Genomic DNA, 65,922 nt, shown 5'->3' with positions numbered 1-65,922 from the left:
GGCAAGTACAGTCAGGGCCAGAAATATTGGAACAAGGATAACTGTTTTGGCAGTTGGCCTCTGTACACCACCACATCGAAGTTGAAAGGAAACACACCCAGGTGGGAGCAAAGTCAAGACTTTCAGCTGTAATTCAAGGGGTTTGACAAAAGTGGGGCACTAACCATTCAGGAAGTACAGCCAGTGGCATACACCCCCCCCCCCCGTCGTCAGTGGCTCATAAGTAATGGAACAAACCAACATCATTTCAAACTTAAGGATCGCCTTTAATACCAGGATGAAAATCCTTTGCAGTCAATGACTGCCTGAAGTCTGGAACCCATGGACATGACCAAATGCTGAGTTTCCTCCCTCAAGATGCTTTGCCAGGCCTTTACTGCAGCTGCCTTCAGCTGCTGCTTGTTTGTGGGTCTTTCTGCCTTCAGTCTTGTCTTCAGTAAGTGAAAAGCATGCTCTATTGGGTGGAGATCAGGTGATTGACTTGGCCATTGAAGAACAGCCCACTTCTTTGCCTTGAGAAACTCTTGGGTCACTTTTGCTGTATGTTTCGGGTCATTATCCATCTGCAATATGAAGCAGCGTCCTATCAGTTTGGCAGCATTCGGCTGAATCTGAGCAGAAAGTATAGCCCTATACACTGCAGAATTCATCCTGCTGCTTTGATCAGCAGTCAGGTCATCAATAAACACCAGTGACCTGGTTCCATTGGCAGCCATACATGCCCATGCCATAACACTGCCTCCACCGTGTTTGACAGATGATGTGGTATGCTTTGGATCATGAGCTGTTCCTTTCCTTCTCCATACTTTTCTCTCCCCATCATTCTGGTACAAGTTAATCTTGGTTTCATCAGTCCAAAGAATCTTATTCCAGAACTGGGCAGGCTTTTTTAGGTGTTTGCTGGCAAGGGCTAATCGGGCCTGTCTGTTCTTGAGCGTTACCAGTGGTTTGCACCTTGTTGTGAAGCCTCTGTATTTACATTCATAAAGCCGTCTCTTGACTGTAGATGTTGACAATGACATGCCTACCTCCACAAGAGCGTTCTTCACCTGGCTAGATTTTGTGAAAGGGTTCCTCTTCACCATGAGCAGCATTCTGCAGTCATCCACTTTAGTTGTCTTCCGTGGTCTTCCAGGCCTTTTGCTGTTGCTGAGCTTGTCAGTTAATTCCGTCTTTTTCAGGATTATCCAAACTGTACTGGCCACTCCCACTGTTTTTGCGATCTCTCTTATTTTGTTTCCTCAGCCTAATGACGGCCTCCTTCACTCGCATGGACACCTCTTTGGACCTCATGTTGGGAGTTCCAGTGAACAGCTACCACATGCAAATGTAACACTCAGAACCACCTCCAGGCCTTTTATCCGCTTGATGGTCATGGGGTGCCCAGGAAACAGGCCACACCTGGCCATGCAGCTGCTTGTCAGCCATTCCTTCCATTACTTATGAGCCACCAACGATGGCGTGTGTGCATGCCACTGGCTGTCCTTCCTGAATGGTTAGTGCCCCACTTTTGTCAAACCCCTTGAATTACAGCTGAAAGTCCTGACTTTGCTCCCACCTGGGTGTGTTTCCTTTCAACTTCAATGTGGTGGTGTACGGAGGCCAACTTCCAAAACAGTTATCCTTGTTCCAATATTTCTGGCTCTGACTGTATCTGTTCGAAACAACTGCATTTATGATCCACCTTTTTTCATGGGGGGTGGGGACCCTTTCTGTTTTGCATACTGAAGAATTCTGTGTAATCTGAAAGGTTGCACAATTATACATGATGACACTAACAGCACGATACTATTCACAGCTCTAATAGCACCAACAATAGTCTTCACAAACATGTAGGAAGAAAGCCAGACCATGAAGCACATGGTCTTCGATGTCTATATAATAATGCCCAGAGTATGGGAAACAAACAGAACGAACTTGAACTCTTGATACAGGAGGGAAATTATGACTTGATAGGTGTAACTGAGACTTGGTGGGATGACTCTCATGACTGGAATACAGCAATTGAAGGATATAACTTGTTCAAAAAGAACAGGAGGAACAAAAAGGGAGGTGGGATTGCACTATATGCCAAAAAATACTTATCTCTGCACAGAAATACAGGAGGATGAGCTTGGCGACCCCATCGAGAGCATCTGGGTTAAAATAAATGGAGCAAAGAATAAAGGGAACCTGGTGGTCGGAGTCTACTACCAGCCACCCAACCAAGGACAAGACGAGGATGAAACTTTTGAAAAGCAAATAGCCAATGTTTCAAGGAAGCATGTCGTAGTAGTAGTAGGGGATGTCAATTTCCCCAATATTGGTTGGGAGACAAATTCTGCAAAACATGGCCCCTCCAAGAGAATCCTGACTTGTGTGGCAGATAACTTACTCCTACAGAAAGTAGAGGAAGGAACTAGATGATCGGCTATCCTGGACTTGATCATAACCAACAGAGATGACTTAGTGGATCACGTAGCAGTTACAGGAACTCTGGGGGAAAGTGACCATGTTATACTTGAGTTCATGGTTCGAAAGGAAGCAAAAGCCCAGTGTAGCTAAACCTGTACCCTGGATTTTAGGAAAGCCGATTTTAATAAACCCAGAACAATGATAAGTAAGGTCCCATGGCAAGTGAGTACATCATGAGAAATGCCGGGTTGGATGAATCACACGTCAGAATTAAGATTGCCGGGAGAATGATCAACAACCTCAGATACGCAGACGATACCACCCTAATGGCTGAAAGTGAAGAGGATCTAAAGAGCCTCTTGTTGAGGGTGAAAGTGGAGAGCGCAAAAGCTGGTTTGAAACTCAACATTAAAAAAACTAAAATCATGGCACGTGGCCCCATCACTTCCTGGCATATAGAAGGGGAAGAAATGGAAGCAGTGACAGATTTTATTTTCTTGGGCTCCAAGATCACCGCAGACGGTGACTGTAGCCTTGAAATTAAAAGACGCTTGCTCCTTGGGAGGAAAGCTATGGGAAACCTAGACAGCATAGTAAGAAGCAGAGACATCACCTTGCCGACAAAGGTTCGTATAATCAAAGCTATGGTTTTCCCAGTAGTAACGTATGGCTGTGAGAGCTGGACTATAAGGAAGGCTGAGCACCGAAGAATCGATGCTTTCGAACTGTGGTGCTGGAGAAGACCCAGGGAGAAGACTCCCTGGAAAAGACCCTGATGCTGGGAAAGATTGAAGGCAAAAGAAGAAGGGGACAGCAGAGGATAAGATGGCTAGATAGCATCACCGATGCAATGAATATGGACTTGAGCACACTCTGGGAGAGAGCTCAGGACAGGAAGGCCTGGCGTGCTATGGTCCATGGGGTCACGAAGAGTCTGACCCGACTGAACGACTGAACAACAAATGGCAAGCGACTCTAATGAGAAAAGGAGTCCAAAATGGGTGGGAGTTTTTAAAAAAGGAAATTCTCAAGGCACAATTACAAACAATTCCAACAAGAAGAAAAGGTGGAAGACAACAGAAGAAGCCAAGGTGGCGTCACAAAACGCTTAGAGATGACCTGGGGGAAAAAAAAAGTACACATATACGAAGTGGAAAGAAGGCCAAGCTACAAAGGAAGAGTACAGGCAGGTAGCACAGAATTGCAGGGATGGCGTCTGGAAGTCTAAAGCTGAGAATGAGCTGAGGTTAGTGAGGGATGCTAAAAGCAACAAAAAAGCTTTCTTAAGCTACATGCAGAGTAAAAGACAGAGGAAAGAAATGGTGGTTCAGCTATTAAATAAGGATGGCAAAATGATAACATGACAAAGAAAAGGCAGAAATGCTCAATTCCTACTTTGGCTCAGTCTTCTCATGAAAGAGGGTCTATGACCTCTGGAGCAGATTATTCTGGAGCAGATTATAAAGCAATCAGTCCGCAAGCACCTTGAAAACAAGGCAGTGATTACTTGAAACCAAGATGGATTTGTCAAGAACAAATCCAGCCAGACAAATATGATCTCATTTTTTCATCAGGTAACCTCCCTTGTGGACTGTGGGAATGCTGTGGACATCATATACCTCGACTTCAGCAAAGCTTTCGACAAACTGCCCCATTATATCCCGATGAGCAAACTAGCTCAAAGTGGGCTAGATGAAGCAACTATCAGGTGGACCCACAGTTGGCTACAGAATCGGACTCAAAGAGTGCTTATCAGTGGGATCTTCTCAAACTGAGGAGAGGTAATGAGCGGGGTACCGCAGGGCTCAGTCCTGGGCCCAGTGCTCTTCAACATGTGTATTAATGACTTGGAGGAGGAGGTGCAGGGAATGCTGATCACATTTGCAGATGACACAAAATTCGGCAGGATAGCTAATACTTTGGAAGACAGAAACAAAATTCAAAGTGATCCGGATAGACTGGAACGCTGGGCAGAAAACAACAGAATGACATTTAATAGGGCAAAATGCCAAGTTCTGCACCTAGGGAAAAGAAACCAAATGCACAGTTACAAGATGGGGGATATGTGGCTCAACAACACTACAAGCAAGAAGGATCTTGGAATTGTTGTGGATCACAAGCTGAATATGAGCCAACAGTGTGATGTGGCTGCAAAAAAGGCCAATGCTCTTTTGGGCTGCATTCATAGGAGCATAGCTTCCAAATCCCGGGAAGTACTAGTTCCCCTCTACTCAGCACTGGTTAGGCCTCATCTGGAATCCTGTGTCCAGTTCTGGGCGCCACACTTTAAGAAGGATGCAGACAAGCTGGAGAGGGTTGAGAGGAGGGCAACAAAGATGATCAGGGGACTGGAAACAAAGCCCTGTGATGAGAGACTGAAAGAACTGGGCCTGTTTAGTCTTCAGAAGAGGAGGGGAGATAGGATAGCGCTCTTCAAGTGCTTGAAAGGTTATCAGAGAGGAAGGCCAGAACATCCCAGAATGCAGGACACGGAATCATGGGCTCAAGTGACAGGAAGCCAGATTCCGGCTGAACATCAGGAAAAACTGCCTGTTAGAGCAGTACAACAATGGAACCCATGACCTAGGGAGGTGGCGGGCTCTCCCACGCTGGAGGCATTCAAGTTGAGGCTGGACAGCCACCTGTTGGGGATGCTCTGACTTGGATTGCTGCATTGATCAGGGGGTTGGACTCGATGGTCTTGTAGGCCCCTTCCAGCCCTACTATTTTATTATTCTATGATATCTACTCAGAAGCATGCCTTACTGTGTTCAATGGGACCTATTTCCAGGTATGTATATGATTGCAGCGTAAGACATCTCTGTACCTTTTCAGGGCACCCTAAATACACAATTATGCTGTTATATTAAGTAACAGTTTTCTTAATTTTTTGGCTGCATTTGTCCCAATGAATTCTCCATCATATAAAAAGGCTCCCTTTGTCTTTTCTACCATGTGAAAAGCAGGCAATATTTTTCACAGCCTAAAATGTTCCCTTTTCCAGGTAAATGAAAGCTCCGAGAGTATCTTCACTTTTGAAAAATTATTGTTGAAACTTAGATCATGCGTTCCCTGGGGTAGAGACCTGCCCCTCTTCTCACGTTATTCTGTAAAATGCTGGCTATGTCAATGGTGCAAATTCATTCACTCATTCATTTTAAAAGTTGCCATTCTTTCTCTCAAACTGGCTTTTCTTGTAGCAGTTGCATCTGCCAGAAAAGCCTCAGAGTCTGGAGCTTTGTGGCTGAGGAGTGAGTTCTGTATATTTCAGGATGGTAGCTGGATTATTGGACTGGACTCGATACTGATACTGTTGTTGGCAAGTGGTAAAATGTGGGCTAGAAGCTGGTACTGTTACGTGGCTTTGTAGCTGGTTGATGGATCATACCTATGACGTGGTCACTGATGCCTCCCCGTCATCCTGGAGAGAACTGATAAGTGGGGTGCGGCAGGGTTCTGTCCTGAGCCTAGCGTTGGTATCTTTTAATGTGTTTAGAGTGGGAAAGGAGGCTGAGGGGAGACAGGATGGCGCCCTCCGAGTACTTGGGAGGCTGTCACAGAGGGGAAGGCCGGGATCTCCTCTCCATCATCCCAGAGCGCAGGACACGGAATCATGGGCTCAGGTGGCAGGACGCCAGAATCCGGCGGAACATCAGGAGAAACGTCCTCACTGTGAGCGCAACACGACCGTGGAAGCAACTGCCTGGGGAGGCGGCGGGCTGTCCCACCCTGGAGGCGTTCGGGACGGGGCTGGCAGCCAGCTGCCGGGGACGCTCCGACGGGGCTCCCGCGCCGAGCGAGGCGCTGCGCCCGACGGCCGCAGAGGCCCCTCCCAACCCGGCTGTCCCGCGAGCCCGCTTCCCCCACGAGCGTTCCGAGGCCGCAGCCGGCCGGCCGAAGCGCTGCTCGCCCGCATCTCCGCCGCCAGGGAGGGCCGGCCGCGCGCCTCCGCCCGCCGTGACGCAGCCGCCTCGCCGGCGCGCCCCCGCCGTCTGCGCTGCCTGCGGCCGCTGCCCCCGAGCCGCTGCCGCTCGCGGCCCGCTTCGCGCGCGCGCGGCAGCGCCTGCCGGGGCGGGGCGGGGCGGGGCGGGCGGCCGCGAGACCCGCCGCGAGACCCGCCGCGCTCCCGCTGCAGCGAGACGCGGCGGCCCCGGAGCGGCGGGTAGGCCCGGCGCTGCCGTCGTGCGCGGCCGGGACGCTTTGGGCGGCGCTGCGGCTGTGGGCCGCCCCAAGACGGCGGCCTGCCGCCGGGGAGGCGGCCTGGGCGGGCGGGCGCGGGCGGCCGGCGAGGGGCCGCTCCGCCGGCGGCGCCCGCGCGCGCCTTCCCGGGAGAAGGCCTCGCCGCGCCCGCGTGTCCCCGGGAGCGGGGCTTCTCCCGCCCCGCAGCTCCGGCCTGCGAAGGCCCGGCCCGGCCCGGCCCGGCCGGCGCCCGCCCCCTTCCCCGGGAACGCTCCGAAGCTCGGCCGCGAAGGCGCCGCAGCCTGCCCGGGGACGGCGCCTTCCTCCCGCGCCCGACAGAGCTCCTCGGCAGTGGCGTGGGAGGCGGCGGGCGCGCCCCCCCTCAGGGCGCCGGCGCGGGGCGGGGCGGGGCCGCCTGAGCGTGATGCCGGACCTGCGCGAGCCCCGCGTGGCCGGGCTAGATGACCCGGAGTTCCCCTCCAGCTCTAGAATTCTGTGATCGCATGTCTGCAAGGAATGCCAGCTGCAGAAGGCACTGGTCGGACCAGTTGCCCCCAGCCCCAAACACTGGTGCTCTGTGAGGAATCCTGCCCCCCTCCCCGCTTTATTCTTTGGAGTCGGGGAGTTCTGCTGCAAGCTCCTCAACCCCCTGCTTGGCATTCAGGCGGTGCGCTGTCCTCCGCGTGTGTGTTTTTAACCTTTGCATTTGCTATTGGCAAGCACTCTGTACAATTTCTCTTTCTCTCTCTGTGTGTATTTAATTTTATTGTGCATTGTATTGGATGTGGGCCTTCTTCTTCTTCTATAAACATGGCTGATAAATTGTATAGATAATTACCTGTCTGAAGTAGGATCCTCCCAAGTGCAAAATGCTCACTTCCCCCCCTCCTGCTTTCTTATCTCTCCACCCCATGCCTAAGAACCCCTTAGGGCTCTCTGGGCTGCCCTTTTCTGCCCTAGGAGATGCCCAGGAGGATGCAAAGCAAGATTGATCACAGGATCATCCAGTTAAGGGCTGCCAGCAGCAGAGCTGTAGAATGGGCCTTCCAGAGTGACCAGCGGGCTGGCTAGAGACTGTCAGTCAGAGACGCTGTGCTGGGCTAAAGTTAGAGCTGTGCACTTTGGGATAAGCAGAGTACCTGTGGGTTGCTTTTCCAGACAGCTGCTTCAAAGGTGACATATGTCTTACCTGGGAAGAAAATTGTATGGTATGAAATGCGATGTGTTTGATGGGTTCAACTCTAGGTAGCCTTCCCCTTCCTCTCACTGTGCTGTTTGGAATCCCAATTGTAAGCTCCTTGGGGCAAGGACCTGCCTCGTTTTACTGACTTTGTTCTGTAAGGCACCATGGGTGATGATGGTGCAGCATATATATATATATATATATATATAAAATCCTAATGTGTGATGATCACAAATATATCTATTTCTGTGCATGCAGCTAGTGTCGACACCAGCTGTGAAACTGTCCAAACACAACTTCCCAGTACCTGTGCATGGTGCGTGTTTGTTTTTTGTGTTGCTGCCCTGGGAACATCGGAGCTGAAAATTGTGAACCTGTTGTTTGTTCCAGGGAGTGAGAGTTGCTTGTGCCAAAGATGCAGCCCTTGCTCGGCATTCTGGGAGGAACCAGGTTGCTCCGTCGGAGGCCTCCGGGTTGGACTTTGCAGTCGGCATTCCGAGCTTGGGTTTCCACTTGTGGTCTGGATTCTGGGACACGCACAAAGGAAGCAAAATGCAAGGGAGGCCTGGATGATTTTCAGGCTAAGTTAGCAGCAGGGCCGTCGTTGCAGCATTTTCTACAAGGAGCTGCTCCTGTGCAGGAAAGACACCATTTGCCGGAGGACGCAGCGGAGGATGCAGCACCCTATCTTGGCCCCAGCACCCTGGAAGGCCGAGGAAGAAAAGGTCTGTGTTGCTGCCTCCTGTTGTCCTGCCATGTAACACCACACCCTTTCTGGAGCTGGGAACAGAAACTGTGCATCCTCAGTTCTGGCTTTGCAACCTGTGCAGATAGCAGCAAAATGGTGTGTGTGGGGGTTGTCATCCTGGTTGGGGAGCCCTGCTAAATGCAAGCTCCGACTGGTTCCCAGAGTCAGCAGAGAGGGGGACCCTGACGGACCTGGCTCCAGTATGTGTTTTCCATGCCAAAGTTCAGCTGTGGAACGTGTGCATTAATAAGAGTACCTCTGAGCATCTGCAGACTTCCTTTGTCTCATGATTTTACACCCAGAGCCAGTTGTTCACATTGGGGAAAAGGCAAATGCTTCTGGGTCAGGGGCTCCTTCTTCCTTGGAAAATGGGCATCTATCAGGAGTGCTTTAGGGGCAGGACATCGTCTTGTCCTGGCTTGTGGGGGGACTTCATTCCAATTATGTGGTAAGAGGGGCACCCTCTGCATGGGAGACGGATCTGTTCAGGCCCTTCCCCAAGGAATCCACCCATCTCTTCTTCTTCCCCCCACTGTTCCAGTGTACCTGGAGACCTACGGCTGCCAAATGAATGTCAGCGACGCAGAGGTTGCCTGGTCCATCCTCCGGAAGAGTGGCTACTTGAGGACCAGCAGACTGGAGGAGGTATGGAGGGGCCCCAGCGGTTGCTTGTGGCAGCAGCATTCTTGCGCTTGCCAGCAGGACTGTGCACGCGGAGTGGTGTGCACAGGATTCCTTGCTGTGCCGGAGAGGCTGCTGGGGGCAAAGCTCTTGTGTCGCAAGCAGCCGTGGCGCCCAGCCGTGCTCCGCAACTGCGTCAAGGCCCCCGAGATGCGACTCCTGGATCATAAATCCTGCAGGCGGCTTTGCTGATCCGTTAGGAAAAACAATAAAAAAGCTGCAGCAGAGCAATATCTTTGCAAGGTGTTAAGAAGGTTAGGGGGAGCCCTGTTTACCCCCTGCTTTCACCTCTCTTTCCTCCCTCTGTTTCCCCTGCGTTGAATTTTAGAGTCTTAAGTGCCTCAGGCCAGGGATATTTCCTTTTCTACTCCGTCAAGCACCATGCACGTGCCAGTGCTATCATAATGTCTAATAAGGGCTTCAGTGTCACAGAGTACTGAGCAAGCTTTCAGTTTCTCCTGGAGTCTTCAGGCTGCATGGTCTGCACAACAACCCCCCTTTCTCTTTGGCTGAACATCAGCCTGAAGAAGAATTCTGGAGAACTCGAAAGCTTGCTCTCTTTGAGACATTGAAGCCCTTCTGGATCAGACTGAAGACCTGTCTAATCCAGCATTCTGTCCCCATGGTGGCCAGCCAGCTGCCCCCAGAGCAAGCAGGACATGAGTGTAATAGTGCCCTCCCACCTCTGTTCCCCAGCAACTGGTACTGAGAGGCATACCGCCTCTGATCCTGTACATAATACGTAGTCATCATTGCTAATAGCTGAGTTTAGTGGCCATCGCTACAGGTTTTCCCTAAGCCACATAGCCCCAATGATGTAACTTTTGCATGTAGGGATGTTAGTCCAACTCCGTAATCATTTTAGTTGCTCTTTTCGCAGCTTGGCAATATCCTTTTTTTGGTGCGGTGAAGAGAACTGGACATAGTATTCCAAGCGTGGTCACATCATAGATATGTATAAAGGCATTATGATATTGGCAGTTTTATTTTCCATCCCTTTCCTAAGGGCCCTAAGATGGAATTTGCCTTATTTGCAACTTTTGTAGTTAGTTCTAATACAGGCATGACCCTCCTGTGGCTGTTGGATCACACAGTTCAGCAGCTTGACAAGGCAGAATGGCTGAACGTTAGGATGGGCTTTGTCTCCCCTTAGAAATGAATTGGATATGAACTGCCAGTTGTCGGAATGTGCACCGTGCCTCTGCCTCTTCCTTGCATTAACGTTGGCCTTCTCCTTTCTGTGGCAGATATTGCCATCACAAATGTCTCTCTTCAGCCTTAAGGGCTAGAAAACTTATTTTTCTTTTGAAATGGAATTCTCAGGCTTAGAGGAATTCTAACATGCCTATTTGTGCCAGAGTCCTGCTCCACACCGATGTCATATTGGAGCATTCACCTTCTGAGTGGAAGAATAGAGCTTCTTTCAAAACCTGCCTGGACTTTGACATCAGATGTTCCTTTCAATTCGCTTGTCTTCCCCCCCATCCCATTTCTCTCTCCTCCATTAGGCTGATGTGATTCTGCTTGTCACGTGTTCAGTCAGGTAAGAAAAAGTGTGCTAGTTTCTTTGGTTTTAAAAATGGGTCCAATGAGTGCTCCCCTAGTGGATGATGGTCAGTGGGATGATTGTGATGCACCCTGGGCTCCTTCAGAGAGCTCTTTGTGCTCTCGTTTTATGCCGCCACCCTGGGGGTCAGCATGTGAGCCAACCTAAGTAGATTTTGGGTTGCCCCAGCTTTGCCACGGGGATTAACTCCACCCTACCCTATCCCAGGAGATCAGTGGCAGCCACCAACTGCTGAAATAAGGGCGCAGAAGGGCTCTGTAGTACCTTGGTTGGAGAGACCTTAACACCGGCCCGTTCAGTAGCCTGGCTGAGACGCCCAAGGCAAAAATGTGGGGGTGAGGTTCCTTTAATAAAAGAGTATGTTTATTAATCAAAACATGGAAAATGTAGGATTGCGTTAAGTTAAATAAAGAAATGAAATATTATTCCTACATTCTAACCTTTAAACTAATAATGCCTTACCTGGAAGAATCAGCATGCTTGCTCTTTTGTGCCGCTGAAGATCCATTCTAGGAAGCAATAATCCCACTCCCCAGTCCTTGTCTTCCGACAGCGGAACAGCATAGACTTAACGGAGCATGGCTAGCTAGTTCCAGCCGAAGACTGGGCAGCTGAAGGCTGGAGACCTTGAGATGCTTCTCCTTAGCCAGAAGCCTTGGTTCTCTGCTAATAGGACCTGGCCTGTTAAATGGACACAATGGCACAAGCCCTACTTAGGCTGTTAGGCAGAGTGAAACAGAGCTCAGCATGTACTCTTGCCCCTCTTGGAAGGAATGTTGGGGTCACGGTGTAACAAAAGGTCAAACTTATGCATTCGTATGCATTGTCTACGATTTCATAGAATCATAGAACCATAGAATAGTAGGGTTGGAAGGGGCCTGCAAGACCATCGAGTCCAACCCCCTGCTCAGTGCAGGAATCCAAGTCAGCGCAACCCTGACAGGTGGCTGTCCAGCCTCGTCTTGAAGGCCTCTGGTGTGGGAGAGCCCTCCGCCTCCCCAGGGAATTGGTTCCATTGTTGTATTGCTTTATCAATCGGGAGGTTTTTCCTGATGTTCAGCCGGAATCTGGCTGCCTGTCACTCGAGCCCATGATTCTGTGTCCTGCACTCTGGGATGATGGAGAAGAGATCCTGGCCTTCCTCTCTGTGACAAACTTTCAAGTACTTGAAGAGCACTACCCTATCTCCCCTCAGTCTTCTCTTCTCAAGGCTAAACAGGCCCAGTTCTTTCAGTCTCTCCTCATAGGGCTTTGTTTCCTGTCCCCTGATCATCTTTGTTGCCCTCCTCTGAACCCTCTCCAGCTTGTCTGCATCCTTCTTAAAGTGTGTGTTGCCCTTGGCCATGGGCGTTGAACTCTTAGGTTAGAAGTGCCAAGACAGTGATAAATCAGACTCAAAGTTTTACTTACAAGGAGTACTTTATTGAGTAACTTACAGCACACAGGCATACCCAGTGGTTGGATCAGACAGCTTCTCTGAACCACGAGCCACTGGGTACAATGGGTCTTATACACTACAGGTTAGCAACAGGCAGCGTTTCAGCAGCACGCGCCCCTCATGTCCATTCTCAGCATCAACCAACAGCACTTGGTTCTCAAGTGTAGCCACCTGCAGCTTTAAGGTAAACAAACGCTGTTTCTCAGGCTCATGAGTGATAAGACATTCTCCTCATTAGTGAGGAATGTTCTTCGAGCTGCTTCTCACCCATTTCACTCATCTGGCTACATCAGGAGGCCAGTTAAGTGAAAACAGCAGCCCTCTGACCAAAGCCAGAGAGCATTATGGATCTAAGCCATAAGAGCCACTACTAATAGCTTGGTTCAGGCCTGGGGCCTTACAAAGTGTGGTGCCCCCAGTACTGGCCACAGTACTCCAGATGAAGCCTAACCAGTGCTGAGTAGCGGGGACGAGTACTTCCCGGGATTTGGAAGCTATGCTTCTATGAATGCAGCCCAAAAGAGCATTTGCCTTTTTTGCAGCCACATCACATTGTTGGCTCATATTCAGCTTGTGATGGACAACAATTCCAAGATCCTTCTCGCTTGTAGTGTTGTTGAGCCACGTATCCCCCATCTTGTAACTGTGCATTTGGTTTCTTTTTCCTAGGTGCAGAACTAGGCATCTATCCCTGTTAAATTTCATTCTGTTGTTTTCTGCCCAACGCTCCAGCCTGTCAAGATCACTCATAGAATAGTAGGGTTGGAAGGGGCCTACAAGGCCATCGAGTCCAGCCCCCAGGCCATTGAGTCCAACTGAGTCCAACACTTTGAATTTTGTTTATGTCTTCTAAAGTATTAGCTATCCCACCCAATTTTGTGTCATCTGCAAATTTGATCAGCATTCCCTGCACCTCCTCCTCCAAGTCATTAATAAAAATGTTGAAGAGCACTGGGCCCAGGACTGAGCCCTGCGGTACCCCACTCGTTACCTCTCCCCAGTTGGAGAAGTTCCCATTGATAAACACTCTTTGAGTCCAATTCTGTAGCCAACTGTGGATCCACTGTATTGTTGTTTCATCTAGCCCACTTTGAGCTAGTTTGCTCATCAGGATATCATGGGACACTTTGCCGAAAGCTTTGCTGAAGTCAAGGTATATGATGTCCACAGCATTCCCACAGTCCACAAGGGTGGTTACCTGATCCAAAAATGAGAGCAGATTAGTCTGGCTGGATTTGTTCTTGACGTATCCGTGTTGGCTTCGAGTAATCACTGCATTGCTTTCAAGGTGCTTACAGATGGATCGCTTTCTAATCTGCTCCAGAATTTTCCCAGGGATTGATGTCAGACTGGTCTGTAGTTCCCAGGTTTCTCCTTTTTACCCTTTTTGAAGATAGGGACAACGTTAGCCTTCCTCCAATCATCTGGCACGTCACCCGTCCTCCATGATTTCTCAAAGAGAATAGACAGTGGTTCTGAGAGTTCTTCTGCCAGTTCCTCTATTACTCTAGGAGGCAGTTCATCTGGCCCTGGAGATTTGAACTCATGGATCTTAAGCTGCAATCCTGCCCCTTCAGCCTGTACTTCGCCTTTGCCAGGAGGGTCATAGACCCTCTTTTGGGAGAAGACTGAGCCAAAGTAGGAATTGAGCACCTCTGCCTTTTCTTTGTCATCTGTTATTTTGCTATCCTTTTATTTAATAGTTGAACCATCATTTCTTTCCTCTGTCTTTTACTATGCATGTTTCTCAAGAAAGCCTTTTTGTTGCTTTTAGCATCTCTTGCTAACCTCAGCTCATCCTCAGCTTTAGCCTTCCTGACGCCATCCCTGCAATTCTGTGTTACTTGCCTGTACTCTTCCTTTGTTGCTTGGCCTTTCTTCCACTTCCTATATGTGTCCTTTTTTTGTTTTCAGGTCATCTCTTAGCTTTTTGTGAAGCCACCTTGGCTTCTTCTGTTGTCTTCCACCTTTTTTTCTTGTTGGAATGGTTTGTAATTGTGCCTTGAGAATTTCCTTTTTAAAAAACTCCCACCCATCTTGGACTCCTTTTCTTGTTAGAGTCGCTTGCCATGGGACCTTAGTTATCATTCTTCTGAGTTTATTAAAATCGGCTTTCCTAAAATCCAGGGTACACGTTTGGCTACACTGGGCTTTTGCTTCTTTTAGAACCATGAACTCAAGTATAACATGGTCACTTTCCCCCAGAGTCTGTGTAACTGCTACTTTATCCACTAAGTCATCTCTGTTGGTTACGATCCAGTCAAGGATAGCCGATCCTCTAGTTCCTTCCTCCACTTTCTGTAGGAGTAAGTTATCCAACTTAAGTAAGTTAGGAGTAAGGAGTAAGTTATCCTGTTGTTCCAACAGCACAAGAGGCGACTCTACACATGGACGTCACCAGATGGTCAATATCGAAATCAGATTGATTATGTCCTTTGCAGCCAAAGATGGAGAAGCTCCATACAGTCAGTAAAAACAAGACCTGGAGCTGACTGTGGCTCAGATCATGAGCTGCTTCTTGCAAAATTTCGGCTTAAATTGAAGAACGTCGGGAAAACCACTAAACCTTTCAGGTATGACCTAAATCATATCCCTGATGAATATACAGTGGAGGTGAGGAATAGATTTCAGGGATTAGACCTGATAGACAGAGTGCCTGAGGAACTATGGACGGAGGTCCGTAACACTGTTCAGGAGGCAGCAACGAAATCCATCCCAAAGAAAAAGAAATGCAAGAAAGCCAAGTGGCTGTCTGATGAGGCTTTACAAGTAGCTGAGGAAAGAAGGGAAGCGAAAAGCAAGGGAGAAAGGGGAAGATATACCCAACTGAATGCAGAGTTCCAGAGAATAGCAAGGAGAGACAAGAAGGCCTTCTTAAGTGAACAATGCAAAGAAATCGAGGAAAACAACAGAATGGGAAAGACTAGAGATCTCTTCAAGAAAATTGGAGATCTCAAGGGAACGTTTTGTGCAAAGACGGGCATGATAAAGGACAAAGAAGGCAGGGACCTAACAGAAGCAGATGAGATTAAGAAGAGGTGGCAAGAATACACAGAAGAACTATACAGGAAAGATCTGAATGTCCCTGATAGCCATGATAGTGCGGTCACTGAACTTGAGCCGGACATCCTCGAGAGTGAAGTCAAGTGGGCCTTAGGAAGCATTAGTAACAACAAAGCTAGCGGAGATGACAGTATTCCAGCCGAGCTATTTAAAATCCTAAAAGATGATGCTGTTAAAGTGCTGCATTCAATATGCCAACAAATCTGGAACACTCAACAATGGCCACAAGACTGGAAAAGGTCAGTTTACATTCCAATTCCAAAGAAGGGCAACGCCAAAGAGTGTTCAAACTACCGCACCATTGCGCTCATTTCACATGCCAGCAAGGTGATGCTCAAAATCCTACAAGCTAGGCTTCAGCAGTATGCGAACCGAGAACTACCGGAAGTACAAGCTGGGTTTCGAAGAGGCAGAGGAACTAGAGATCAAATCGCCAACATTCGCTGCATCATGGAGAAAGCAAGAGAATTCCAGAAAAACGTCTCTTTCTGCTTCATTGACTATGCTAAAGCCTTTGATTGTGTGGATCACAACAAACTGTGGCAAATTCTGAAAGTGATGGGAGTACCAGACCACCTTACCTGTCTCCTGAGAAACCTGTACGAGGGTCAAGAAGCAACAGTAAGAACCAGACATGGAACAACCGATTGGTTCAAAATTGGGAAAGGAGTACGACAAGGCTGCATATTGTCACCCTGCTTATTTAACTTATATGCAGAGTACATCATGAGAAATGCTGGGTTGGATGAATCAGAGGTCGGAATTAAGATTGCCGGGAGAATTATCAACAACCTCCGATATGCAGACGATACCACCCTAATGGCAGAAAGCGAAGAGGATCTCAAGAGCCTCTTGTTGAGGGTGAAAGAGGAGAGTGCAAAAGCTGGTTTGAAACTCAACATTAAAAAAACTAAGATCATGGCATCTGGCCCCATCACTTCCTGGCATATAGAAGGGGAAGAAATGGAAGCAGTGACAGATTTTACTTTCTTGGGCTCCAAGATCACTGCAGACGGTGACTGTAGCCATGAAATTAAAAGACGCTTGCTCCTTGGGAGGAAAGCTATGGCCAACCTAGACAGCATAGTCAGAAGCAGAGACATCACCTTGCCGACAAAGGTCCATCTAATCAAAGCTATGGTTTTCCCAGTAGTAATGTATGGCTGTGAGAGCTGGACTATAAGGAAGGCTGAGCGCCGAAGAATTGATGCTTTCGAACTGTGGTGCTGGAGAAGACTCTTACGAGTCCCCTGGACTGCAAGGAGGTCAAATCAGTCCATCCTAAAGGAAATCAACCCTGAGTGCTCATTGGAAGGACAGATAATGAAGCTGAAGCTCAAATATTTTGGCCACCTAATGCGAAGAGAAAACTCCCTGGAAAAGACCCTGATGCTGGGAAAGACTGAAGGCAAAAGGAGAAGGGGACGGCAGAGGATGAGATGGCTAGATAGCATCACGGATGCAATGAATATGAACTTGAGCACACTCCGGGAGAGAGCGCAGGAAGGCCTGGCGTGCTATGGTCCATGGGGTCACGAAGAGTCGGACACGACTGAACAACAACAACAACAACAAGTTATCTACCACACAAGTCAGGATTCTCTTGGAGGGGCCATGTTTTGCAGAATTTGTCTCCCAACAAATATCGGGGAAATTGAAGTCCCCCACTACTACTACATCATGCTTCCTTAAAACGTTGGCTATTTGCTTTTCAAAAGTTACATCCTCGTCTTCTCCTTGACTGGGTGGCCGGTAGTAGACTTGGACCACCAGGTTCCTTTTATTCTTTGCTCCATTTATTTTATCCCAGGTGCTCTCATTGGGGCTACCAAGCTCTTCCTCCTGTATTTCTGTGCAGAGATAAGTATTTTTAACAGATAGTGCAACCCCACCTCCCTTTCTGTTCCTCCTGTTCTTTTTGAACAAGTTACATCCTTCAATTGCTGTATTCCCGTCATGAGAGTCATCCCACCAAGTCTCAATTACACCTGTCAAGTCATAATTTCCCTCCTGTTCAAGTTTGTTCTGTTTGTTTCTCATACCCTGGGCATTAGTATATAGACATCAAAGACCATGTGCTTTATAGTCTGGCTTTCTTCCTACATGTTTGTGAAGACTATTATTGGGTGCTATTAGAGCTGTTCTCTCTGTTGCAGTGCACGAGCCTTCGTCCATTGTTACCCCCAACTTTGTCTCCCTTCCCTGTAGGATTCAGTTTAAAGCCCTTCTGATAAAGTTCTTCATGCTGTTGCCAAACACATTCTTCCCAGCCCTTGTGAGGTGCAACCCATCCCTTGCCAATGGTCCATCTTCCAGGAAGTATAGCCTGTGGTTCCAGAATCCAAATCTCTCACGTCGGCACCACCTTCATAGCCAGTCGTTCACCCGGAGTATTTCTTGTTCCCTTTCTATCCCTCTTCTGACTACTGGAAGGATGGATGAGAAACCTTTCTGCCCTGAAAGTTCTTGAGTTTCCTTCCCAAAGCTTCAAAGTCTGACATGATTTCTTTGTAGCTCTGCTTGGTCGTATCATTTGTTCCCACATGGATGAGAAGAAAGGGATACCTGTCAGTGGGCTTTATGAGTGCAGGCAACCTTTCAGTCACGTCTCTAATCCGTCTTCCTGGGAGACAGCATACCTGGTGAGTCCATGGGTCTTCGCAACATACTTGGGTTTCGATCCCACGCAGCAAGGAGTCTGCCACTGCTACTACTCTTCTTGTTGTTGTAGGAATGGGGTTCATCGCCTCTGCAGGCTGCCCTCCAGTCTCATCCGCAAGTACCTGGAATCGGTTCCACAGCTCCACTGCTTTCACTGGTGCAGAGTGGCGTCTAGTTATTCTCCTAATTGTCACCCTTTTCCAAGGAGCATCCTCTACTCCATTTTCCTTCACCTCAGCATTTCCCTCTTCTGCCTCAGCTTGCTGTTGCTTGTCTATCTTCTGTTCTTCACTTTGCTGCCGTAGTTCCATCGTTCTGTCCAAGAACTCTTCGTATTCTCTTATTCCCTGGAGGCGCGACATTTGCCGTTCCAGTTGTCTTACTTTCTCTTCCAAAAGTGTGATGAACTTGCACTTGTTGCAGGTGTAGGCCATGTTGATCTCAGGCAGGAAAACAAACATTGCACAGACCTTGCAGGTCACCACCACTGGAGAGTCTTGTCTTTCCATGGTCTCTGTTCCCTTTATGTTTCTCGCTTTCTGATTGTACTGGAATAGCCTGTGCCAGGTTGGATGAATCACAGGTCAGAATTAAGATTGCCGGGAGAATTATCAACAACCTCAGATACGCAGACGATACCACCCTAATGGCAGAAAGCGAAGAGGATCTAAAGAGCCTCTTGTTGAGGGTGAAAGTGGAGAGTGCAAAAGCTGGTTTGAAAATCAACATTAAAAAAACAAAGATCATGGCATCAGGCCCCATCACTTCCTGGCATATAGAAGGGGAAGAAATGGAAGCAGTGACAGATTTTATTTTCTTGGGCATCCGAGATCACTGCAGACGGTGACTGTAGCCATGAAATTAAAAGACGCTTGCTCCTTGGGAGGAAAGCTATGGCAAACTTAGACAGCATAGTAAGAAGCAGAGACATCACCTTCCTGACAAAGGTCCGTAAAATCAAAGCTATGGTTTTCCCAGTAGTAATGTATGGCTGTGAGAGCTGGACTGTAAGGAAGGCTGAGCGCCGAAGAATCCATGCTTTCGAACTGTGGTGCTGGAGAAGACTCTTACGAGTCCCCTGGACTGCAAGGAGGTCAAATCAGTCCATCCTAAAGGAAATCAACCCTGAGTGCTCATTGGAAGGACAGATACTGAAGCTGAAGCTCAAATATTTTGGCCATCTAATGCAAAGAGAAAACTCACTGGAAAAGACCCTGAGGCTGGGAAAGATTGAAGGCAAAAGGAGAAGGGGACGGCAGAGGATGAGATGGCTAGATAGCATCACCGATGCAATGAATATGGACTTGAGCACGCTCCGGGAGAGAGTGGAGGACAGGAAGGCCTGGAGTGCTATGGTCCATGGGGTCACGAAGAGTCGGACATGACTTAACGACTGAACAACAACAAAAACAGAGTCCCATTGCAGTTTGCCTTTGTCTCCTCTTCCTTCAACTCCCCTGGCCAACTCCTGTTTGCTGTCCCTCTGGCTCGCTCTGATCACTCTCTCTCTGGGAGCTTGCTTGCTTCTATAGTCCCTAGACCAGCTGGAGCAGCTTCCTCTGCTCTGCTCTGCTAGGAGGCAGGAAACAGACTTTATCCACTAAGTCATCTCTGTTGGTTAGGATCAAGTCAAGGATAGCCGATCCTCTAGTTTCTTCCTCCACTTTTTCTGGGGGAAGTTATCTGTGACACAAGTCAGGAATCTCTTGGAGGGGCCATGGTTTGCAGAATTTGTCTTTCAAAAAACATTGGGGAAGTTGAAGTCCCCCATTACTACTACATCATGCTTCCTTGAAACCTTGGCAATTTGCTTTTCAAAAGTTTCATCCTCGTCTTCTCCTTGATTGGGTGGCTGGTAGTAGACTCCGACCACCATGTTCCTTTTATTCTTTGCTCCATTTATTTTAACCCAGATGCTCTCGGTGGGGCCGCCAAGCTCATCCTCCTGTATTTCTGTGCAGAGATAAGTATTTTTAACATATAGTGCAACCCCGCCTCCCTTTCTGTTCCTCCTGTTCTTTTTGAACAAGTTATAAGCTTCAATTGCTGTATTCCAGTCATGGAAGTCATCCCACCAACTTTGGGGATTTAACCCTGAAGTTCCCAACTCTCCTTGACAATTTAAGATGCTTTAAAAATGGGCTTTGTTGTTGTTGTTCAGTCGTTCAGTTGTGTCCGACTCTTCGTGACCCCATGGACCATAGCACGCCAGGCCTTCCTGTCCTGCGCTCTCTCCCGGAGCGTGCTCAAGTTCATATTCATTGCATCAGTGATGCTATCTAGCCATCTCATCCTCTGCCGTCCCCTTCTCCTTTTGCCTTCAGTCTTTCCCAGCATCAGGGTCTTTTCCAGGGAGTTTTCTCTTCGCATTAGGTGGCCAAAATATTTGAGCTTCAGCTTCATTATCTGTCCTTCCAATGAGCACTCAGGGTTGATTTCCTTTAGGATGGACTGATTTGACCTCCTTGCAGTCCAGGGGACTCGTAAGAGTCTTCTCCAGCACCACAGTTCGAAAGCATCGATTCTTCGGCGCTCAGCCTTCCTTATAGTCCAGCTCTCACAGCCATACATTACTACTGGGAAAACCATAGCTTTGATTAGACGGACCTTTGTCAGGAAGGTGATGTCTCTGCTTCTGACTATGCTGTCTAGGTTGGCCATAGCTTTCCTCCCAAGGAGCAAGCGTCTTTTAATTTCATGGCTACAGTCACCGTCTGCGGTGATCTTGGAGCCCAAGAAAGTAAAATCTGTCACTGCTTCCATTTCTTCCCCTTCTATATGCCAGGAAGTGATGGGGCCAGATGCCATGATCTTCGTGTTTTTAATGTTGAGTTTCAAACCAGCTTTTGCACTCTCCTCTTTCACCCTCAACAAGAGGCTGTTTAGATCCTCTTCGCTTTCTGCCATTAGGGTGGTATCGTCTGCATATCGGAGGTTGTTGATAATTCTCCCAGCAATCTTAATTCCGACCTCTGATTCATCCAACCCGGCATTTCTCATGATGTACTCCGCATATAAGTTAAATAAGCAGGGTGACAATATGCAGCCTTGTCGTACTCCTTTCCCAATTTTGAACCACTCGGTTGTTCCATGTCTGGTTCTTACTGTTGCTTCTTGACCCTCGTACAGGTTTCTCAGGAGACAGGTAAGGTGGTCTGGTACTCCCATCACTTTCAGAATTTGCCACAGTTTGTTGTGATCCACACAATCAAAGGCTTTAGCGTAGTCAATGAAGCAGAAAGAGACGTTTTTCTGGAATTCTCTTGCTTTCTCCATGATGCAGCGAATGTTGGCGATTTGATCTCTAGTTCCTCTGCCTCTTCGAAACCCAGCTTGTACTTCCGGTAGTTCTCGGTTCGCATACTGCTGAAGCCTAGCTTGTAGGATTTTGAGCATCACCTTGCTGGCATGTGAAATGAGCGCAATGGTGCGGTAGTTTGCACACTCTTTGGCGTTGCCCTTCTTTGGAATTGGAATGTAAACTGACCTTTTCCAGTCTTGTGGCCACTGTTGAGTGTTCCAGATTTGTTGGCATATTGAATGCAGCCCTTTAACAGCATCATCTTTTAGGATTTTAAATAGCTCGGCTGGAATACTGTCATCTCTGCTAGCTTTGTTGTTACTAATGCTTCCTAAGGCCCACTTGACTTCACTCTCGAGGATGTCCGGCTCAACCATGGGGCTGTCCCAACATGTCATCGGCCCAACGCATATAAAAGGACACACGCTGGATCTGGTTTTCTCGACTGGGTAGGAGGATGGTGATCTGAAAGTAGAGGAATTAACATCTGTCCCTTTGTCATGGTCAGATCACTTCCTGCTGAGGTTTAGACTTCTGGCGGCCTTTCCCCTCTGCAAGGGTGGGGGACCTATTAAAATGGTCCACCCCCGGAGATTAATGGATTCCGATGGATTCCAGAGGGCTCTGGGGGGTTTTCCTGCTGGTATGGCTGGTGCTCCTGTCGAAGCCCAGGTCGCTCTGTGGAATGCAGAGATGACTCGGGCGGTTGACACGATCGCGCCCAAGCGCCCTCTCCCTCTGAGCAGAGCCCGGCCAGCTCCTTGGTATACACCTGAGCTGAGGGCAATGAAGCAAGAGGGGAGACGGCTAGAACGCAGGTGGAGGAAAACTCGTGCTGAGTCTGACCGAACACAGGTAAGAGCCCACTATCGAGCCTACTCTGTGGCGGTGAGGGTGGCAAAGAGGCAGTTCTTTTCCACCAGCATTGCATCTTCTCAGTGTCGCCCGGCGGAGCTTTTCCGAGTGGTTCGCGGCCTGTTACATTCTGGGCCAGGGAGAGAGACGGTGGAACCCTCGGTAGCACGCTGTGACGAGTTTGCGCAGCACTTTGAGGATAAAGTCGCTCAGATTCGTCATGAATTGGACACCACGATTAATGCAGTTCCATTGGTAGAGGCGTTCAAAGCACCGTCTGGTCCAGTTTTATTGGATGAGTTTCAGTTACTGAGGCCTGAGGATGCGGACAAGGTGCTTGGCCAAGTCCGATCGACCACTTGTGTGCTTGACCCTTGCCCTTCATGGCTTATTAAATCAAACAAGGAGGGGTTGTCCGGCTGGGTCCAGGAGGTTGTAAATTCCTCCTTGAGAGAGGGAGTGGTGCCTGCCGCTTTAAAAGAGGCAGTAATTAGACCACTCCTGAAAAAGCCTAACCTGGACCCAGAGGATGTTAACAATTATAGGCCAGTGGCCAACATCCCCTTCCTGGGCAGGGTGCTTGAGCGGGTGGTTGTAGGACAGCTCCAGGCACTCTTGAATGAAACGGATTATCTAGATCCATTTCAATCGGGCTTCAGGCCTGGTTTTGGAACGGAAACTGCCTTGGTCGCCCTGTGGGATGACCTCTGCCGGGAGAGGGACAGGGGGAGTGCGACCCTTTTGATTCTCCTGGACCTCTCAGCGGCTTTCAATACCATCGACCATGGTATCCTTCTGGATAGGTTGTCTGGGTTGGGAGTTGGAGGCACTGCACTGCAGTGGTTCCGCTCCTACTTGGATGGCCGATTCCAGAAGGTGGTGCTGGGGGATTATTGCTCTGTGCCATGGCAATTGTGCCATGGGGTTCCACAGGGCTCTATTCTATCCCCCATGCTGTTTAACATCTACATGAAACCGCTGGGGGAGGTTATCTGGAGGTGTGGGCTGAGGTGCCATCAATATGCAGATGACACCAGCTCTACTTCTCTTTCTCATCAAAACCAGGTGAGGCAGTGGCTGTTCTGAACCAGTGCCTGGGCACGGTAATGGACTGGATGAGGGCCAATAAACTGAAACTCAATCCAGACAAGACGGAGGTACTGTTAGTGGGTGGTTTGTCTGCCCGGCTAGGTGATAATCAACCTGTTCTGGAGGGTGTTGCACTCCCCCTAAAGGATCAGGTTCGTAGTTTGGGGGTGCTCTTGGATCCAGAACTGTCACTTGAGGCACAGGTGAACTCAGTGGCACGGAGCACTTTTTATCAGCTTAGGCTGGTATACCAACTACGCCCTTATCTGGACAGAGATAGCCTAGCTACAGTTATCCATGCTCTGATAACTTCTCGTCTGGATTACTGCAATGCGTTTTATGTGGGGCTGCCTTTGAAAACGGTCCGGAAACTTCAGCTGGTCCAAAATAGGGCAGCAAGATTGTTAACAGGGACTGGCCTGCGAGCAGATATTACGCCAGTACTTTTCCAGCTGCACTGGCTGCCGGTCCATTTCCGGGCCCGATTCAAAGTGCTGGTGTTAACATTCAAAGCCCTTAACGGCTTGGGGCCAGGTTACCTGAAGGATCGCCTCCTCCCGTATGTGCCTGCCCGGACCTTAAGATCATCATCAGCGGCCCTTCTCCGTGAGCCCCTGCCAAAGCAAGTGAGGCGGGTGGCTACTAGGAGGAGGGCTTTTTCTGTTGTGGCACCCCGGCTCTGGAATGAGCTCCCTAGTGAGGTTCGCCTGGCGCCTACATTGTACTCCTTTCGGCGCCAGGTGAAGACCTTTTTATTTTCCCAGGCATTTTAGCTTTCTAAATTTTTATCTTTGCTGTTTTAAATCTGTATTTTAAACTCCTGTACTGCTGCTAGGTTTTATTGTGGTTGTATTGTTATATTGTGGTTTTAATGTTCTATATATTTTAAATTGCTTTATTGTGTGTTGTTTGGTTTTAGTTTTTGTGAACCGCCCAGAGAGCTTCGGCTATTGGGCGGTATAGAAATGAAATAAATAAATAAATAAGTTCAGTGACCGCACTATCATGGCTATCAGGGACATTCAGATCTTTCCTGTATAGTTCTTCTGTGTATTCTTGCCACCTCTTCTTAATCTCATCTGCTTCTGTTAGGTCCCTGCCTTCTTTGTCCTTTATCATGCCCGTCTTTGCACAAAACGTTCCCTTGAGATCTCCAATTTTCTTGAAGAGATCTCTAGTCTTTCCCATTCTGTTGTTTTCCTTGATTTCTTTGCATTGTTCATTTAAGAAGGCCTTCTTGTCTCTCCTTGCTATTCTCTGGAACTCTGCATTCAGTTGGGTATATCTTCCCCTTTCTCCCTTGCTTTTCTCTTCCCTTCTTTCGTGAGCTACTTGTAAAGCCTCATCAGACAGCCACTTTGCTTTCTTGCATTTCTTTTTCTTTGGGATGGATTTCGTTGCTGCCTCCTGAACGATGTTACGGACCTCCGTCCATAGTTCCTCAGCCACTCTGTCTATCAGGTCTAATCCCTGAAATCTATTCCTCACCTTCACTGTATATTCATCAGGGATATGATTTAGGTCATACCTGAATGGTTTAGTGGTTTTCCCGACGTTCTTCAATTTAAGCCGAAATTTTGCAAGAAGCAGCTCATGATCTGAGCCACAGTCAGCTCCAGGTCTTGTTTTTACTGACTGTATGGAGCTTCTCCATCTTTGGCTGCAAAGGACATAATCAATCTGATTTCGATATTGACCATCTGGTGACGTCCATGTGTAGAGTCGCCTCTTGTGCTGTTGAAAAAGAGTGTTTGCTATGATCAGCATGTTCTCTTGGCAAAACTCTATTAGCTTTTGTCCTGCTTCATTTGGTACACCAAGGCCATGCCTGCCTGTTATCCCGGTGATTTCTTGACTTCCTACTTTAGCATTCCAATCCCCTAGGATGAAGAGGACATCTTTTTTTGGTGTTAGTTCTAGAAGGTGTTGTAGGTCTTCATAGAACCGATCAACCTCAGCTTCTTCGGCCTCAGTGGTTGGGGCATAGACTTGAATTACTGTGATGTTGAATGGTTTGCCTTGGATTCGTACTGAGATCATTCTATCATTTTTAAGATTGTACCCCAGTACTGCTTTTCCCACCCTTTTGTTGACTATGAGTGCTACTCCATTTCTTCTAAGGGATTCTTGCCCACAATAGTAGATATGATGGTCACCTGAATTAAATTCGCCCATGCCTGTCCATTTTAGTTCGCTGATTCCCAAGATGTCGATGTTCAATCTTGCCATCCCATGTTTGACCACCTCCAGCTTACCTTGATTCATTGATCTGACATTCCAGGTTCCTAAACAATATTGTTCTTTACAGCATCGGATTTTCTTTTCACCACCAGACACATCCACAGCTGAGTGTCCTTTCGGGTTTGGCCCAGCCGCTTCACTCTTTCTGGCGCTACTTGGAACTTCCCTCTGCTCTTCCCCAGTAGTATATTGGACATCTTCCGACCTGAGGGGCTCATCTTCCGGCGTCATCTCTTTTAGCCTTGTGAAACGTTCCATGGGGTTTTCTTGGCAAGAATATTGGAGTGGGTTGCCATTTCCTTCTCCAGTGGACCACATTTTGTCAGAACTCTCTGCCATGACCTGTCCGTCTTGGGTGGCCCTGCACGGCATAGCTTATGGCTTCACTGAGTTACGCAAGCCCCTTCGCCACAACAAGGCAGTGATCCATGAAGGGGAAAAATGGGCTTACTGGAGCTTTTTTCTCCAGCCTAAAGGGCAGGGCCTTGTCTCGCCTGTCTGATACTGATGAAATAGTTGTGCTAGCTTAGCCTTGTGACTGAGGGTGGGAGCTGGGGGTCCAGTCTGACTTCTGCCATCGACTGAGGAGGTAGCTTTAGCCAAGCCACGAGAATCAGCCTTCCACTATCGCTGTAGAGATAACAGTGCTGGCCTCACATAGAGGGCCGTTGTGAAATAATGTGCATCAAGCATTTTGAGCAATGAGGAAACGGACTACATAAATACAAAGAATTAGTGTGAGGTATTTCAGTCAGGAGGGGAAAACTGCAGGGTTTGGCTGCCAGGGCAGTTCCCAAACATGCTGTGTTCTGGGGCTGCCCTGAGGCTCCGGAATGGTTTTCTAGCCCTGTTTGAAGGCCCATCGGGGAGTGAAGGCAGTAATTAAAGCTCTGGACTTACTGCTCTCCAGGGAGAAGGCTGAGCAGACCGTCTGGAACCGGTTGCGTCACCTCACGTCTCTGAAGTCCAAACGGCCTTGGTCGCAGGTGCCTCTACGGATTGGGATTTTAGGTAAAGAAAAAGCTCTGAGCAAACACAGTTGCAAGGTGAAGGAGCACAAATTGGCATCCTGGAGCAGGTCTCAAAGAGCTCTTGGAATACATGTTAGATATCATGCTCCAGCCCTAACTTGCACTCACATCAGGGAATGGGTGGGTGGATTTCCCCAGCCTCTGTGCAGAACGAGCTCTAAACGATGGCTGTGACTCTGAGCATGGGACCAGGGAATGGCTCCTATACCAGATTGTTCTGGGTCTTGGAGCCAGCCGTTGCCAAAAGTGATCCTGGTTTTCCGTTCCCCATACCTGACTTGTGCCTAGTTTGTTGGCGTCTGGGGGCTGGTTCACGCGCACACGCTGGTCCTTTGATAACTGCAGCATCCAGAGATGCTTTGCATGTGTAAATGGGCCATCATAGACCAAATGCCATAAACAGAGTGTCCGTTTTACTTCGGGTGCTATGCCTTTTACTGGAGTCAGTTCACGCATTCAGGCCTGCCCTGAACCAGTAGCACAGCGAGGCCCTTGGCGTTGCCCTTTCAAACAGCTGAAACCTTGGAGAGCAGCTGCCAGTTAGCGTTGGCAGTACTGAGCTGGATTGCCCAGTGGTCTGACTCGGTGTGAAGCGGCTTCCTGTGTTGCTGAGTGTCTGCTTGACCTTCCCTTCCCATGACCTCTGCGCCTCGGCCGGTCCCATGCAGATCTCCCCACCAGTGCGTTTGACATGCTCCCCAACTTGCTGTTCTTCTCCCCCGCAGGCTGCATGGCCGAGAGGCTGAAGGAGAGGATCTTGGACCAGGAGAAGTTAGTTGATGTTGTGGCCGGGCCAGACGCTTACCGGGACCTTCCCCGGCTCCTAGCAGTGGCCGGGTCTGGCCAGCAAGCCGCCAACGTCCTCCTCTCCCTGGATGAAACGTATGCCGACATCCTGCCTGTCCACACCAACGCCAGAGCGACATCGGCATTTGTGTAAGAGCTGGGCAGACCCGTTGCGTCTTCATTTGGGCTCAGCACCTGAGCGATGGCGAGTTCCCCGGGGATTGCAAATACCTGAGACCTTCTTCATAGTAGTCTGAGCTCTCTTGGAGATCCTCAGCATCTCAGCAACTTCACACGTGGCCCTGATTGCCTCTGGCTTGCACAGGCTGGTTCGTCAAGAACCAGGCCCCAAGGGATGAAGATGTGTGGTTCCAAAATGATGCCCCTGTGCTTTTTTTTTTTAAAAAAAAACCTCTGTGGATCTCAGATTTTGTTTCTTAAAAAGTGAGATGCTAGGCCTCTTGTTTTCAGGAACGAACGATTTGAAGAAAATGTAGCTGGCATCTCTCAAAGGCCTGGAAACGAAAGGCAGGGCTTTTTGGATGAGCTGCATCGTACGTGTGCATTGGCCTTCAACCCATGCTCCTTTTCCTCCTTGCCTTTTACCACCCACAGGAGGTGGGTTTCCCAAAGTACTCTGAATTCTGGAGCAAAAAATCCTGGGGGTCCCAGGGCATGGTCTGAAGGCACATGAGGCAGCCACCTTGCTGAAGCTAAGCAGGCTTGGGTCTGGTCAGTGCTTGGAGGGGAGGCCCCCAGAGAACCACATGCAGCCACCTTGAGTTCCGTGATGGAAGAAAGGTGGGATGCAAATAAATAGACACTCCCAGCCTAAACGTAAATGTTGCAGTTGGAATAGAAATGGCATCTGCAAAATTACATACTTGGCATCCTTTATTCCAGCCTTCTCCAGTGTGGCACCCTCCGGATGTTTTGGGCTACAACTGTACCAGCCGCAGCCAACACGGCCAGTGGTCAGGGATGATGGGGATTGTAGCCCCAAAACTTCAAAGCGTGCCACATTGCGGGAAGGCTGCTTGATACTGATGGCAGAAAGTTGACAGTATGGGTCGGGTTCGGAATGTTCATCTGTGCCATTGGGAACTGGGGCTTGGGGGTGGGGCGGCCGGCTGAGTTGCTCTGTGTCCCGGTCAAGATGGAAAGGGCCTAAAGCTGGCCAGAGTGTTTGCCTCTTTCCCCCTGAATTGCGTCCTCCCACAGGTCCATCATGCGTGGCTGTGACAACATGTGCGCGTACTGCATTGTGCCCTTCACCCGTGGCCGTGAACGCAGCCGGCCCGTGGCCTCCATCCTCCAGGAAGTGCAGATGCTCTCGGATCAGGTGATGTTCCTTACTTTGTTATTAAGAACATCTATATTTTATTTATTCATTTATTTACATAATTTATATACTGCTCTGCGTCCACAAAATATCCGAGCAGCAAACAATAAAAGCGAAATAATAATACAAATAATATTAAAATAGCAATAAAAATAAAGATAATAAAAATACAGAATTAAAGCCTTCCAAATCAGATTGTGCCGAAAATGAAACCATGTTGGTGCCTGCCTGATACCAACCGGCAGGGAGTTCCACAGAGAGGGAGCCGATTCACCAAAGGCTCCACTCGGAGTAGATTCCAAATGGCCCGCAGGTCCATCCCGAACCACCAGGAGTGGCTCATCTTATATGTAGCCCCATAACAAAGTTCTCTGTGCTGCTTATAATAGCAATAAAACCAGAAACTGCAACTCGAAACAATAACTGATAAAGCAGAGAATAGAAGAGTTTAAAAGGGTGGTGGTGGGCTTTTCTCCAGTAGCCACCTGTGAGACCTCACTGGGTGGGGGCACCTCACCAGGTGTGACGGGCGCTGGGCTGCCTTTTCCCGCGATGAAGACTGAGGAAACATGTAAGCGGAAGTCGCGGGGGGAGGTCACAGTCATAGAATCATAGAATAGTAGGGTTGGAAGGGGGGGCCTACAAGACCATCGAGTCCACCCCCCTGCTCAATGCAGGAATCCCAGTCAGAGCATCCCTGACAGATGGCTGTCCAGCCTCGTCTTGAATGCCTCCAGCATGGGAGAGCCCGCCACCTCCCTCGGGAATGGGTTCCATTGTTGTATTGCTCTAAAAGTCAGGATGTTTCTCCTGATGTTCAGCCGGAATCTGGCTTCCTGTCACTTGAGCCCATGATTCCGTGTCCTGCACTCTGGGATGATCGAGAAGAGATGCTGGCCTTCCTCTCTCTGACAACCTTTCAAGTACTTGAAGAGCGCTATAGTCCCCTTCCCCGCTCTTCAAAATGCATGTGAGAAACATGGCTGCAAGCAGTTCAGAACTGGTTCGGCTGTCTTCTCTCCCCCCACCCTCCAGAATGTCTGTCTGTGGAGTGTGGAGCAGGATCAATGTCATTATTGTGCCGAATGAATGAAATGCCAAGGGTGGAATTGCTGCCGTGGCCGGGCAGCTCTGCTGGCGGCCCAGGGCTGCTGCTGCTGCTGCTGCTGTTGCTGCTGTCAGTGCTGCTGAAGCCTGCTGGATCTCTCTGTGAAAGAGCGCCCCCCGGTGGTGCTTGCAGGCAGGATGGGGCTCTGGAGTTTCTAAGAGCATCAAAAGTAGGGATGTATGAGAAATTGGTTTCAGTTTGTTTTTGATGAGGGGTTACCCAGTTTACACCTTCTGGACCAAACACGGACTAGGATGCAAAATGTGGTTGAAGTCCGGACATTTCTGAGCTTGCGGTGTGATTCATGGAGCAAAAAAAATGCATTCGGCAGCATGCATATATTCGAAAAATGTGCACGAGAAAATGAGTACTTTTAAAAATGTGCACAACTGCGCTTTAATCAGTGGAGAAGAATGCGTACATTTCAAAGATCTACACAATTGATGCATCCATTTGGAAGATACCCATGAAAATACACACAAGAAACAAAGCTCGCCATCTGATATGGACTCAAATGAGATTTGAGATGGAATGTAGAGAACTCCGGCAGCTCGGAGAGCGGGAGGAGAAGTTGAACGTGGTTTGGAACAGGCTTCTCTTCTCATGGTATCCAGACCTGTTTTCTAGTCCCCTTTGTACAGGTTTCTGAAACTATATAGAATGCTGCAAAACATTTAGATCACTGCAGTGCACTTGAGGTGAGGCCAGCCTTGCGCTTTGTCCGGGTGTCTCGGCTCGTGCAGGATGTGAGGCCAGGATGCCGAGTGGGTGTGCACGTGCTACACTGGGGCTGAAGCATCTGCTCCAGCCGCCTCTTACCCGCCCAGCCAGGTTCATGGTCTTGCTCTTGGTCCATGGAGCCCTTCTGAACAGCTTGGGAGCAGGTTACCTGGCAGATCGCCTGCCCTGTTGCGACCTGTGCGTTCTCTGAGGTCCTCGGAGGAGGCCTCGCTGGTTCTGCCACGACCGGCAGGTTAGGAGCGCAGTTCCCCTTTCAAACGGCCTTCCGCTCTGGGTTCTCTCGGTCCCCTGTCCCCATTCCATAACACTTCCCTTTTGACCAGACTTTTCCAACCTGGTGTCCACCAGATGTGTTGGACTGCAGTGCCCAGCATCTCCCAGCCAGCCGCTGGGGCGGCCGCTTTAGATGATGCTTGTCTTTCCTGATACTGACAGCCTGGCCGGCCGATCCCTTGCAGGGCGTCAAGGAGGTGACCCTCTTGGGCCAGAATGTCAATAGCTACCGGGACACCTCAGAGGCCCAGTTCCTCTCGGCGCCGGCGGCTCCCACTCGTCTGAGCCGCGGCTTCAGCACCATCTACAAAACCAAGCAGGGTGGCTTGCGCTTTGCGGAGCTCCTGGACCGCGTGTCTGCAATTGACCCGGAGATGAGGATCCGTTTCACTTCCCCACACCCCAAGGACTTCCCGGATGAGGTGGGTTTGACCCTGGCGTGGGCACTCTGGCCGGGAGCAACTGGTCGCCAACAGGCCGGCGCTCCACTGATGGCTGCTCTGTCCTTGGCAGGTCTTCCAGCTCATGCGGGAGAGGCACAACGTCTGCAAGCAGCTGCACCTCCCTGTCCAGAGTGGCAGCAGCCGTGTCCTGGAGGCCATGAGGAGAGGGTGGGTAAGAGGCAATGGCTGTACGGGGGTGGGGGGGATGTTTTGCCTTGCTCTTTAAAACGGCTGGCTCCTGGCCCCTGAGGCAGTGTTACCTGGCCCGTGGCATCCTTACTACGTTATTGCCAAGCGGTCAAAAGGTTTGCTCCCAGTTCCACTAATAAGGGCAGACAATGTCCGTGGGTTGTAAAAAAGCAGTTCTTCCACAGGTTCAGCGTTGCTTTGCTGTTTGGTGTAGGCAAGAAGGATGTGATATTTAAATGCATGTATCTGTGTGTCATACGATGCCTGAGGTGGCATCTCTGCTCCCTGACTTTGCCCCTTCCTCCCAGGTACACACGGGAAGCTTACTTGGAGCTTGTGCACCACATCTGGGATTCTTTACCAGGTAGGTGCTGCCCGTTGCTGCTGCTCTGCTCCCTGTTGGACGTCTTTACAGATGTAAACATAACTTAGGGGGTGGGGGGTGTATGTAGAGGAAGCCGTGGGCCAGGGCTGGGGCTGCATTGCATGAGGTGTTTGTTTTTTAAAAGTTGGAATGTGTTTCTGCTGCTGCAGCCTTCCTCAACCTGCTGCTGTCCAGATGTGCTGAACCACAACTGCCAGCATGCCCCAGCACATGTGGAGGGCACCAGGTTAGGGAAGGCTGTGCTGCTGAACTCTCTTAGTATCGATCACTTGTGCCTACTGGACAAGAGAGCCTGGGGGAGGTTGGCGGGGGCACTGGAGGATTCAAGGCAAAGGTGAGGTAGCTGTGTTTTCTGTTGCACTTTTTCTTGTGGCAAGGTCCATCACAATTCTTTGCTCACAACACCATGGTGAGGTAGGACAGGCGGAGAGAGAGAGAGAGAGAGAGAGAGAGAGCAAGCAAGCAACATGCCTGATGCCCTCTGGTGTGGTTCATGGCTGACCTGGACAGGGACATGGGGGTGGTGTGTGAGTGGGGGTCCCTTATCCCAGCCTGCAGCTGGGAATCCTTCTTAGCCCTGTTCTGTCTTCTGAGGTTTTACCCAATGTGCCCTTTATGTCCTCAAGCTTTTCTTTGCAGCAATATGGACTAGAAAGTTGAGTTTTGATTCTCAACTTGTCTTTCAGAAGAGCTGAGTTGGCTGGGATCCACTCCCTGCTCTAATGGCGTGTTCACGCTTTCCCTTGGAAATGAGGGGTTGAGGAGGATTGTAGCATCTTCCCCTCAGTTGTTTCTAAAACAATTTTGGACACCGTTATTCCAGTGCTGAGCTGCTAGGATGTTCTTCGTGAGGTTTAGTTCTGTGTGTGTGTGCGTGTGCGCGCGTGCGACAGACCGAGACACAGCCGCCCTGTTTGCTCCCATCCATCATTTACCAACTGTGCCACCCGCTTGCTGCTGCTGAGTGCCGCGTTTTGGCCCTTTGCGTGGCAGGTGTCACCCTCAGCAGCGATTTCATTGCCGGCTTCTGCGGGGAGACGGAGGCTGACCACCAGGAGACGCTGTCGCTCCTTCGCCAGGTGCGCTACAACATGGCTTTCATCTTTGCGTACAGCGAGCGCCAGGTAAGAGCTGGATCCAGTGCAGAGTCAGTGGAACACGCCCCAGGTTCACACAACCCGGAGGCTGCAAGTCAGGTCCAAGTCTCAGATCCTTAACCCAGCCTTCCCCAACCTGGTGCCCTCCAGCTGTGTTGGACTGCAACATCCCCTGTAGCTGGCTGGAGGATGCTGGGATTTGTAGTTCCAACACATCTGGAGGGCACCAGGGTGGGGAAGGCTGGGTTAACCTCCCCGTGAGCTCCTGGACTTACCCTGACCCTACAGCGGAGAGAGCGTGTTGACGCTATCTTAAAGTAGGTTCCAACCCGTTGCGTGTTGGCACAGGTGCCACAATCCCGTGTTCCTTGTTGCAGGATTTTTTACTTACTGAAAAGCCAGAGTGCAGGGAGCCTTGGGCGAGAGCGTGGGATTCTGGCGGTGGAGGAGAGGAGGGCTCGCTCGTGTGGCCCGGGCCTCTGGGGGCAGGGCGGTGTATATGCTGGTGGCTAAGACTGCCGCCCTATGCGCACTTGTTGGGAGTAAGCCACAGCAAAGTCAGGAGGATCTGCTGCTGAGTCAGCGTGGATCGGGTAAAGCAACAAAAAGACTTGCTGCAGACGCGCATCATCTGCCGTGGAGGCTGGCTGCGGGAGAGCCCCAACTTTGCCTTAAAAAACATCCCCAGTTTTCCTGGGCGGCACCTGCTGAGGGAAATGCAGCGGTTCCTCCCATCTTCTCCCACTGCCTTCACCCCTCCCTGCTGCTCCTTTTCTTGCCAAAAAATTGCAAATGCTCTGAATGTTGAAAGTGGCATGTGTGAGGGGGAACAGCGTAAACGTACAGGCGGTGTTCGCGTGTGCCTCGTGTATATCCCCATCACCGCTTTGCAGGGCCACAGAACTCTGTTGCTGCCATGATGTGAGTGCAGCTGTAAAATCCAGCTGACCCTCTTGCCAGGATCCAGGGCTCCTGCCTGGGGTAGCGCTCGTCTCTGGGTCACTGGTGCTCTGTTCCCCCAGAAAACCCGGGCATTTCACCGGCTGCAGGACGACGTGCTGCCAGAAGTGAAGCAGCGCCGGGTCCAGGAGCTCGTGGCCGCCTTCCGGGAAGAGGCTTCCCGGGCCAATGCAGCCTCTATGGGCCAAGCGCAGGTCGTCTTAGTGGAGGGGGTGAGTGCCACTTCAATCAGTGCCCCAAGAGCTGAGTGGGCCAGCGTCGAGAGCTTTCTCTCCCTCGCGCTCCGCGTCCCGTGCCTGCTCCATTTGTGGGCAGAGGTCAGCAGCTGTCTGTTTCAGAACAGGAGCTGTGCGGGGTCGGCCCTGATCCCGATGTTCAGCCCTGGGAAGAGAAGAACGAGTGGTGGGAGGTGGGAGGGGATAGCAGTTTTCAGGCACCTAAGGGGCTGGCACAGAGAAGAGGGCCACAACCTGTCCTCTGTCACCCAAGATCGTAGGACCAGAAATCATGGGCTTACGTTTCAGGAACACATATCTTGGTTGAACACCAGGAAAACCTTCCTAACAGTCGGGGCAGTCAGACCACGGAGCTAGCTGCCAAAGGAGGGGGTGGGCTCTTTGCTGGGGGTCTTCAAGCAGAGACTGGATGGGCACCTGTCAGAGGTGATTTAAACTGGATTCCCGCCCTGAGCAGGGGGCTGGATTTCATGGTCTCAGTGGCCCCTTCCAGCTCTGTGATGTCCAGACCAGCTTAATGTTTAGATGCGAGGCCCTAAACAAAGATCCCTGGTGCCAGCGTCTTCTTTTGAGATGCTGGGTGGCTAGATGCGCCTGCCGGTTCTTTCGCTCTGCTCCCGCTACACGGAGCGAGACCATCCTCTCGAAGATGGAAAACCACCACGGCAGTCTCTCCATTGGCCGCAGGTTTCCATTTCAGAGGTGGGACCAAGTTGCCCCTGGTGAGGAAGCATCTCTTTAGTTTCTACCGAGTCTGCATCTGGATCATGCACCTGGGGTGGGCAGCGTGTGGCCCTCCGGATATTTTGGCCCACAGTTCCCATAATTCCTCACCTTTGGCTATGCTGGCTAGGGCTGATGGGAGTTGTGGGCCAAAACATCTGGAGGGCCACACGCTGCCCACCCCATCTTAGAATTAGGAGTTTTGAAACCCCCGGATATATATCTGCAAATAAGCATGTGGATCTCCTCCAGACTCGTTATTAAGCCACCTGCTTATTGCAGGACCACATTAGCAGTTTGCAGCATTTTCACGACCCAGCCAGCAATGTCATTTAACCCTTTCAGTATCAGATTATTGCTCCATAGGTATGTTTTGATTCCAATTGCACCATTAGACAGGGATTGCTGAATTTTGGGGCCCGGTTTTTATTATTTATTGCGTTTTTATCCCACCCTTTTTCCTCTTGCAAGGAACCCAAGGTGGCTTACATAGTCCTCTTCCTCCTCCCCCCTCTCCATTTTATCCTCACAACAACCCTGTGAGGTAGGTTGGGCTGAGAGTCAGTGACTGGCCCAAAGTCACCCAGGGAGCTTCCATGGAGGAGGACTCCATGGGACTGGGGGCCGGGAGATCTGGGCTCAACGCTCTAGCCACTGCACCACGCTGGCATAGAAAGGCAAATAGATCAGAGGGGTTCAGCATGCGAGTTGCTCTACTGATCCACTTCCTTCTCGTATGAGTGTCCACCAGCCCCCTAGGACCTGTGTGAAGAAGTCTTTCCTCCCCCCAGCAGCTCCTTCATTCACTGGAGCGGTGTGGGAAGCATCCTGCGGAGGGGACTCCCCCTCTGCCCTGGCGACAGCGGGATTGACTCCGGGTGGGACACTGACTTTCTGGGGAGGGAATTGACGCTCCCCCCCACCTCTCGCTTTTCCAGCCCAGTAAGCGCTCCCCCTTGGAGATGTGTGGCAGGAATGACGGCAACATCAAAGTGGTCTTCCCTGACGTGGAGATGGAGGACGGCACTGGCGTAGGATCCGCAGTCCGAGCCCAGCCGGGCGATTACGTCCTGGTGGAGGTGATTTGCCACTCTTCTGCTTCTCTGGGGAGTAGCTGGCAGCTGGCTGCGGTTCTCTAGGGAGCCGCTTTGCTTTGCTTCAGTTGCATCTTATTTTTAAGAGAGTCATCGCCTGGCTGGATCTATCCACTGGACCCTCTAGTTGGGCATCTGGTCTGCCAGCCGTGGGCAACCACACGTCCCTGGGACGCTCACAAGCAGGGCAGAGGGGTGATGTCCCCGTCGTGTGTGGCGTGCCTCGCGCATCTGGTGGCCGTTGGTGCTGTGGTGGGGAGGGTGCCGCTGATCCAGGATGTTGCCCTGCTCTTTGTAGTCCTGAATGGACAGCCTTCTGTCTACACCTATTCGTGCTGTTGCTACTCCTGTCGTCACAACATGTACTTTTGATGGTCCAGTGCTTGGGGAGGGCTGTGGCTCCGGGGCAGAGCCCAGGCTGTACCTGCAGAGTGCCCCAGGTGGTCTCTGGCATCTCCATTTAAAAATAATCCCTTAGGCAGTGGGAAAGATCCCCCTTCCAAATGGCTCTGGAGAGCTGCTGCCCCCAGTCAAAGGAGACCCGGCGTGCAAACCTCAGGGCCTGGGGCCCCAATCCAGCCCTCCTAGATGGCCATGCCCCTTTTCCTGGCTCTGCCCCCTTTCCCCAGCCACGGATTATGCTGGTATTCTTAGCCCCGCCCCGCCCCTCCCAGCCCACTTTTAGAGTGTGGCCCCCAAGAGCTTCTCCACCATGGCACGTGGCCCCGGGCGGAATCGGGGTCCCTGAAGCTGGCAGTCCTGGCCTTGATGGGCCAGCGCCTGACGCAGCAGAAAACAGGCAGCTCTTCATGGTTTGGAACGGCCTCAAATGCGCTCCGTATCTTTAGACGTTACTCACTGCACTGACCGTATATGCTCACCCAGTTACACGTCACTTCCACTCACTCAGGGCTACGTAGAGCTGGTGTTTCCCTGTGTCCTGCCTGCCAGTTCCAGCAGCTGATGGCCAAGGGCCTCTTTCTGGAAAGAGCAGGTCATCGCTGCCACCTGTGGCTCCGGGGGGGATGAGGCTGTGGGCCTGGGGAGGCGCTCGGCCGCACTGGCTCCTGCCTGGCCATGGCCTGGGGACAAGGAAGATCAGCCTGGCTGTAGCTGGCCTCACCTCAGCGCATACGCGGAGGGCCTCTGGTGCTTCTGGTGCGAGTCTCAGAGGTGGCTCGCAAGGCAAATTGGAGGCTTTTCTTCTGCATGGGATCTCTGGGGCCTCTCCCTGTCCCTGGGCAACCCGTGAGTGCCATGCTGATACAAACAGGTCGGCCAGCTTGAGCTCCTGCCTTGGCGAGACGCGTTTGCAAGGCACAGCAGGCGCTTTCTCCTTGCGATGCAACAGGCGGCTCCTTTTGCACAGCAGAGGCCGGTGGCTCCGGGGTCGGCGGGGCGGGGCATCCTGGATAGCTGCGTTAGAGTTGGGCACCTCAGAGAGCTCCCTGAGAGTTCTGACTGTTCTGTCTGAAACCTGGAGCGGTTCACCACCCCACTGGCATCGGAGCCCCCAGCCGCCTCTGGTTTGGGGTCTGCCAGGGCTGTGCGCATGCGCCCCACCCCGCCTGACTCTCTGTGTGTCTGCAATTTCCCTCCTTCCAGATCTCCTCTGCCAACTCCCAGACGCTCAAGGGCGTCCCGCTCCGCCGAACCTCGCTCAAAGGATCTACGGCACTTTCCTGACACAGCTCTCGGAGCGGACAAGGGGGTTGCTTGTGGAAAGAAGGACCTCTGGGCTGGGGAATAAAGGCTGGACAAACCTTCCTGCATCCCCGGAAGAGATCATGGCAGGGCTCCTCCTTGGTCCCAGCGTTGCGCAATTCAGTGATGCGGTGGCTCATGCCCCTGCCCCCCTTTCGGCAGGGCCGTGAACTTCCCTGGGCTCCTGCTCCTGCCGAGGTCCAGCCAGCTCTCTTCCTTGTGCTCTCGTGCAGCAGGAAGCTTGGGTGTGATGGCGGAAGAGAGCTGGCCGAGGAGGCACTGATACCTACCGGGAGAAGCAACGGGAGGTGCCGGAAGGACGGGGGATGGCTGGCAGGCTGGCTGCAGTTGCCAGCTGCCTATAAGAGAATGGACTTACACTTTGCATTTTTACTGCCCTTGTTACTTACATAATGTGTGCGCTTCATTTACAGCCCATTCTCTCTAGCCTTCTGGTTGCAACTGCTTGCACACCTGAAGTTCTTGCACCCCCTCCCACTCCACCCGATGTCTGCCTTGGCTTTCTGTCAGGCTCCATCTGTTGACTTTGGGACCAGTGGATCCCTCCTCTAAAGGAAGCATGGCTGACGATGCGCTGCTTGTCTTACAGCCAGCCACCTCCTCCTCCTGTCTGGAGCATTTTTGCACAGCAGCATTGAGGTGGCCGTGAGGCACTTCTCTGTCTGACTGAGGCAGTGTGTGTGGGTGGAAAGAAGTGGAGCAAATAAATGAATGTTTTGAAAGTATGTTGGAATGGCTTGTTCGACACATTTTACTGCAGTACATAAGCTACAGGAGGGAGCTCTGTGCTACCTCCTTACATTCTTAACAGGACTGTATGTACCCATTGCTGGGGGGCGGGCAGGGGGAGTAATCAAAATTCTTTGCCAGGTCAGCATAAACTCCATCCCAAGACAAATTCTACAGCCAGTGTAAATGAAGATGGTGTGCAGGCTTTGGGCTAATTTTGCATGATTTATTTTACCAGATCCATGTGATCCAAGAGACAGAGCAACATACTTTAAGGTGTGTGTGGGGGGCTGTCTCTCATACCCCATAATTTGCAAAATTCTTCCACAGCGGCTCAGGCCATTAAAGTTCAATAACAGCGGTACTAAAAAATGAGCGGACAGCAGCAGTGCAAAAGCAACGTAAAAGCCTCTGAACAAAAGAAGCCCTTGATTCCGGTGGGGGTGGGGGTGGGCTGGCCTTCCCTTGGCCCCAAGAAGCGATTGCTTTTGGCCCCATGGGCAGACTGGGTTCTACAGTTGAGGAGCCACTACCAGGAGGCCCCTCTTTGGGGAAGCTGGGCGCCCAGGGTCAGCCGTCCCTCTGTCAAGTGGAAGCGCCTTGGCACAGCTGCCGGTTCATTGCTGAGGAGGCCATGGGCCTGGGCCGGATGCGGCGGGCTGGGCGAAGAAGCCGGGCTCTGAGTGCCGCTGGCCTGGTTGCTGTTCTGCTCCTGGTCTCGCCCTCTCTCGGATGTGCAGCATTGCCTGGTTCAGAGCAGAGCGCAGGTTACTCCCGTCCTCCCTGCTGTAGCTTTGCTTTAGTAAAGGGGATCATGACTAAGCTCAGACGGCTCTTCTCGCTGCTCTGGGAAGGGTGGGGGTGGGATTGTGCCCCTTGCCCCAATCCGTGACCGCCGCCCGTTGATCTGAAGGTATTGGCCCCTTCCCACAGTTCTTTAAGCATTGGAAGGGGCCTTTGGGATCCCAAAACTAACACTTCTGAGATCCTGGCAGGCCCAAGAGAACACTGGTAGCATATCCAGCCTCGAGTCAAGCCACTCACTCTTCTAAGAAGTGGAAATAGGCTGTACATGGTGCCAAGAGGTGGCCCATGAGGAAGCCAGGCGGGGTGGCTGTCTCGGGAAGTGCGGACGGCAGCAGAGGGGAGATGGGCATTTTGGCCCAATGGGGTCCTAGGCAGCAGGACGATCTGCGCCAGTCCTGTCGAAATGAGTCGGCGCAGCGGAAGAGCAGAGGTGAGCGATATTGCTTGAACTCTTTTAACGTCCAAGACTTGGTTTCCCCCTTTCTACGAGGGACTGGCTGTTGCAAGCAAACATGTTTTCGTTGCATTGGGCATCTCTTACCTCTGAGATGGCCACCCCTGGGTGCGACATGCCCCGCAATGTTGAGAGGGTTGGAGCTTGCTCTCGGTACAGACCTACGAGACACAACATGAGAGTTGTGCGATGGCCCCAAATGTCAGTGCGCTTAAGGCAATAGTGCACTACTAGGTCATTCTCCCAGTATGCATTGAGACACCCCCAGTTTCCCCTGCCCTCTGTCTCCCACAGGGCACAGGGTTTAATTTGGGGCAGGGCATTTCAAATGACAGCAGGATGTGATCCTTTGCGATGACAGAAACGGTCTCTCATCACTGAGGTGAGAACAGCCCTTCCTCATCTGGGGCTGCAGGGACAGGCTCACCGGGAAATGAGTGAGGGGCTTTGCCAGTGGCCAAGCTCACTTACAGTTCAGCACACTGAGGGTTTTTCTCATGACAGCTTCACTCCATGGTTTGTACTGGTCTGTCTGCAAAGGAAGAGAAGCAAGTTTAGAGCTGCTACATGATGGACTCAGGGACACAGCAGCTGTTAGGTGGTGGGCAGCCATACTCTGCTGAAGCCATGATGGAGCGTAGAGGAGGAATTTAAATGAGCAGCAAACAAAGGTCTGGGTCTCTTGACGGCCTGGCATCATGCTTCTTGCCACGAGCAAGGGCCAGTGCTGCATGCCCCTGTTCCAACTTTCCCCAACCTGTTGATCCAGATGTGCTGGATCGCAACACATGATTCCTAGGGAATTATGCGAGTTGTGGTCCAAGACATCTGGAGGGTACTAGGGTGGGGAAGGCTGTCCTATTCCCTTGAAGATGGAGGCCTGAGCACAGGGAGTGCATGGTAACTCACTAGGCTTTGTCTTATCCCATGAGGTTTCTGGATAGAGTTCCTGACACCCACGGCCTGCCTTCTGCAAATGAAAGGGTGTGTGCAAGCACCAGGTTTTTTTCACAGTGTATGAGATCTTAAGGTGGCCATGACTTGGATTCCTGCATTGAGCAGGGGGTTGGACTCTATGGTCTTGGAGGCCCCTTCTAACCCTACTATGATTCTATGAGGTCATGATCCACATAGCCACCTGGATGCTTCTGCTTTCTACTGCCATGTCTATGTTTCCCTCCCTTTTTAATGTCAGTGGGCCAGATCCTTGACCGAGGAGTTCACCATCATACTCTCCAGTGGGGATTCTGAACATATGCAGTGGTTTTTCTAGGAAGCTAAGCGATCGACGGAACCTCCCAGGCCTAAAGAGACTTTGCGAGAGACAGAATTGTGCACCCACCTTTCCCCAAACATGACTTGTTAAATCTAAGAAAAGAAGCGCCAAAGATCAGAAGTGCACTTACAGTGGTACTCGCTACTGCTGTGGAAATTAATACGTTGTCAACCCTGTGAGAGAAACAAACAAGCAGGTGAAGCAAATCAAGTTGAACCTGCAAGGTCAGGCAAGGAATGTGGGTAACCTGCTAACAGAAACAAGCTGCAGGTGACTAAGGGCCATGAAGAGATTAGGTTCCAGCTGTAACATCGAGGGCATGGATGGGAAACCTGCTTCAAAGGAGACAGCACAGGCCCATGGACTCGACAGATTAAAAAGAATCCCAGTGCAAATGATATGATGTGCTGTGCACTTATCCAGCAAATGCCATCTTGGAATCCAGATTAGCTAATTTGGTCTATTATTGCAGCCTCTCCCAATCTGGTGCTCTCCAGATGTGTTGGGCCACAATTCCCATCACCCCTAGGCAAGTAGGCTAGGGGTAATGGGACTTGTACTGTATTATTAGATACCCAGTATGGTTGTGATTCCTTGTTGCTAGGTATATGCTCCTTGACTGTAATAATGTAAGCAGTAGTTAATGTGACAATGTCCTCTGGAACACCAGCCCTTTCATGGCTTCATATTGAGGATGCGTTCAGCTGGCATGCGCCAGCACCCAATGGTTAGCAAACATACAGGACAGTCCAGTAGCCACAAGCAAGCTACCGACGCATGGCATGCCCTGGGCACAGGGATTTAACTCGCAACTAAATTCCAGGCAGGTTCACCTGGCAACAACTGTTTGCAAGATCTAAGAACTAGCATGGTGGGACATGGGACAGCAGCTGCAGTGTTGAATTTGGCGGCAGAGAACTCAGGTTCATCTCTTTGCTCAGCCGTGCAGCTTTGTGGGTGCCCTGAGCAAGTCTCCCACGGTCTGTCCAATCTACCTCACAGGGATGTGGGGCGGTGGTGGTGGTGGTGAGGATAAAAATGCCACTAAGAGTGCCTTGGAAGAGGGGAAGGCCAGAAAGGTAACAAATGGATCAAACAATGATTTCATATCTGGGCAAGAAGACCTGTGAAATTACTAATAATTACATTGGTTAGATTTGGTATTTGTAGGCTGGTAATAATAATCTTGCGAAGAGAAAACTCCCTGGAAAAGACCCTGATGCTGGGAAAGACTGAAGGCAAAAGGAGAAGGGGACGGCAGAGGATGAGATGGCTAGATAGCATCACCGATGCAATGAATATGAACTTGAGCACGCTCCGGGAGAGAGCGCAGGACAGGAAGGCCTGGCGTGCTATGGTCCATGGGGTCATGAAGAGTCGGACACGACTGAACGACTGAACAACAACAATAATAATCCTGGCTGGCCTGTCTTACATGGCTGTTGCGGAGCGTGCTGAGATGTATGCTAAAATAATGCACGCGAAGCTCTCGGAGCACTTGAAATTAGGGGAAGCCTCCTGGCTCCGTGGCTGCAGTCGCTCCGTGGCTCAGCCATGTGTGCTCCCTGCAGAAGCTCCCCAGCTCAGGCCCTGGCAGCATCTCCAGGCAGGGCTGGGGAAAGCTCATCTCTCTGGAACCCTGGAGGCAGCCACTGCCAGCCAACGCACCCCATGCTGAGTCTGCTTGGAATAAGGCAGCTTTCTATGCCCCATGAAATGGGCTATGTAAGTGCTTATTAAATATTATAAGTGCTTTGATAAGAATTTATTACCTGTCTAAAGAAAGCCTGGCTATCAGCTTGCTTCCAGAAACTTCAAAAGTCGCTTTCAGATGAGCTGTCTGCAATATACAATGGGAATCCGTCACTGGTTACCTGAAACTCAATAGTCTTTCCCCCCCTTGCTTTTAAGTATCTTGCACTCAGTGTGGATGGTTCAGGCGCACCAGTGTGCTGCCCTAGTGGAAGGAGAGGCACACAGGCCGTTCATTTCAAGCTGCAGTCTTGCAGAAAGCTTCCATTCAGCTTCCTCAGACTGAAAACACTTACTAGTTTTAGGGTAGACAAGTTGGTGGTGGACTGCCCCCCAGTGTTCGCACATGCCTTAACGCAAAATGACAATGTGGCATTGGCTGGGTTGGCAGTGTACGAAATCCATGGCCCTCTGACACGGAGGATCTTTGCCTTTACAACTCTTCCTTCTGGAACCTGTGAAGAAGAGACACACCAGGCATGAGGGCTAGAGAGAAGTGGGAAGCAAGCCAGCTGCTCTCCAGGAGCTGCAGATGTGCCCCTGGTGAGGTTTTCTTTACAGTCATGCTGAATTTGGAAGGCAGCAGTCAGAATATGCTTGCAAAGCTTCAAATGAGATTTTGCCACCACTCCAGGTGCTGTAAATATTGATTGCTGTTGTCTGTCTCCTAGCTGAGCAGAGCAGAGGAAGCTGCTCCAGCTGGTCTAGGGGCTATACAAGCAAGCAAGCTCCCAGAGAGCGAGCAACCAGGGAGAGCAAACGAGTTCAGCAGGGGAGGTCAAGGGGGAGGCCCCTAATAAATTTTGTTTTCAATTTCTTTTCTTGTAACACACACGTCCATAGTAGTGAGACTCTGTTGTTAACCTCCAGTGAATAGAAGACAAAGCACAGGCTATCCCAGTACCATCAGAAAGCTAGAAACATAAAAGGAATAGAGATTATGGAAGGAAAAGACTCTCCACCTGCAAGATCTGTGCAATGTTCGTTTTCTTGCCTGAGATCAACATGACCTACACGTGCAACAAGTGCAAGTTGATTACATTGTTGTAAGATAAAGTAAGAGGACTGGAGCGCCAAATGCCGAGTGGGGCCAAATGTGTACCCTGGATTTTAGGAAAGCAGATTTTAATACACTCAGAACAATGATCAGTAAGGTCCCATGGCAAGCGACTCTAACGGGAAAAGGAGTCCAAGATGGGTGGGAGCTTTGAAAAAAGGAAATTCTCAAGGCACAATTACAAACAATTCTAACAAGAAAAAAAGGTGGAAGACAACAGAAGAAGCCAATGTGGCTTCACAAAAAGCTTCGAGATGACCTGAAAACAAAAAAGGACACATAAAGGAAGTGGAAGGAAGGCCAAGCAACAAAGGAAGAGTACAGGCAGGTAGCACAGAATTGCAGGGATGGCGTCAGGAAGGCTAAAGGCGGAATGAGCTGAGGCTAGCGAGGGATGCTAAGAGCAACAAAAAGGCTTTCTTCAGATACATGCATAGTAAAAGTCAGAGGAAAGAAATGGTGGTTCAACTACTAAATAAGGATGGCAAAATTTTAACAGATGACAAAGAAAAGGCAGAAGTGCTCAATTCCTACTTTGGCTCAGTCTTCTCCCAAAAGAGGGTCTATGGCCCTCCTGGCAAAGGTGAAGTAGAGGCTGAAGGGGCAGGATTGCAGCTGGAGATCGATAGGCATAAGGGCAAGGAACACCTAATTACTTTGAATGAGTTCACATCTCCAGGGCCAGATGAACTGCACCCTAGAGTAATCAAGGAAGTGGCGGAAGAACTCTCAGAACCACTGTCTATTCTCTTTGAGAAATCATGGAGGACGGGTGAAGTGCCAGATGACTGGAGGAGGGCTCATGTTGTCCTTATCTTCAAAAAGGGCGAAAGGGAGGAACCTAGGAACTACAGACCAGTCAGTCTGACATCAATCCTAGGGGTGGACGAAAGGCACTTACCTTTCGTCGAAGCTTGTTCGCGGTGGGGGGGAGGCGCTTCGCGGCTCCCCCCACGAAGTTCAGGCCGGGGGGGGAGGCTTCCCGCCTCGCCCCGGCCGAAATTCAGACCGGGGGGGAGGCTTCCCGCCTTGCCCAGCCGCGAACTCCATTGTTGTTTTTTTTAAAAAAAAACGCCCCCGTGATAGGCTATGTGACGATTAACGTAGCCTATCATGGCTAGATCTGCAAAGTCAGCCGTGATAGGCTACGTTAATCGTCACGTAGCCTATCATGGGTGACTTAAAAAAAAAAAGCGTACGCTAATGGCGGCCCCCATAGGGAGCCGCCATTCGCGTTCCTTATTTAGTCGCCGTAGTCTACGTAAATCTTTACGCAGACTACAGCGACCAAATAAGGAACGGGAATGGCGGCTCCCTATGGGGGCCGCCATTATCCGTACGCGCTTTTTTTTTTTTAAGTCACCCGTGATAGGCTACGTGACGATTAACTACGTGATAGGCTACGTGACGATTAACGATTAACCGTGATAGGCTACGTGATGAGAGCCAGTGTAGTGTAGTGGTGAGAGTGACGGACTGGGAGCCGGGAGATCCGGGTTCTAGTCCCCACTTGGCCATGGAAGCTCACTGGGTGACTTTGGGCCAGTCACAGACTCTCAGCCCAACCTACCTCACAGGGTTGTTGTTGTGAGGATACAACGGTGAGGAGGAGGATAATGTAAGCCGCCTTGAGTTCCTTGCGAGAGGGAGAAAGGCGGGGTATAAATGCAATAAATAAATAAATAAATATCACGGCTGACTTTGCAAAACTAGCCGTGATAGGCTACGTTAATCGTCACGTAGCCTATCACGGGGGCGTTTTTTTTTTTTCTTTGATTGGAATGGCGGCGGCAGCCGGTCAAAAGACCGGCTGCCGCTCCCGCCCCGGACGAACACCCGCCAAACCGCCGGCTGGACCCGCCGCCGGCTGGACCCGCCGCCGGGAGGGACATTCGGCAAAGGTAAGTCCCGTCCCGGGGGGGGGGGTGCGGAGGATTTCTCCCCGAAACTTGTTCGGGGGGCCGAACACGTTGGCGCTCGCCCCCCCGAAGTTTCTGGGAGAAATTCTCTGCCATCCCTAATCAATCCCTGGGAAAATTCTGGAGCAGATTAGAAAGCGATCCATCTGTAAGCACCTTGAAAACAATGCAGTGATTACTGGAAGCCAACATGGATTTGCCAAGAACAAATCCTGCCAGACTAATCTGATCTCTTTTTTGGATCAGGTAACCTCCCTTGTGGACTGTGGGAATGCTGTGGACATCATATATCTCGACTTCAGCAAAGCTTTCAACAAAGTGCCCCATGATATCCTGATGAGCAAACTAGCTCAAAGTGGGCTAGATGAAACAACTATCTGGTGGATAGTTGACTACAGAACCAGACTCCAAGAGTGCTTATCAATGGGATCTTCTCAAACTGGGGAGAAGTAACAAGCGGGGTACTGCTAGGCCCAGTCCTGGGCCCAGTGCTCTTCAACATTTTTATTAATGACTTGGGTGAGGCGATGCAGGGAATGCTTGTCACATTTGCAGATGATACAAGATTGGGTGGGATAGCTAATACCCTAGAAGACAGAAACAAAATTCAAAGTGATCTTGATAGGCAGAAAACAACAGAATGAAATTTAATAGGGACAAAGGCCAAGTTCTGCACCTAGGAAAAGAAACCAAATGCACAGTTACAAGATGGGGGATACTTGGCTCAACCACACTACAAGCGAGAAGGATCTTGGAATTGTTGTCGATCACAAGCTGAATATGAGCCAACAATGTGATGTGGCTGCAAAAAAGGCAAATGCTCTTTTGGGCTGCATTAATAGAAGTATAGCTTCCAAATCCCGTGAAGTACTAGTTCCCCTCTACTCAGCACTGGTTAGGCCTCACCATGACTACTGTGTCCAGTTCTGGGCACCACACTTTAAGAAGGATGCAGACAAACTGGAGAGGGTTCAGTGGAGGGCAGGATGAAGCTGGACAGCCATCTGTCAGGGATGCTCTGACTTGGATTCCTGCATTGAGCAGGATGTTGGACTAGATGGTCTTGTAGGTCCCTTCCAACCCTACTGTTCTATGATTCTATGATTCTGTGGAATAAAATTCGTATTGACCCATTCTCCCTACACATTGGAGAAAATGGAAGGTAAAGCACATGGAGAACACACAGCTGGGATTCAGAGACACAGGAAAGGACCAGTAATGATGCGGCAACTACTTCAGTGTGTCGTCAATGAGGTTCTAGTCTCCGTGTTTGATCTGGTCGCCCTTCTTATGCTTGCACTTTAAAGCACAACACCACAGCTGCTAACCTGTGGGAGCAGGCTCCGTTCCTCGGCTGACAAGACACCACCATCACCAAAAACCTGCCAGAAAAAAAGAAAGAGCGTGATTGTTGTGCATGTGCAAAGTGGCATGTTTACTTTCATGCAAGCTACTTTGAAGGATGGAACTAGGCATTGTCTTGCCGAACCTTGCTAAGAAGACGGACCTCTTCAGAGGTCTCCAAGCACTGGGCATCTGTCAGGGATGCTCCAGCTGTGGATTTCTGGAGCCAGTGTGGTGTAGTGGCAAGAGTGTTGGACTGGGAGCCGGGAGATCCGGGTTCTAGTCCCCACTCGGCCACGGAAGCTCACTGGGTGACTTTGGGCCAGTCACAGACTCTCAGCCCAACCCACCTCACAGGGTTGTTGTTGTGAGGATAAAATGGAGAGGAGGAGGATAATGTAAGCCACCTTGGGTTCCTTGCAAGAGGAAAAAAGGTGGGATATAAATGCAATAATAAAAAATAAATAAATTTCCTACACCGAGCAGGGGGTTGGACTCTATCGGCTCCAAGGCCCCCTTCTCCAGCTCTACAATTGTACGTCTCCCATGTGCAGTAAAAGGGATGGTGGCTTTGTAACCCTGATCTCATTAACATTTCCCCAAAGGAAGAAACTGCCTTTCTCCTCAACCCTCCTTCAGCTGTGTTGCATTAAGTGTTGCTCAGCTATTATGGGAGAGAAAACCGCTGTCTCCATTATTTCCCTCACACTTGGCTTCCTATCTTGATCATGCTGCCATCTCCCTCTCCTTCAGTCTCTGCCATTGGCTCCATCCAGAAGGTTCTCCAATCCATGCCAAAGTACAGCTCATCTTTTCTCCTCTCCCCCCGACCTGTCCCCCCTTGCAGGGCCAGCCCAACTTCACAAGGCAACCACGAGAACGGCTTCAACTTCTGTGAGCTGCCCAGAGAGCTTCAGCTATGGGGCGGTATAGAAATACAGTCAGCCATAATCATAAGAACAACAACATTGGAGAAGACATATTTGTAAGGGCACCAATGAAATGGAGTGTGACCAACCCAAAGTGAAGCTCTTTGAGGTCCCATGGATTTCATTTCAGAGCCTTCGTAAGACGTGCATGTGCGCGCTCGCGCACACACACATGCACACCCCTCCATTCCGTGAATAATCATCACAAGTCCGCAGTGTCCTTTGCTTTGGCTGCATTGTGCCAGACACCATTGCTCAGTGCATTTCCATGAGAATTCAGGCCAACATTTTGGGAGGGGAGAGAAGGATGCTGCCATTATTATCCGTAACAATGTGCAACCATCTCAGCAAATAAAGGAGGTTGATGTGCCATATATATTATGATGCCCTGCCCACTTCCTCAAGCACTGAGAAGTTCTAGGGCTCCTGCATGTAGGTTTAGTTTCCTTGGGATGAGAGAGTGGTGGAGGGACTTCTACTCCCTTTCCCATACTTGTTGCATTTACAAATGTACAAGCAGCTCTTAAGCGGGGCAAATACAGCTCTCTAAGCAGGCAGCACGCCTGCTAATCCCTGCGTCAGCTTCCCGGAGAGAAGATAACGGAGAGAGTTATCTTCAGTGCAGATAACTCCAGCAAAAGCTCTCCTCTCTTCACTCTGAGCCCCAGTTGCAAGCTGGCTCCTGCCCATGTTTAGGAACATAGGAGTCACAGCACGGGCCCACCTAGCCCAGGATTGTCAGCACTAACCGGCAGCGGCTCACCAGGGTTTCAGGCAGGAATTCTTCCAGCCCTACCTGGAGAGGCTGGGGATTGAACTTGGACCTTTTGTGCAGGGCCCGGCCATAGCATTTTGCTGCCTGAGGCAAAGAACAAGAGGGCACTCCCTCTCACGCCATGTACAGAAGCTAGCTGGAGCAGCAAATGACTCTTTCTTCGGCACTGGCTGTGGTGAAGAACGTTAGCCTGAAGGCATCAGGCTAATGTGGGGGGCACAGGGCAGGCCGTGTGGCATACAGCTCTCTCCTCCAACATCTTGCTGCCATCTCCTGGCAGTTGCCGCCTGAGGCAACTGCTTCCCTTTGCCCAATGGTGGGGCCAGCCCTGCATCTACATGCAAAGTATGTGCTCTGCCACTGAGCTACGGCCCCTCCCTGCTGCCCCTCCCATTGGGTGAAGAGTTCCACCTCCCCAAGCTCTGACGGGTGTTGCAATCTAACAGCTGTAGAGAGATCCCCAGCGATCAGAAGAAGATTTCCTTTGGTTAGCTCCCATTGATGAAATGAGTTGGCTATACCTGACCACTAGCACATGGCCAGCGTGATAAAGAATGGTCAGCCTCCACCCAGAATATCATGTCCAAAGAGGTGGACGTTTAACCCCCATTTCTGAAAGGTCTGAGGGGTGGCCATGCAGCACTCCCCTCCCTGCGTACCATTCCCGAGAGGTTCCTGGGAGGGATGCCTGACAAGACGGCGTAGGGGATGCTGGCACTGACAGCCAGGTCGACTCGGAGGCCTTGCTCCGGAGGCAGGAAAGGGGGTGCGCTGTGGAGCACCACACGGCTCCCATCTCCTCTGGTCACCATGGTCTGGAAGGAGTTTCAAGGAAAAGGAAACATTCATGAAACCAGAGAGAGGAAACACTTGCCCTATTCCAGAACATTTGCAATCGTTTGTCGTGGGGTGACTTACTGGTTTATCGGGGTCAGTCAAAGTTGATTCAGGGTGCAATGCTATGCATGTTTAGACAGAAGGAAAGGCCTACAACTCCCAGCATGCCCCAGCCAGCCAGGCATTGCAGAAATAATACACACTCTTGGTTGGGGCTAGAAAAACAGCATTTGTCAGTCAGTGCACGTGCCGCGAGCTGAGAGGAGATGATGTGCTGCAAGGGATGCTGCTGGACCGATTGCTCCAGATGACTCGAGAAAGCAAGCCAAGCCACATGCTAATAATAAGGAGCTCCCACCCAATCTGAAATGTGGCAGCCTATCCCACGGTGGGCTGATTTGGCTGTGGCTGCCAGATGGATGGTAGGGATTGAAAAAAGAACCTGTGGGCTGGTTGGACTGTGGAGAGGCTGGGGGGGACTGATGCGACTGCACCCTTGTAACATTTACATTTATTTAATTAAAATTATGTTTAGGCTGCCTTTAAGGGCGAAACCCTCTCAAGGTGGCGTACAAGAAAAACTATGCAGAACAGATACAATAAAAATTCAACACATGCATATCTGATAAAAGTTCCATGAAAATTGTGATTACCAGTTTTAAAAATCAATAATAAAAAATAAAAATAAAAACCAGCAGCCAAAGACACTAGTGGGAAGGCCAGTCAAAAAACAGAAGATTCTTCAGAGCTCTAAAGACGTGCAAAGAAGGGGCCTGGCAAACCCCCGATGGCAGCTGATTCCAGAGGTGTGGGGTCACCACTGGGAGGGCCCTCCTCCTCATACTCACCCGCCTAACTGCCCTCGGTGGCAGGCAAATGGAAATGCCTCTGCTGACGCAGGCCGGCTGGTACAGGGGAAGGCGGGCCTTCCAATATATGATTGATTGTCCGTCCATCCATCCATCCATCCATCCATCCATCTCAAATGCACCCAAGTCTCTAGATGTCCCTGCCATGACCCTGGAAACAAAGCTGTGAACGTCCTGCCATTCCAGGAAGGGAGACCGAATCAAGGCCAAGAGCGGCACTCACCGCGTAGCAGAATTTGAAAGCCTTGTCCGTGATTCTTGCAGGTCCCAAGGGGAGGAACCGGATCCGGTCGTCTTCTGACTTGAGTGGCAGCAAAGCTGCAAGGAAACATACACTGAGTCCCGTGGCCTCCAAGGCTCCAGGTCAGACGATGGGTTCGTCGCACCCGGTATGGCCTGCTCTGACTGGCTGCAGCACTCCAGGTCTCAGGCAGAGAAAGCTCCCCTGGCCTTCGTACCCAAGATGCCTCTGAGCTGGAGAGGGGCTTGACCCTCTGGCCTTCTCTGGGAAAAGCATCTCCTTGGCTGCGGAGCCTTGATCCTTCCCCTGCCCTCTAGTCTTGTGGCTGCTGGCCCAAATCCTTCCGGGGCATCCCCTGCCCCGGGGCCATTGCTGTGGGGCCAGGGGGGAACAGGGCGGCCGCCTTGGGCCAGATCCTGGGAGCGCCAAAACAGCCTCCCAAAGGTGGCCGTGATCTGGCTGCCCACCCACTTGTGCCTCCCGGAGAGCCCCCCGGCCTGCCCACCTCTCACTCCTTGGCCCAAACGCTGTGCTTCGAGGGGCCCTTCCGTAAAGTGAGGCATTCTGGTTGAGGTGGCTATGAAGGCCGTCTGTGCTGCCCTGGTGCAGGTGAACTCCAGCGCCGCCCCACCCAGAATGCCCCACTTTAAGGAAGGGCCCCTCAAGCCCTGGCCTAGAGGGGAAGGCAGGTGGCATGGGCTGGTAAGGAGACCACAAAGCAAAGGGCTGGATGTGCCTGATCTCGGCTGCTAAGCAGGGTCAGCCCTGGTTAGTCCATGGATGGGCGACCGCCTGGGAACCAGGCTTCCTGCCTTGAGCAGGGGGTTGGACTCGGTGGTCTTGCAGGCCCCTTCCCGCCCGACTATCCTATGATTCTAAGAAGAGACAAAGGAGGACAGTGGCAGCTGGAGAAAAACTGGTCAGAGCGGGGGGGGGGCAGTGGCTGGGGGGTGAGGTGGAGAGAGCAGAGGAGAGAGGGGCACAGCCAAAGTATGGGGGGTGGAGGTGGCATCATGTCCACCAGACTGCCGAGCACCACCATGCCTGGGGTGCCCAAATACCTGGAGACAGGCCTGCTCTGCTCAGGGTCGAGGGAGGCTGTAGCCTTGGGAGAGGAGCAGAGAACCTGTAGCCCTCCAGATGTTGTTGAACTCTGACTTCCATCAGCCCCAGCCAGCATGTCCAACAATCAGCGATGATGCGAGTTGGACTATGGATGCCCCCGGCTGGGGGAGGCTGGGTCTTTGGTTTTAAGTTGCTTCGGTTACATTTACGGATGTGAGGTCATGGCGATGGGAGGTGATTCTGAGCAAGGGAGCGAGTGAACAAGCCAGGGGTGGGCCGCTCACCTTTCAGACCAGCCAGGCCTTCTGCGTTGATGGTGCTGATGACGGCGGGATAGACGCGAGCCATCTGTAACGCACACAAAGGGAAGCAGGGCAGTTGCATCTCGCTCCCTGCTGCATTGGCCTCCCGTGCTTGAGAAAGAGGGGGGAGCTCCCAGGGGCAGCAAGGATTTGGGGATGAGGTGGACCAAAGAGCACATTCACCTCTGTTGATTCTGCCAGTATAACCTGTACACCGTCAGCCTCTAAACCCCAATTGAACAGGCTGATTGGAGCAGGTACCAGAGTTACCTGGCAGCAGGGTGGCAATTTTCTACCGCCCCAAGGGGGTGTGGTGGAGTGAGGTGGGGCACACCTGCCTCTAATTATGCTGAAGGGCAGGGTGTGTGTGTGTGTGTGTGTAAGAGAGAGAGAGAGAGAGAGAGAGAGATCTGTGATGTTGCTACTGTGAGCTACTCACAATGCAGACACCAGCTGGGCCTGCCTTTTGCAGGGTGGAGCTCCAAGCCTTACCATGTCTGTCAACAGGACTTCAGAGAGCAGATTTAGAGCCTCTGTCATGTGTGGTGGGTCGTTCCTGCAGAGAGCAAAAGAGGAAAGGAGCTTTGACAGTGGTCTTGTAATCTTCCAGGATGGGGCAAGAGGGACCACCCAGGGTGCAGGCAGGGCGGGGCTTGGGGGCCAAGGTCCAGGACTATGCAGCCCAGGGGACCCCAACGGACCACCCCGAGAGCGGCAGGTGATGAGGCCAGCAGGGCAGCAGAAGCACTTCCACTTCATTCCTGTAATCATGATGGTGCTATGATTTAAGTGAGTTTAAAAGGCAACTTTTTTGTTTGTTTTTTAAATCAGGGTTGGCAGGCAGTTTTGTTGTTCTAACATATTAGGAATATAGAAGCAGCTGTAAAGCATGCAATGGCAGTGGGGCAGGGAAAGAAGAGAAATGTTAGTTGTGTGATACATGTGGCGGTCTAAAAGGGGCCCCTATAAGTTCACCAAGTCAGGGTCTAAAATCACCTAGCTGCACCCAGACTGGTACCACCTAGAGCTGTGCTGCAATCCATCCCCCAGTTTCCTGGAAGTTTTCTTCCCCTGCAAAAGAGGCATCTGTTTTTCACCTCATTCTCAGGGCACTTGAGAATTTATTTTGGTGATCTTTTTGAATGTTCCTTATTGTTGTGAGGTGTCTGAGGGTGCTGGGTGTGTATTTTTTCCCCCTTCCATTAGGCTGGGTTTTTTTTTTTGCTGGGGTGGGGGGAGGTGCCCCTCTTTGGTGCATACTTCTTCTTTTTTAAAAAATGTACTTCTGCAAATCTGTGCATTTCCCCGAGCACACGGATATCTCCCACTTGTTTCTCACAAGTCCCAGTTTGGTTCCATTTCACTAGGCACTGAATTTGCTGGGGGGGGGGGGAGACTGCCCCATAACAACTCTGTAAGGCAACATTCCCCAACTTGGTGCCCTCCAGATGTTTTGGACTTCAACTCCCATCAGTCCTAGCCAGCATGGCCAATGGACAGGAATGCTGGGCGTTGTGGTCCCAAACATTTGGAAGGCACCAGGTTGGGGAACGCTGCTGTGAGGTGAGGTGGGGCACTATTATTATGCCCATTTTACAAGGGAAAACAGGGTGAGCCAAAGTGACCTGCCTAAGGCCACCCACTGAGCTCAGTGGGGATTTGAACCTGGTTCTGCCACATCTGCACCTGGACCTGCTACAGTTGAACAGTCGCCGCTGAGCCTCAGTGACGACGGGGCAGAAAAATTGCTGTCTGCACAAAGTGACCAAATCAGTACAATAGTGGGCAGATCAAAACTGGAGGAGGCTGGCAAAGCGTAAAATGACGGCTGCCTCTCACCCATGGTCAAACCTGCTTTCCACATTCCTGATGTTGGTTTTGTAGTCCACAGCTTCAAATGTGATATCGGATTCGTTGTGATTCAGCATCGTTTTCAGGGCCATCTCCACATCAGCAGTGCTGGTGAAACCACCAGACTGGGTGCTGCTGAAGAAATAAAATGTGTTTAATAAATAACAGGCCCACAATTTTTTCCCTGCAACCCCTCAGTTCTAGGATAAGGTGCCGCTCTTCACTGAAGGGCTGCTGCCAGCTGGCTGGTGATGTGGTGGTAGCCTTGGAGGGGTGGTTGTGATCCAGCCCCTGGAGCAGCCTTCGGATGTGTTGGACCACAACGCCAAGCATCCCCCAGCCAGCAAGGTTGGGGAAGGCTGCCTTAGACTCTTCTAGCAATGACCTGGGATCAGGATCCTCTCTGCCGTGTCCCCAGATCTAACCTGAAGCCCCCAGAGGCTGCTCAGGGGAGGAGGAGGAGGAATCTTGAGTCAACCTGCTCACCACGCAAGACCATTTGCTCTCATTAATGCCCCTGTTGATGGAGGCAGGGGCACAGTCTGAGAAGGTAGCGGGCACGGTGCCCCAGTGTACAGTTCCCAGCCAGTGCAGCACCCCTTCAAATCCCTGGCAGAATCATCTGAAGGGCAGGGCTCTGGCAGCCAGTCTTCCCTGCTTGACAGTATACAAGGTCAGCCAGACATTGGGCCTTGGTAAATCAATTCCCTGCTCTCTGAGGTTCTGCAGCCTGGGATGTGGTTGTTCCTCTTCCTTGGTGTCTTGAGGCCTTGCTCACTGCCCAGACTGTTCTCGGCACAACTGAAATAGGATGGGGGGAGGCAGAAGCAAGCCTGCCTAAGAGCTGGGATGGGCAGCTGCCAGAGTGTGGTCCAGCCCTAACTCTACAGCAGGGGTGGGTGACCTGTGGCTCTCCAGGTGTTGTTGGACCACAGCTCCCATTGTCCCTGACCATTAGGCATGTTGGCTGGGGCTGATGACAGATGTAGTCCAACACCTCCGGCGGGCCACAGGCTTCCCAGCTAAGATGGGAAGAACGGTTGGAAAGTCTGGTGTGACTTACAGCAGAGGTGCCTTATCTAAAGAAAGCATGGGAACACACCATTTAGTATTGCAGGCAATAAACACAGGCTAGGGCCATTTTAGAAAAAGTTCAGATCAGCCCACTTTATCAGTGCCTTTATACACTCGTCGAAGAAGGCTATCTAACGCTGTTTAACTACAAGGACCCCTGAAAGATGGGTGTGTGAGTGAGTGAAGGTGTGAGACATGGTTACTGCTTCCCTCAGGGAGGGGCACGTGTTGCCTGTTGCAGAGGCAAAGAGGAAGGGGAGAGGTAGGCGAAAGGAGCCAATCAAGTTGCAGGACAGCAAGGGGGATGAACAAGACAAGCGGCTGTCGATACAACACGTCCTCTATCGCCTCCTAGTGTCTGGAAGCATGCGGAGTCGTTCCTATTATCCAACAAGTAGAGCCCTTGCATGAGAGCAGATTGGTTGCCTTTGAGACACCCCGTGGCCTGTACCTTTCACATTTGGCAATTTATTTATTTATTCATTCATTCATTTCATTTCATTATTTCATTTCATTTCTATACCACCCAATAGCCGAAGCTCTTTGGGCGGTTCACAAAAATTAAAACCAAACAACACACAATAAAACAATTTAAAATATATAGAACATTAAAACCACAATATAACAATACAACCACAATAAAACCTAGCAGCAGTGCAGGAGTTTAAAATACAAATTTTTAAAACAGCAAAGCTAAAAGTTTAGAAAGCTAAAATGCTAAAATGTCTGGGAAAATAAAAAAGTCTTCACTTGGCGCCGAAAGGAATACAATGTAGGTGCCAGGCGAAACTCACTAGGGAGCTCATTCCAGAGCCGGGGTGCCACAGCAGAAAAAGCCCTCCTAATAGCCACCCGCCTAGGGGTGGACGAAAGTCACTTACCTGTCCTCGAAGCTTGTTCACGGTGGGGGGAGGCGCTTTGCTGCTCCCCCCGTGAAGTTCAGGCCGGGGGGGGCGGCTTCCCGCCTCGCCCGGCCGAAATTCAGGCCGGGGGGGAGGCTTCCCGCCTCGCCCGGCCGAAATTCAGGCTGGGGAGGAGGCGCCTCGCCTCGCCCGGCCGCGAACTCAAAAGTTTTTTTTTTTTTTTTTAAACGCCCCTGTGATAGGCTACGTGACGATTAACGTAGCCTATCACGGCTAGATCTACAAAGTCAGCCGTGATAGGCTACGTTAATCGTCACGTAGCCTATCACGGGTGACTTAAAAAAAAAAGAAAAAAGCGCGTACGCAAATGGCAGCCCTCATAGGGAGCCACCATTCGCGTTCCTTATTTGGTCGCTGTAGTCTACGTAAATCTTTACGTAGACTACGGCGAAAATAAGGGCAACGCAAATAGGCTACGATTTACGTAGCCTATCACGGCTGACTTTGCAGATCTAGCCGTGATAGGCTATGTTAATCATCACGTAGCCTATCACGGGGGCGTTTTTTTTTTTTTCTTTGATTGGAATGGCAGCGGCGGCAGCCAGTCGAAAGACCGGCTGCCACTCCCACCCCGGACGAACACCCGCCGAACCGCCGGCCGGACCCGCCGCCGGGAGGGACATTCGGCAAAGGTAAGTCCCGTCCCGGGGGGGGGGGGTGCAGGGTGCAGGGGGGGGGTGCGGAGAATTTCTCCCTGAAACTTGTTCGGGGGGCCGAACACGTTGGCGCTCGGCCCCCCGAAGTTTCGGGGAGAAATTCTCCGCCATCTCTACACCTGCCTCACTTCCTTTGGCAAAGGCTTATGGAGGAGGGCCGCTGAGGATGATCTTAAGGTCCAGGCAGGCACATATGGGAGGAGGCGATCCTTCAGGTAACCTGGCCCCAAGCCGTTAAGGGCTTTCAATGTTAATACCAGCACTTTGAATCGGGCCCGGAAATGGACTGGCAGCCAGTGCAGCTGAAAAAGTACTGGCGTAATATGAGCTCTCAGGCCAATCCCTGTTAACTATCTTGCTGCCCTATTTTGGACCAGCTGAAGTTTCTGGTTTGTTTTCAAAGGCAGCCCCACGTATAACGCAGTAATCCAGACGAGAAGTTATCAGAGCATGGATCACTGTAGCTAGGCTATCTCTGTCCAGATAAGGGCGTAGTCGGTATACCAGCCTAAGCTGATAGGCTCAGTGATAAGCTCCGTGCCACTGAGTTCACCTGTGCCTCAAGTGACAGTTCTGGATCCATGAGCACCCCCAAACTACGAACCTGATCCTTTAGGGGGAGCGCAACCCCCTCCAGAACAGGTTGAATATCACCTAGCCAGGCAGACGAACCACCCACTAACAGTACCTCCGTCTTGTCTGGATTGAGTTTCAGTTTATTGGCCCTCATCCAGTCCATTACTGTGCCCAGGCCCTGATTCAGAACAGCCACTGCCTCACCTGGTTTTGATGAGAAAGAGAGGTAGAGCTGGGTGTCATCCGCATATTGATGGCACCTCAGCCCACACCTCCAGATAACCTCCCCCAGCGGTTTCATGTAGATGTTAAACAGCATGGGGGATAACATAGAGCCCTGTGGAACCCCATGGCACAGTTGCCATGGCACAGCGCAGTAATCCCCCAACACCACCTTCTGGAATCGGCCATCCAAGTAGGAGCGGAACCACTGTAGTGCAGTGCCTCCAACTCCTAACCCAGACAACCTATCCAGAAGGATACCATGGTCGATGGTATCGAAAGCCGCTGAGAGGTCCAGGAGAATCAACAGGGTCGCACTCCCCCTGTCCCTCTCCCGGCAGAGGTCATCCCACAGGGCGACCAAGGCAGTTTCCGTTCCAAAACCAGGCCTGAAGCCCGATTGAAATGGATCTAGATAATCCATTTCATTCAACAGTGCCTGGAGCTGTCCTCCAACCACCTGCTCAAGCACCTTGCCCAGGAAGGGGATGTTGGCCACTGGCCTATAGTTGTTAACATCCACTGGGTCCAGGTTAGGCTATTTCAGGAGTGGTCTAATTACCGCCTCTTTTAAAGCGGCAGGCACCACTCCCTCTCTCAAGGAGGAATTTACAACCTCCTGGACCCAGCCAGACATCCCCTCCTTGTTTGATTTAATAAGCCATGAAGGGCAAGGGTCAAGCACACAAGTGGTCGATCGGACTTGGCCAAGCACCTTGTCTGCATCCTCAGGCCTCAGTAACTGAAACTCATCCAGTAAAGCTGGACCAGACGGTGCTCTGAATACCTCTCCCAATGGCTGCCTTAGACTCAACTGCCAATGGAACTGCGTTAATCATGGTGTCCAATTCATGACGAATCTGAGTGACTTTATCCTCAAAGTGACGTGCAAACTCGTCACAGCGTGCCACTGAGGGTTCCACCGTCTCTCTCCCTGGCCCAGAATGTAACAGGTCGCGAACCACTCGGAAAATCTCCACTGGACGACACTGAGAAGATGCAGTGCTAGTGGAAAAGAACTGTCTCTTTTCTACCCTCACCGCCACAGAGTAGGCTTGATAGTGGGCTCTTACCTGTGTTCGGTCAGACTCAGCACGAGTTTTCCTCCACCTGCGTTCTACCTGTCTCCCCTCTTGCTTCATTGCCCTCAACTCAGGTGTATACCAAGGAGCTGGCCGGGCTCTGCTCAGAGGGAGAGGGCGCTTGGGCGCGATCGTGTCAACCGCCCGAGTCATCTCTGCATTCCACAGAGCGACCTGGGCTTCGACAGGATCACCAGCCATACCAGCAGGAATCCCCCAGAGCCCTCTGGAATCCATCGGAATCCATTAATCTCCGGGGGCGGACCATTTTAATAGATCCCCCACCCTTGCAGAGGGGGACGGCTGCCAGGAGTCTAAACCTCAGCAAGAAGTGATCTGACCATGACAAAGGGACAGATGTTAATTCCTCCACTTTCAGATCACCATCCTCCTGCCCAGTCGAGAAAACCAGATCAAGCATGTGTCCTTTTATATGCGTTGGGCCGATGACATGTTGGGACAGCCCCATGGTTGTCATGGCGGCCATGAAGTCCTGAGCCGCCCCGGATACAGCGGCCTCGGCATGGAAGTTGAGATCCCCCAGGACCATCATCCTGGGGGTCCTCAACACCAAGTCCGAGACCACCTCCGTCAGCTCAGGCAGGGAGTCTGATGGGCAGCGGGGTGGGCGGTACACCAACAGAATCCCTAATCTGTCCCGGGTACCCAACACAAGGTACAGACACTCAAGATCTGCACTCAAATGAGCAGGAAGCCTGGAGAGGGAGATTGAATTCCTATAGACCACGGCAACCCCCCTCCCCGAACCTCAAGTCGGTGTTGGTGCTGCACTGAGTACCCAGGAGGGCACAGCTGGGAGAGAGTGACCCCTCCCAGTTCCCCCTCCCAGGTCTCAGTAATACATGCCAGGTCAGCCCCCTCATCCACAATCAAATCATGGATGAGGGAGGTCTTATTTTGGGTCGACCTGGCATTCAGCAGCAGCACCACCAGACCTGAGGGCAGACTGGTAAGGCTGCCAGGAACCATCAGGTTGGGGGAAGAACCAGAAGAGGGGACAGCTGTAAGGTGTCTAGCCCCTCTTCTCCTCAGCTGGCCTGTTAATCCCAATGCCATACCTCCCCCTGCCCATGACCACAGTTACAGTGGCACCTCCCCGACCCCCTGAGTTGCCCAATAGCAATAACCAATGAAGCCTGAAATACACAACCAACTCTTTCTATCACTTTATATGAACAAGCTGCAGAGGGCACATAGGACAGAGTCCTTGAAATCATGGATGTCGTGGACAAACAGAGGTGGGTACACGAGTGGAAGGCAGAAACTACATCTGCAACTGGTGGAGAAGGGTGTCCCGCTATCCTGGAAAAATTACCTTTGTCCTTTGGTTGTTACTTGAAAGCTAGCTTGCAAGACACCTTGATTCCCCTTCTCCAGGATCCTTGGCTCTGTGACTCCTACAACCTTTAAACTGCAGAAAAATGGGGGAGGGAGATGGTAAGAAATACCCCACTCGAGCAAATAGCATTGTAGAATGGGAAGGAATCAAAAGGCTGCAATCTAAACCACTTCTGCAAGGAAGGCTGAGATGCTGTACTTCTTTATTTTGTACGTTTGTATACCACGCTTCACCCAGACGGCTCCCAGGGTGGTTCACAAGAAAATGTGAACAACCGTAAAACCATAAAACCAGCAACAAAGGCATCCAGCAGCTCCACAGTTAACTCTGTGCAGTCCAGGTCATTGAGGACATGACACGGATTTATAAAACTGTAAATGTTCCAGAGGGAGCGGCTAGAGGAACATTATTTTCTCTCTATACCTCCTGCCCCTCTCAAAACGCTAAAACTCATCATCTCCCCCCGAAAGCAGCCAAAATAAGAAGCATGTGTTGCAATGGACCCTATAGAACCTATTGCTAAAGGATGTTATGACTGCCATTATGTTAAGGGGCGGTGCGGGGGGGAAAATCATGTCCATGAAAGAGGGGTCCAGCACTGGCCATGATAAGGAAATGGAAAAGCTGCATTCATCCAGCCGGAGGGGAGGACAACTCTGCATCCCATTACGAATTTCCCAGGGCCATCTGGTTCACTATTCTTGGCACAACAGTGCTGGTCTGAATGGGCCTTTGCTGTAGTCCAGCCTGGCGGTTTTAAACTTCTGTGCCTTCCAAGTTCATGCATCCCACCATGAGACGTGCAACCATGTTTTGCTTACCTTGTGATACTTCTGGGTAGGCTTTGAACCAAATCTTCATGCTGGCCTGCCATTTTAAGAAGGCTTCGAAGGTTTCCAGGCAGGCTGCCAACTGTACTGTCAACCTGTGGTGTATTGTCTGTGCTCCCAGGCGTGCCTCCTGCTACATTCCCCCCTCGGACCTGACTGAGCATCTTGTTCAGTGACATGCCTTCATCCAGGCCTTGGCTCTGATATATGTTTCTGAACAGTCCATTCTTGTCATGGAAAGTATGGAGCAGAAGCTTTCTTCCTCCTTGGACTGCCTCAGAAAGACTCTCCGTGAGATTCTGAAACAAGGTCTGGGTGTCTTGCTTCTCTAAGAGAGCTGGAATGCTTTGTTTGAGTTGGTCTTCCAAATCTGAAAGCAATAAAATTACCATGAGAGCAGTTAGGTGGGTGACCACACGTGAGAGGGCCTTCTCTGCAGTAGCCCCACACCTTTGGAACAAGTTGCTATCAGAGATCCACCATGCTCCGTCATTGCAGGCTTTTAAGAGGCCTTGAAAATGTATTACTTTACCGTGACCTTCTCTTGACATGATTGCTGTTGTTGCTGCTATTGCTGCTATTGCTATTGCTGTTATTGTTGTTGTTGCTGGTTTTACAGTATTGTTGGCTTTTATTGTTGTTTGTATTGCTATTTTATTGTGTTTATGTTTTTGTTGCTTTTAATATTTTAACTGTTTTTATGTATTTTGATGTAAGCTGCCATGAGAGGGCCTCTGCACTGAAAGGCAGCCAAGAAGTATTTTAAATAAATAAATAAATAATAAAATGAGGTTGCCTCAGCGATGGCTGCAATGTTATTGTCTTTATTCCAGATGGGTGGAATTGTACGCTGTTTCACATATTATTGCCTGGCCTGTCTAATGGCAGATAATTGTGATGGCCAGGTTTGATCAGCTGTGGATAATACAGGGGCACCATCTCTTAGATTCCTGGAAATTCAGAGTGAGACCCGCTGATTAGTTGGAGCAAATCAAGTTGATTCAGGCTGTGTGCAGGCGATCATTTCTGTATGGTAAGGGGAGCATCTTCCCTCTTAGTGCTGCCATGGTACTAGCCATTAGTGAGAGAATAAGTAGAGCTTGATAACCATACAAAGAAAACAGGGATGGGGAGAGCGTAATTGCAAGAGAAAAATCCAGTTTCTTCCATTGTTTTTTCTTTTTCGCAATTGCAACCACTTTTCCTGGTTCCAATCCGAGCACATTGACACAGTGTTGTAATTGACTAGACCAGACCGAATGCAGCCTCTGGTGTAGTCAATTTCATGCTTAAAGGGTCACTCATCTCCAAAATAAGAAAGTGTTCTCGGATGGTCTAGAGATGGGGAGGCTCCTGCCAATTAAAGGAAGGGGGAAAGTGTTTTAAAGATGAGAAAATATTCTTCACAAGGGAGCCTGCAGCAGTATGAAAACAGGATTAATTTCCTAAACATTCTCTTGGATTAGGCCTGAAGTGGGCCTGTAGTCACTGATGCAAAGTGGAGATATCATTACCATCTACCAGGGCCTAGAAGCCTCTAAGTGCTGCTAATGCTGCCCAGAGAACTGGTCTGGATTAATTTTGGACCAGACATGGACTGCAGGGCTCTGAAATCCAGGATCCTGCTCAGTTTTGATGGGGTTTCCCAGCATCGCTAAAATTGTTACAGGTTGTTCTCAGGCCCTCTTCATACCTTTTATTTACTTATTTATTTGATTTGCATCCCACACTTCTACCCCCAAATGGCACTCAAGGTGGCTTACAAGCACAATTAAAACAATAAAACAATACATTAAAAGACAATACAAATATAACAATTACAGAATAAAACTTAAAACCCAGCACCCAACGCAGCAGTCCCACTTACAAGCCAAAGGCCTTCTTGAATAAAGCAGCGCCTGCCTTGCCTGCTGGCAGAAGGACAGTAGAGGGGGTGCGAACCTAGCCTTCCTTGGGAGGGAGTTCCACAGCAGCGAGGGAGCGGCCACCGAAAAGGCCCTCTCAGGTTGCCACCAAACGTGCCTCTGAAGGCAGCAGTCTCGAAAAAAGGGCCTCTCCAGAAGATATTAAGAACTGGGCTGGCTTGTGTGGGAGAAGGTGGTCTTTCAGGTAGCCTGGTCCCAAGCCGTATAAGGCTCTGTAGATCATAATCAGCACTTTGAATTCTACCCGGAAACAGACTGGCTGCCAGAGAAGCTATTGTGTGAAGGGAGTCATGTGCTCTCTGTAACTGACCCTGGTCAACAGTCTGGCCACAGCATTCTGGACCAGCTGAGGTTTCTGAACACTTTTTGGAGGCAGCGCCATGTAGAGCATGTTACAGTACTCCAAATGGGATGTAACTAAGGCATGCATGACCATGGCCAAGTCAGACATCTCTAGGAATAGGCACAGCTGGTGCACTAGCCTCAGATGTGCAAACTGCTGAGACCTGGGCATCCAGGTTCAAGGCCAAGTCCAAGAGTACACCCAAACTGTGAGCCTGAATCTTCGGGGGAGTGAAACTCCATCCAGCACCTTACATTTTTATTTATTAATCTCAAACATTTATATTCCAGTTTTCAGTTTGAACCCAGATTTCTAAAGTGGCTAACAGTGAAACCAAATGATTATGACACTGAAATGTCATAATCAGTAAAAGCCAAATCATAAGGCAGCAGAGGACTAAAACCGAAAGCATAAAAGTAGTGCCAATCTGAACAAAACACCAGATAAACCAGCACTGAAACTCATCACTGCAAAAGTTCTCATCAAATTGAGCTGTTCACTAAAACGTTTGCCCAAACAAAAAACTCTTTAACTTGGAGCCAAAATCTTTAAAAGGAAGATGCCAGGTGACTCATTTTACGGGCACCATTCCATAAACTGGGTGCCAACACAAAACAAGGCCTTTGTACAGCTAAAATTCTTTTTAAACTGTACCCATGAAATGTAAAGAGTGAATCTGACAGGTGTTGGAAAACATGAACGATACAGATGCACTTAGAAGAGAGATGGAATTAGCTGTGACTCCCTACTGAGTGAGTTTGTTATAAAAACCCAATAGAAAATGTGGGTTTATTGCTATGTAATGTTCAAATGGCCTTCAGTTGATTGCAATGAGCGTGCAAGGACATAGGAAAAAATATTGTTCTCAGCAAAACAAAAACATCCCCCATTAGGCCTCATCTGGAGTACTGTGTCCAGTTCTGGGCACTGCACTTTAAGAAGGATGCAGACAAGCTGGAGAGGGTTCAGAGGAGGGCAACAAAGATGATCAGGGGACTGGAAACAAAGCCCTATGAGGAGAGACTGCAAGAACTGGGCATGTTTAGCCTTGAGAAGACTGAGGGGAGATAGGCTAGCACTCTTCAAGTACTTGAAAGGTTGTGACAGAGAGGAAGGCCAGGATCTTTTCTCAATCATCACAGAGTGCAGGACACGGAATCATGGGCTCAGGTGACAGGAGGCCAGATTCCAGCTGCACATCAGGAAAAGCTTCCTGACTGTTAGAGCAATACGACAATGGAACGCATTCTCTAGGGAGGTGGTGGGCTCTCCCACGCTGGAGGCATTCAAGAGGAGCCTGGACAGCCATTTGTCAGGGATGCCCTGACTTCGATTCTTGAATTGAGCAGGGGGTTGGACTTGATGGTCTTGTAGGCCCCTTCCAACCCATCTCTTCTATGATTCTATGATCTTATTGTTTAGGTAGTTTTGTATATAATTTTCTAAAATAAGTGAGTTGGTACAGCAAAAATATAACATAATTACTGATCACTTACCCTGATTAATTCTTTTGGCATTGACCCGGATCATGACTGAAGGAGGAAGAGACCAAAACCTTCTTTTCCCAGACGAAACTCCATAAAGGTGGTTGTTGGGGATTCCTGGTCTGTGGTGGTTTATGGCACTCTTGCTTAGAGATGGAAAATATCCAAGTGGCGAGCCAGGGTGAAGCCAAGGTGAATTCAGGGATGGCAAACCCCAAGGATGAGGGACCCTGGGATCTACTCCACTCACATGATTTCCAAAGCCGGGCACATGGCTTCCCACATCTGCAGCGGGTGGAATGCCACCTGTACTCAGTGGACTTCCAAAACTGGGATCACCAGTATCCATACCAGTTACACTACCACCAGCACTTGGCAGAACTCCACCCACTCCATTCAGACGATTTCCAAAGCCAGGGACAGAATTATCCCATTTCCCAAAGTTCTGAGGTAGGACATGACCCTTTCCTGGCCTATGCAGAAAATAGTTCCCTTTTGGAAATTGCATCCAAATTCCCTTTCTGTCTGGAAAATGTTCAGAGAGTAGGGAGACATCTGCCACTTTCCCTGAAACAGGGCTGAATCCTGAGGATGACACTTTGTAAACTCCATCCGAACTGGGAACACTCTGAGGAATTAAGGAATTAGGCACTCCATACCACTTTCTGGGAGAGAGGGGTGAAAGTAGGGGTCCATCTGAACCAGATGCAGGATGGGACTGTACAAACATGCTTTTCCCACCTGAACTAGAGTCCATGACAGGAAAATATCTTCCATGTTGAGGGAAATGGGGAAACAGACTTTCTCCATTTTCTCCTGAGGTGGGAAAAGCATCTGAAGTTGAAAAGACACCTTTGTCTTTTCCATTCAGAAAAGGGTAACTTTTGTCTGGGGTTTCACCCATTTCACCTGAGCTGGGAAAAGTAGCAGGTGCTGAGAAATGCCATTTGTCCTTTCCTTTTGGGTAACTGAAAACTTTGGCAGGGTTTTCAAAATTTTCTCCTGAGCTGGGAAAAGCATCTGGGGCATAGACGTGATCCTTGTCATTTCCATGTGGGAAAGAGGCAACTTTGGCTGGGTCTTTGCCATTTTCTCCTGAGCTGGGAAAATCATCTGGGACTGAGAAGTGCCCCTTGTCTTTTCCATTTGGGAAAGGGATACCTTTGTCTGGGGTGTCACCATTTTCTCCTGAGCTGGGAAAAGCCTTTTGGGGTGAGAATTCCTCCATGTCTTTTCCACTTGGGGAAGGGATACCTTTGGCTGGGCTTTCACCATTTTCACCAGGCCCAGGAAAAGTGTCAGGGGCTGAGAAATCCCCCTTGTATTTTCCATTTGGGAAAGTGACAGCTCCACCTGTGTTTTCACCACTTTCTCCCTTGCTGGGGAAAGCATCTGGGACTGAGAAGTCCCACTTGTCTTTTTCATTCAGGGAAGGGATACTTTTGTCTGGGGTTTCACCATTTTCTCCTGAGCTGGGAAAAGAGTCTGAGGCTAAGTCCCCCTTGTCTTTTCCATTTGGGAAAGGGAAACCTTTACCTGGGGTGTCACCATTTTCTCCTGAGCTGGGAAAAGCCTCTTGGGGTGAGAATTCCTCCATGTCTTTTCCAATTGGTTTGGCTGGGCTTTCACCATTTTCACCAGCCGCAGTAAAAGTGTCTGGGACTGAGAAATCCCCCTTGTCTTTTCCATTTGGGAAAGTGACAGTTT

The 65,922-nt window shown here is 50.4% G+C and overlaps 2 protein-coding genes across 10 annotated transcripts; one reads left to right on the top strand and one right to left on the bottom strand.

The window, feature by feature from the left end:
- Positions 1–5,888: 5,888 nt before the first annotated feature.
- CDK5RAP1 (CDK5RAP1 mitochondrial tRNA methylthiotransferase) lies at positions 5,889–38,624 on the top strand. 9 transcript variants are annotated; one of them, XM_084854874.1, is made up of 15 exons: positions 7,037–7,150; positions 7,494–7,746; positions 8,147–8,481; positions 9,046–9,149; positions 10,694–10,728; positions 26,311–26,411; positions 27,157–27,367; positions 28,439–28,559; positions 30,867–31,103; positions 31,195–31,292; positions 31,622–31,677; positions 32,692–32,822; positions 33,818–33,967; positions 35,653–35,793; positions 37,414–38,467. In XM_084854874.1, exons 3-15 carry the CDS (start codon positions 8,172–8,174, stop codon positions 37,492–37,494), a joined length of 1,776 nt encoding a protein of 591 aa, XP_084711000.1. In that variant the 5' UTR covers positions 7,037–7,150; positions 7,494–7,746; positions 8,147–8,171; the 3' UTR covers positions 37,495–38,467. The 9 variants fall into 9 exon arrangements, with proteins under 9 accessions (XP_084711002.1, XP_084710999.1, XP_084711006.1 ...); XM_084854876.1 differs by lacking the exons at positions 7,037–7,150; positions 7,494–7,746 and adding an exon at positions 5,889–6,066; XM_084854873.1 differs by lacking the exons at positions 7,037–7,150; positions 7,494–7,746 and adding an exon at positions 6,468–6,556 and having other exon boundaries at positions 37,414–38,624.
- LOC146349079 (uncharacterized) lies at positions 38,473–62,586 on the bottom strand. The gene is made up of 15 exons (XM_084854883.1): positions 62,331–62,586; positions 60,455–60,833; positions 59,610–59,705; positions 53,729–53,875; positions 52,382–52,445; positions 51,872–51,935; positions 50,505–50,599; positions 49,235–49,390; positions 46,856–46,909; positions 42,848–43,006; positions 42,572–42,639; positions 40,930–40,972; positions 39,995–40,055; positions 39,611–39,684; positions 38,473–39,008 (listed from the first exon to the last, which is right to left on the bottom strand). The coding sequence occupies exons 2-15, from the start codon at positions 60,640–60,642 to the stop codon at positions 38,880–38,882; spliced, it is 1,398 nt and encodes a 465-aa protein (XP_084711009.1). The 5' UTR covers positions 60,643–60,833; positions 62,331–62,586; the 3' UTR covers positions 38,473–38,879.
- Positions 62,587–65,922: the final 3,336 nt, after the last annotated feature.

This window comes from Heloderma suspectum, chromosome 4, assembly GCF_057233095.1.
Source record: "Heloderma suspectum isolate Gila_16-S chromosome 4, 16-S_ref, whole genome shotgun sequence".
NCBI classification, from domain to species: Eukaryota; Metazoa; Chordata; class Lepidosauria; order Squamata; family Helodermatidae; genus Heloderma; species Heloderma suspectum.
This window is presented reverse-complemented; position numbering and strand designations above follow the sequence as displayed.

Excerpts from the sequence above, each read along its gene's own strand:
- CDK5RAP1 (XM_084854873.1), top strand. The coding sequence starts at position 8,172 with ATGCAGCCCTTGCTCGGCATTCTGGGAGGAACCAGGTTGCTCCGTCGG. Across the intron at positions 9,150-10,693 it reads GGACCAGCAGACTGGAGGAG|GCTGATGTGATTCTGCTTGT; the intron begins GTATGGAGGGGC and ends CTCCTCCATTAG. Across the intron at positions 31,678-32,691 it reads CATCTGGGATTCTTTACCAG|GTGTCACCCTCAGCAGCGAT; the intron begins GTAGGTGCTGCC and ends TTTGCGTGGCAG.
- LOC146349079 (XM_084854883.1), bottom strand. The coding sequence starts at position 60,642 with ATGTCACTGAACAAGATGCTCAGTCAGGTCCGAGGGGGGAATGTAGCA. Across the intron at positions 51,936-52,381 it reads AAGTCCTGTTGACAGACATG|ATGGCTCGCGTCTATCCCGC; the intron begins GTAAGGCTTGGA and ends TGTGCGTTACAG. Across the intron at positions 46,910-49,234 it reads CCAGGAACCTCTCGGGAATG|GTTTTTGGTGATGGTGGTGT; the intron begins GTACGCAGGGAG and ends TTTTTCTGGCAG.